Source organism: Ambystoma mexicanum, chromosome 5p (assembly GCF_040938575.1).
Source record: "Ambystoma mexicanum isolate Mex_15411 chromosome 5p, UKY_AmexF1_1, whole genome shotgun sequence".
Lineage (NCBI taxonomy): Eukaryota > Metazoa > Chordata > Amphibia > Caudata > Ambystomatidae > Ambystoma > Ambystoma mexicanum.
The window spans coordinates 792,784,295-792,856,383 of NC_090930.1; positions in this window are offsets into that span (position 1 = coordinate 792,784,295).

A 72,089-nucleotide genomic window follows, 5' to 3' on the forward strand; every position below is an offset into this window, starting at 1 on the left:
AGAGAAACGTTTTCTTTTCTTGAAGACGCTTGTGGTACTTTGTTTGGAAATCTGCGGAGATTGACACTTTTTGGTGAAATCTGAACTTTGTTTTGGTTTCCATTTGCTTGAAAATGTGTGTACACATTTTTGGCAAGATTACCATAGATTAGAACCTGCTTGTTTAGGAGGAGTCTTGGAACTTGTTTTTTTTGTAACTCACTGAAGTGTCGTGAGATTGGTTGAAGAGAAATCCCGAGGGTGAATAATTGAAACTGCAGAATGAGCGCATTTCTTAGTGACCTGAAGGCAATACGAAATCGGCTCAGAAATATGCTTGAGGCCTGGGATGTATCACAGGGACCAACTGTATTGAAAGTGAATAGTGACATAGCTATGACAGAGAGGAGACCATATATTGGTGATTTGGATGCAGTAATATGTCGTCTCAGACATGTGATTAGTAATTGGGAAAATGTCCCAGCAGAATCAGACCCATTGAAATCTATTTCATCAACAGTGATGGGCGGGAACATAGTTCCTAGAGAAATTAATATTGTTCATGGGGAGAAAGAGTTACCTCAGAATAATGCGAGAGATAGTGCAGATTTGACAGACATGTGCAGTGTGCCTAGAGAATTGGCTAGAGAAATGCATAGAGGGTGTGCCTATGAAGATTTGAGGCATTGTGAAACTGTATTATTGGAGACACCTTTGCATAAAAAAAGTTAAGTTCATGAAGGTAGTTATGTGAAGATCTTTGATTTGAATAGAATTGACATTTATAATGACAGTTTTTGCAGCAGTGATGACACCGATATTTTGCATACGTTTTCGAGTGAAAGAAAACTATTGTCTAATGACATAGATAAGTTGATGGCATTGAAGCAGAACGTGAATCGCGCTGTTCGTGCTAAAATTGGATGTTTTGAGAATTTGCATGCCTGGAATTTTTGTAGTTTAAATGAGTGCATGGAAAGAAAGTTTGTTGACATTAGAGATTGTGCGGGACTGGCAGACTTTTTATTTGAAGCAGGAGTTAGCAGTGCATTGCAGGAATATTGTTTGAATGTGAATCGCATTGTATATGAGAGAGGCTGTTTGAATGAAACCGATTTGATTTTTCAACATGGAGTTTTTCAGCTTTGTGAAAACTTAATTATGATAAAATGGGAGAGTGTTGTGGCTAGAACACATGGAAGTGACACATTTTTGAATGTGCAGCATTTGAATGTGAAATGTTTGGAGTATGTGAAACTGGCTGTTTTGTTTTGTTTTGAAAAGGACAGAGATGGAGGCAGGAGTCATGCATTAAGCATGCATGCATTGAGCAGCATGGAGAGAGAGGCATAGTTAGATGCACCAACACATTGATAGAACTGACTGAGACACTGAGGGGAGATAGCATTGATGTCTTTTGAGAGACATGGGAAAGTGTAGAACTAGATGTGCACTGCAACGCACAATGAGAAATGCTGTTTTATTTTTGGCTTTGATTAAACGTGAATCTGATTGAAGACTGATGCTTGCACTTTTGTTTTCTTTGCATGCCATCTGGAGAAACACCTTGACCAGACCGAGATCACATTGATGACTGACCAGATTGCATCGCTGCATGAATTGACCAGACCATGATTGGCAGCAGCATGTCCAGATGACCAGACCAGATTGACCAGACCTTGATGACCGTCTGTTCGAGATCCATGATGGCTGACACTTTGTGACTTTGCATCATGGCTGTTTGTTTGCAGCAATGATGAGACATTGGCATCTGCCTTTTGCTACACTTTGCAGCAGCACTTCTGGGGAATGCTGACCGACCGATTTGAGGCCTTTGGGGTGTGGCCTTGTCTAATGGCTGTGCTCTGAGAATGTACCCAGAAAATGTGCTTGCGAAACAGACTTCGTGGCATGACATCTATTGCCATGGAAAGTGAAGATCGTGACTGACTGTGCAGAGAGAATACACCTTGCAGCTTTCTGTGCTGAGAGAGAGAGAGAGAGAGAGAGAGAGAGAGAGAGAGAGAGAAAGAGCAGTGAAAGATTGTTCAGCAGCAGAGAAGAAGAGAAGAAATTCAAATTGCTTTGTGAGCAGCTTTTGTAATATGCAGCGAGAATAGAATCCATTTGGAATGCCTTACTTTGTGAACCAGCACCAGACAAGTTTGGGCCTGAGAAGAAAGAGAGAAATGTGGGAATGAGCAGGAAGACATGCTCTGAAAGCATTTGAATTCCTGATCCACATTTGAAAAGCAGTGAAGCTTTGTCTCTTGAGTGCTTTGAAATTTGCACTTGCATTCAACGCTGGCTGGTCCCTCATTTGAAGAGCATGGGACTGGCATGGCAGGAACTGGCATGGCATGAGCTGGAATACTGGCAACAGCATGACCTGGCGAGGAAGAAGAGAATTTGAAGCTGGAGTTTGGGCCTATGGAGAAGGGCCACTGTGCCAGAGGAGAGTGACCATCTGCATCCTCCATGTCTTGCAAACACTCTGAATGAGTGCACCTGTGCTTGTTCGCACCCGCCTTTGTTCCCCAAATTTGAATGAAATGGGTATGAAGGCCTAGGGAAAAGGAGCGTATGATCTGCATCAAATTGACAGTTTCTGACACGCGGTTTTCCCGGTGCTACCTTTGAAAAGTGAAGGGCATGTGTGATTACTTCTTGGGGACAAATGAGGCGCATATGGTACCGACACTTGATGCTGCTCCTGCCTTTTTGGAGCTCTGCACAAAATCTCATTTCGCTTGCTGCCATTTATTAAGCAGGCCAGCCTGAATTGGCTTGTACACTTTTCTGCTACCTGAACTTTGAAAACCTTTACTGAACACTTATATGCTCATAGTGAACGCATCATCCGATTTGTGAACACTTGCTTCGTTGACACTGCATCTTTGTTGACATTCCTTGGCTGAACCTTTTGCATTAGAACTAGATTTGCTGACCTGGAACTGTGCACATATGTGAGGACACACATACCTCATGAGTGAGAACCTGGAAATACCTTGGACTGGAATATAACTGAATTGGCCTATATGACCAATACATTGGATGTATACACTGATATGTATGCATTGATCTGTAATGAAATGCTTGACCTGTTTGGCTACTGAGCTTTGACACCTGATAAAGTGATTGTCAGATTTTGTCCTTGACACATTGAACTGGAAACACCTGTATCAATAGTACACATGCATTGATTCTATGCATTGCATTTTCGTTTTCTGCTTGTAAAGATGCTTTCACACTTTTGGCTTGACTTTTGACCTTTGACCTTTGGCTATGCTATTCTGAATTCTGACACATTTGCAGCTATGCATTTGCATATTTTAGCTTGCAACTGATAGAGTGAAATGCTTGCATTTTTAAAAAGGGTTTTTATGCATCATGAAATAAGCTTTTTCCCTTTTCTGCAATTTTGCTTGGTATTAGCATACCACATGGCTATGTTATGTTATGACATATAGTTAGGTATGATTATCTAACGATAAGAGGAGAGATTGTGGAATCTGACAAAATGAGATGATTGGATTTGCTATCATTAGAGAATCAGTACTCTTTGTTACAGAACCATTACTCATCAGTACCCATTGTTAGAGAACCATTATTTAGTATTATCCCTTAGGAATTATTGCTAGGAATTATTGCATCCTGTTTAGTTCTGATTAGTACATGAAAAAGTAGACACTATCCATTATTAGACTGCCACTTTGTATGCATTAGCCATTTGCAATAGAATGACACTTGCACTGTCGTATTTGAAGTGCCATGTAGTGCTTTAGAGACACAGTATATTTGCATCATGACATGTAGAGATGATGTTATGTATTATGCATCTATGTAGCGCTTAGGCTGAGAGAGAAACATATTGTTTGCACTAGAGAGAACGAATGAGGTCTGGAATGACACACTGTCATATTTTGAAATGCCACATAGAGCCATTTAGAGCTTTGTAGAGACTGACATGTTCATGTATGTGTGTATAGTGTGCACTTAGAATGAGTTTGCATTATGTAGCGCTTGGATTTGCGAGAGTAAGCACTAGATAGAATGAGACCTATGGATCCTAAAGCCATTTCTGATGGAGTCAGAGAAGTTGTTTGCGACGCGGTGTGCGAAGATTGTTTTGAGTTAACAGTGTACAAGTATTCGTAAACATTGGCAGGCAGACAGATAACACAAACCCTTGTCCGAGTGGGGAGGCGAAGGAAGCTAATCAGCATGGCTTGGTGTTCGCGGAGACAAAGGTGGGAGGGAGCGTGACATGGGGAGATGGGAGAGAAGCCTTTTTCAGGCAAAGAGATGCTTTGAACACGGGTACAGAGAGAGGCAGAGAGAGCCAACAGTAGAGTGAATGGAGAAATGGAGGAATTAGATGGTGTTTTGCACCACACACAAAAGGCCAAGGCAGAGATATGATGTCCTATGTCAGATTGACACAGCACACGTAGTGGCCAGAACACGAAAGAACATAACACAGACTTTCAGGCACGTTCTCATTTATAGAACGCTGACAGACAGAAAGAGACATTCTTAGCTTAGAGAATGTAAGTAACCATGGGGGATGAGTGCGTCATTGGAAAGTATAACCAGAAGAGGAGAGAGAGACTTGAGGTAGTTGCTGTGGGAGAATCCGGGTAGTCTAGTTGTTGTTGGAGATGGTGCTAGATGGAGTTCGAGATGCAATGAGGGAGAGGTGTCTTGGTGCAGCAGAATCTGATGAGGCCTTGATGAGATCGATCTGGCAGAGAGAGAGCGGGGCCTGCCACTGAGTGGCTGATTGCAGAGTTGTGCATAGAGGAGAGAGACTTGACAAAGACAGAGCTGGAGAGGAGAGACATGCGAATAGGAAGTATGGTTTAGGGCCTAGACTAAACTGATTGATTAGAACAGAAACTCACACAAAGAGCTTTGGGTTAAGTCACACAGGGATTGTCTTAAGAGAGTGATTGTGAAGTATGGTGTGGATTGGTGTGGATTGATCTCGCATGAAGGAGAGACACGTGCATTAGACTACATTAGAATTACAGGCTTGAATCACAGGCTTGCATTAGAAGCCTGTAAGGCTTATAGTTATTCACTACATGGTAGATTTGCACCAGAAGTATAAAAGGTGCAAATTCGATATTGGCTAGTGTTTTAGCATTGTCTGCATTATGCTTTGCTGTGCATAAATAAATGTATTCCATTGTTATAATTGAATCGATTCATGTGTTTTCTTTCTGTCTTGTGTTTTGTGTCCATAGAAGTAAGATAGGTGTATGTTATTAAGCGTAAGCTAGGAGTAACACAGTGCACAAAGGCCTCTTGATACAAATGCAGGGGGGTATAGTGATCCACCCCCCCCTAGGAGAATGTCTAAGATTGTCTAAGAAGGTGCATGGATGCCCGGGCGGGGCAAGACGATGGTAGGGATTTGGTTTTACAAACTAACAAATGGAGGGGACACCCAGATCTTCACTAATGCTGACTGATAACATGGATTGCAGCTGGCTTGTTGGTACACTTATCGGTTTTGCAGCAGTCCAAGTTCAAACATCTTATGTAACTGTGTTTTGTTTTTCTATTAGTTCGTCGTGGGAATAGATTTTTTATGTTTCATGTTTTGTCTGTCTTGGGGATGAGGGATTCTAGGTGGACGTTGTTGGTTGATCTGAGTGGTCTAAGCAATATGGCGAACAGTGCCATTTTGCTGGTTTCTTTTAGAGCCTAGAAATATCACAAGTGTTTTCTACATTTAGTTACAGCAATCTTTCTTAAATACATTCCTCAATTTCCGCTGTCCATGTGAAATGCTCTAACTGGTTCTGAGTCCTATATAGTGTGATGCATACTTGAGTACACTAAGTCAATCAGTGGCACCTTACAACAAGCATCCTTAATTTTGTTCAATAGAATAACCACACATGCATTAATTAAGATGGGAGAAGGAGTACCCCAATGCAACTTTCAGGGACCTGTGATCTATTATTGTTTTGAAGTATTGACTGATTAACTAATAAGCCATGGCATATTTCTCCAGCCACTGAACTAGAAGCATGAGGTTCATGATGTCATCGGTTGATGACATTTCTTATAACACTATTGGGACACGTCTTTATGGGAGCCTGGAATTGGCAGTTGCTGCTTGTCCTCACCTTTGAGTGGGGCCCCAGAAGGCTGACTCATCTAATGAAGTCAGTTTCCATTGTTGACCAAACATAAATGGTGCTTGTCAGTATTTTAAGGCAAGTTGCTGAAGTTAAACCTATTGTCTGTTGTTGATAATTAAATTGTTCTCGAAATAATTAATTATGCAATGTTTTCTGTGTTCACTGCGGTAAATAAATCCATCACTACGATCTGTGTTAAAATGCAAGATTACAAAAACTAGATTCCAGCAAGGCCTGTCTCAGCCTTTTCTATGACTGAAGTTGAAAACCTGCATGTATATGTACTCTGTTTTCTGGCACATCAGGGACTATTATCAGCAATGTACCTGCACCAGATAGCAGTTTCTATGAAAACAAAAAGCATCAGCATGGTGAATGTCAAGAAATTAGTTTCTTTAGACAGGTTGTTGGAAAGTCTAGGCAGCCACCCATAATGATGAACATAAAGTGTTAGTCTGGAAAGGTGGTTAGGTAAGCAAATTCCAGACTGTGGAACAAAGGTATTAATTCACGTGTCCTGTCTTTGCCGGCAGCTGACACAGTGATCCTGGACAAATCATCACATCAGTGACAGTACTGTGCTGCCTTCTATGAAACCCATTACCTGAACTTTTCTTTTTATACAGTCCATTTGAGTGGAAGGGTTCCTAGACAGAAGAAAGGGGACCAGATATTGCAGCCCTTTGGCAAGCATATTTTAAGGTCTGATCATTTGGCACAAATAACAATTAACAATTAATTAACAATTAATGAATTAACAATTAACAAATACAAATTTGACAGACCTGTGTTTTGAGTCTATTTAAAGTTTTAAAATACAAAACATAAACCCAGATTTAAACTTTTAACTTCACATCAATTTGTATGCTGCTAATTATATACTTACCTTGATGATGGAGACAACAAAACTAGAATCATTCCCATTTTGCATACTACGCTTCTATTACATTTTATTTTTTTAAATTCTCATGTTGGGTTATGTGACTTGTGTACATTCCAAGTCAGTTGTACAAAACTGGATTTTCTTAGTTCATCATAAAAGCATAACACAATTGGTAAAGTGCAGACATTGCAGATTGGGCACAAATGACAGCAAAACCTCTTAACCAATTTGTGATCCCTCATCTCATCTAATCTTATATTGCCTAATATGTCAACATTACCAGTCCCTAAACCGTTTAAAACTGTCACCCTTTAGAGTGATTCCATTCTCATATGATCTTCAAAAAAGCCTCACTCATGATTTCAGTGGCTATAGTGTTGCATCCTCTATAATCATAGTGAACATTGACATGTTAAACACCACAGCTATTTGTTTCTATGCTCGCTAATGACAATACTACTTGAAAATCACAGCCTTATTCTAATCTCTGTCTGTACACAGACACCATCCTGGCAGCTTCAAATCTGCATCCACTATCTATGGTATGGTGAGTGTAGCTTTTATCTTGCTTCCAATTGGTCTCCTGTATCCATGCTTGGACATTTTTGCATTCTGTGAGGCAGCTAATCTGCGTCTTCTGTCTACTCTGGATTATGTCCACCTTTTTCATACAATCTGTGTCCTACCTTTATACTATGGCCTGTATACCCCCCTCGTGGCTTCTATTGATGAAAAGTGCTGTGACCTATGTTAGACCTATGTTATAACACAAGTACCCTTATCGTGTACTGTTAATGTTGTCCTTGAAATGCTACTTGTTTATCATTCTGATTACAGCAAGAATGAGGAGGGTAATGGGACTGAAAGAGAGTACCTTTGCTTATGTTGATTGCTGCTGGGCAGCATATCAAGCTATGGGTTGTGATTGTAATGAGGGGGGTGTGACCAGATATTTGTATCCCTTAATTCCTTTGGTTCAGTGGAGGGGGGCCCAAATATGTTCATGCCCCAAGTTCTAAATGTGATCAAGATGGCCATGCACTAGACAACACTGAAAGCCCTTTCAGTGTGATTAGATGCACTGTCTTCTCTTAGCATGCTTTGTGAAGCAGGCAGCTGAGTAATGAATTTGTAGGAGCCTAAATGCACAGTTTGTAGACCCAATTAAGGGAAAGTACTGTTATCCTGGCAGGGTGAGAAGATATCAATAACTTCACTATGTGATGAGGAGCTGGTAAACAGCTGAACTATTCAGTAGAGCAGTCACAAATGACGAAATTAAGATGGAGGAACCACTCTCAGGGACCATAGAAATCTCAGCATTCACATATACAACCTGAATACTCACTGGTGATATGCAGGCCAAGCCCCTCTCCACCAACTATCTCTTAGATTCACTAGCCTCCCTCAAACATTCCACTTACACACATGATGTTCTCCCGGGCTCCCTTAAAAAAAAAAAAACAGTTCACAAGCCCAGTGCTGAAAGTTCTGCACAGTATCGTGAAAGTGTCCTTCAATGAGGGATCTTTTCCAGATTCACTAACTATAGGTCTCATGCGACCCTCTTTAAGAAGCTGAGAACTTAGTTAACTACAGACCATCATACGCCTCACATTCATGAGGTTACTGATAGGATAAGTTGATGCAACCCAGCGATTGGCTGAAATTGAAATACTCTGCCTCCTCCATCATTATCAGTCCAGCTTCCACCCCAAATGCAGTACTGAGACTGTCACAATTCAAGCAATGGACAATGCTTTGCAATTCATCAGCAAGAGTGACTCATCCTACATGGGAAACTACAAAAACATACTTGGGAAAGCGATAGGCTTACAAGGAACATCTAGGTATACGTTCCAAACTTGTCAGTGAAGGTGATTGGGTATCTAACATCAGTTGGGGCAACTAAGCCCTCCTCTAGTGCAGGTCACTACGAATGTCATCAAATACACAATGTTCCATTGTGTTATAAAAACTATAGGGCTCTCTATTACGTGGCCCTTTGTCATTTGTGGGATGTCTTGACCCACTTTTGCTCTGCCATACGGCATCACTGTGTTCTGATGGTGGCAAAAACATCCACATGGCGACAAAACACTTGTGCGTGCCAAAACCTCTGAAAATCGCACTCTGCAAAGTACGAAAAGAGGTATGCCAAATCTACCACGCTTGTTGTCAGTGGTGGAACAGAGATCTCACTCCTGAAGCCTGTCACGGGGCTCCACAACAAGTGAAAACGGAGTACAGAGGGAAAAGCAGTGCTCTGCTAAAGGAAACCCCAAAATCTTGCTTTAAATCTTTTTCTTTGTTGCTGAAACTGCATAATGCCAGCACAAAACACCCTTAGACATCCAGAATTCTTACTGGAGGCAACAATTCACTTAGTTCAAGAAATCATTGTGAACTTATAATGTCCTAAAAGCTGAAAGTATCAAAGAACTATCCAGAGCAAAAGTTGCCTGCCTGTGGAATCTGTCAAAATCTCAAAATCTGGGCGCAGTACCCTCGGCCGCCTGAATGACAGCTGTCAGAAGCCTGCATGATAAACTTTAAACCATACATAAACTAAAATCCCATTTAATGTTTGCAATCTAAGTGGCCTGTTTCTGAGAGTAACCTATGTTGTAACTGTTTGTATCCCATGGTTTAAAATCTTGAATAAGTATTTTAGCTGGAATTTTGAAATCAGAGGTTTGTTTTAAACTCAGAAAAAATGCAACAGAAATAACATTCAAATTTAAGCCTGGCTAAAACCACCCAAACTGGAATAACAGCTTTCCTCACAAAAGGAGGACACTTCCCCCTAGCTGAAACTCACGGGGAGGTGCGAATTGCTGGTGAGCCCAGGACAAAACAATGGACATCCTCCATCCAAAGGAAATGCTAACTGTGAAGGGTCTTAAATGGGCTCTGCCAAGGAAACAGGGAGGAGACTGCTCCTGAACTGAAGGGAGACAAAAAGACGCAGAGACAAACAATCATATGTGGCTGGACATTCACAAACAACATTTTGTTTAAATACATATAACTTGCCACTGAAAATTGTCAAGAATACAAAATTAACATAATTGTAAATCTGATTTTTGGCTGCACATTTCAAGAGGCGGCAAGATCGTGTGACATAATTTGTAAGGAAACGGCAGAAAATGTGATTTTACACCAAATGTATTTCTGCTAGAAGTATGAAACTTTATACACTTATACCCATGTTATATGCGCACAATTGTAGAAATTTGAGGATAAATGGGACATTGTGTTCCTGATGAAAAGGGCAACATTCTGGGAAAAGCAGACAAAAGATCTTACAGCTACGGGGTTTGGAAGAGTAGCTGCTGTACAAAATATGTAATCTGTATATGTGGTTGTTATAGAGGTTGCACATGTGGAAATATGTATTGTGGCAAAAGTAGATTGTGTGTTCAAGAGGCCAGGGTGGACTCTAAGCCTCATAAACCCACACCATAAAGATGACACACGGTTTTCTCCTCCTATCAAGGTACAGAGGAGATCCTGACCAATCCTTGTCAAAGGGGAGAGTTTAGGCTAAACCAGCACACACATACCCGTTATCATGAGCATACATAGAGACAGCTGAAGGCAGATAGAGGACACACAGATTCACCCACTATCCTGATTCTGGCAGAGCACCCTGCTGCAGAACTATCCATCTTCCTTGCTCCATACTCCAGAAACTTGGCAAAGCAGAAAGGCCCATTATATAGCTGAACCATTTTCAGCTAGGCCTTAAATTTCCAGAACCAGAACCAACCCCAGAAACCTAAGGGGAGCATCAAGATACAGCCAGGCTGTGCTGTACTGCTTGCCTGCTGAACTAATTATCATCAAAACCAAAAGATCCAATCCAGTCCTCTGCCATGCTGTGACCAGAGCCATTGCAGATTTGATCCAGTCCGGTGCCGTGCTGTGAACCGACCCAGTCCAATCCGAGGTGGCCAGCAGTCTGTCCTGACCAGAACACTTGACCAGAATCCCTGACCAGAATCCCTGACCAGAATCCTGACGGTTCAATTTGAAACATATCTAGTGAGTATCTATAGATAGAACTGTGTCACTAGCATATGTACCTGGCTTAGTTAATCCCTATCTTAAATCCATCCTATCTTGTCTTCAAAACCTGCATTGTTAGGAGTACTTTTGAATTGCCTGAACTCTCTATCCTATCCCTCCTATCTTCCTCCTGTGCTAGTATTGTTAAAACTAGCTTTGCGCTGAAATTTTTCATCTGAAGAAGGCGGGACCACTGCAAGCAGTCACCCTGATCAAGTAGCTGTGTTCTTGTGTGGTATCCGTTTATTCATAGTCATCCTCTAGTGTAAGAAATCCTTTTTGTCATTTTAAAAGCGCTTCCTGTTTTCCCATTCTTGCGCCTATCTGAAAAAAAATGACCTCCACTAAAACATCCATAACTCCCTCAATTCCTGTGCTAGAAACGTCTGCTTGTAGCTAATATCCACAGCTTTAATTCACATCTAAAATCATATCCCAAACCCATATGGTTCTCCTGTAATCGCGATTACCACGCACTGAAAAATTTGCCACGAATTTCATTTTAGGGAAATTCTGACACGTGTAAAACAGCTTTTGATTGCTTCCAAACTTAATTTTAAGAATTCATATAGTTTCTTAGTATCAAATCATTGCTAGTGTTTGTGTGCAACTATCCAAAGTGGCTCCCATAAGAATTTAAACAATTTCAGCAATTTAAACCATATTTAGTGTTTTCACCCAATCCGTTCTTAAGATAACTTTAAAACCATTCTGACAGCTTGCCAATCAATTCTGTTTTTCTCTTGTGTTGCTGGGGGAAATTGGGATTGATATTTTGTTTGAATTCTGCCATTCCTGAATACCTGCTCTCTCCTCCTATCTCTTTACATTGCCTGTTGGGGGGTTGAGGGGTGTGCAGGGGGAACTAGTAACCACACTGCTATTTGATCTGAACCCACACACAAAAGTATTATTTCTGTGCTGAATTCTTTGCTCACTATTACACCTTGTGTATTAAAAAGATTATTTAGTGTTACATCACCCCATTGGTGATCATTGTGTACCCATTAACCTAGTATGATTAAAGTGTGAATACATAAATAAATATTTTAACTTTGCAAACCAGCCCGATTCCTGGTTCAGTGTGACCGGGGGGGTTCCAGGAGAGGGGCGTGATATGAGTGGTACATCGTTCAGAATAAAAGAACTTTTAGACAAAACTAAATAAGGATATCAAGTTGTGCATTACACGCTAGGCATTGACTTGGGTGTGTGCCGGATTGAAATCACTTACACATTGGTTGGCACCCTCAGTAATATTCCACATGTGCAAGCAGAACACAGGCTTGCACCCAGCTGCTGGTGGGCTAGTCATAACCATAGCTTCCCACCAAATAGCCTGTCATCAATCATTACACTTGCAGTCTACTAGTCAATTAAGGCTTTGAACTCAGCCTTGGAACTGTTTCTGGAGAATATGAGGGAGCATAGGCATACTCTGTCTTCTTAGTTTCGATACAACTCATCTTAGTGTCTATTTTCATCTGACCACATGACAGTAGATCATGTTTTTGAGTCTTGCTGCATTTAAAATATTATTAAAGGATGAACCTCTGACATCTCCAATTTTATCTCCCCTCACCTAAAACAGGAGTTTGTTCTTTTCACATGTTCTGTAACTGTTGTAAGCACATTCAGGCCCACGCTGGCCTTGAATTCCTGGTCTTGGGCCAACCAAGCCTTTCTTTGATTCACCTCCATGGTTTAAGTTTTCGATTTCTAACTGCGACATACTTGAAAAAGCCTTTCTGTCTTCTGGGTCCAGCTCTTCTAAAATGCATTCTGTGGAATCATCCATAGTCCTTACATTTCCGATGTATATACATTGGCGCATCGCCGCAATATATTCACTACATAGCTAGCCTTTAAGAATACTTTGTCTACTTGCGTTACTGCTTCTGTACAATTTTAAAATGACTTGATAACTTATTCAGTATTTCTTTAGCAGGAGCATCTTCATCTCGAGCCCGAAATGTTGCTCATCTTTGACACCTCCTCTTTTAGATCTATAGAATCCCTATGTTATCTCGTCTCTGCATCTCTTCTGGGTGCATTAGCTTTGCTCCTCATCACGTCACCGATTTTCTCTTTTTCTCAGTTTTCACACTTCCTCCGGGATTTCATTCAAATGGCCATCACACTGTCGTGTGTGCATATATGGCTTTCTCAACTGGAATCTTACTTCCTGGATTCTACGTGGTATAGGTATTTTCGCTGGTACTGCACGTGTCTCACACTCTGGTTCCCAACATATAGGTAGCATGGGAGAGGAGCTTTGGGTGGGGGTACTTGGCTCCACCTCTACAAGAGGATGGGATTATCTGCTGCTGTCCTAAAATGGCTCACTTCCTACCTATGCATCAGACATCAAGGCATACATATGGGTCCATTCAGATCCAAATAACTCCTAATCAAATGTCGGGTACTTCAAGGTCCATCCTTGGCTCAATAATATTTACCCTCTATATAGAACTCTGGAAATGTGCCTAAAAGACCCAGATATAGCCATTTCTCAATATGCTGATGGCACCCAGCTGTACCTCAACATCAACTGCCTGTGTGAGTGCCTGGCAACCATCCAACCCTAGATGTTGAACACCTGCCTTAAGCTTAACCCCACCAAGACCAAATGTGTCCTCATTGAACCCCCTACCAATCAACAGCATGTCCAAAGGTGGCTTGATGATTTGCAAATGAGACAGTGGCATTGTGCGGGCCCTTGCAGCCCCTGTGGTGTGGGAGGCCACGCTGCCACATGTCCTGAGAGGGGGCCCACCTCAAACTTAAGAAATACATATTTTCTTTTTGAAGTCACTCTGCCTTCATAAAGAAATAATCTCTGAACAGAAATAATTTCTATATGAACGCAGAGTGACTTCAAAAAGAAAGTCTTTCTTTTTGAAGTCCTCGGCCCCACCACCCCATGACTTGGAGGGCGCAAAATCCTATGCAAATGACAGGCACAAGCTTTCATTGCTGCTGTAGGGAGCTGGAGGCCTCTTTCCCTGGACCAAAGGATTCAAAAAGGCAAGCAAATATATGTTGTTTAACTTTGTGTGCATGTAAGTGGGTGTATATGTGTGAGTGCATGGTGAAAGGATGCACATGTAAATGTATGGGTGGCTGGGTGTGTGTGAGTGTATGGTGAATGGTGTGTGTGCTTGTGTTTAATGCCTGGATTACTTATTGGCAATCTTCATTACTCCTAGCATTCCTCTTCCTCATCCCAGTATTTGTATATGAGGCATTTTGCCTTATACACAAGTACTGGGACGAGGAAGAGGGATATGGAGGTAATGCCTGGCTTAGTTGCCTGTAACCTTTGTTACTCCTAGTCCCAATCTTCCTCATCCCAATACTTACCTACGAGGCAAGGTGCCTCATAAGCAAGCACTGGGACAAGGAAGAGGGATATGAAGGTGATTCTGGGCGTGATAGTCTACGTCGAGCCAGAGTGTGGCACGACCTGTGATATGTTGCTGTATTGGGGGACCCTCAGCATGGCTCACAGGGGGGTCCCCAAATGTTGTGCTATGCAACTGAAATGAAATGATTCACTCTGCAGCTGTCATCATACTCAGCCAAAACTTCTAGGCTTTAAGTTTGACAGCGACCTCTCCTTACAAAATCACAGCCTAGAAAGCTCAATATTCTGGCTACAGTTTGCCACACTTGACAAAATCAAACCCTTCACCCCATACAATTCCTCATTGTGGTTTTTACTTGAATGCAAATGCCCTCTTAACTGGGCTCCCACCCACACATTTCAGCTCCCCTCAGATGTCGATGCCACAGCTAAAACAAAAGAGGTGATGGCTACAAGGTTCAGAATTAATCTTAGCCTCTGGCATCACCCTTTAAAACCCTCTGGTCTTTGCCTGCCAAGCCATTTCGGAAAGGGGAAAGACCATATAAAAATCAGGCTATGTCCACCCCAAATGGGGCAGTCCATCCCAAACTGCTAGGTAACATCTCTTCTGCACTAGACCACAAGCATCCCCAGACATGTTTTGGCCTCATTGAGCATCATCAGTGAAGTGTACCCTGGGTCTCTAAGCCCATCAGGTATGGGGCCCATGTCTGAGCATACCCATCCCACTCAGGGTGATTAAAGCAGAACAAAAGAGGCAATGGTTGTAAGGTTTCAAATTAATCTTAACCTCTGGCATCACTCTGGGAAAGCCTCCTGACCACCTTTCTTTGCCTGCCAAGCCATTACAGAAAGGCAAAAGAACATATGCATATCAGGCTTGGTCCAAATGGGCAGTCCATCCCAAACTGCTAGGTCACATCCCTTCTGCACGAAACCACAAGCACCCCGAGACATGTTTCGGCCTCCTTGGCGTCATCAGTGAGTAGTAGCTTCAGTCTCTCTGCCCAGCAGGCGCAGGATCCATGTCTGGGCATATCCATCCCACTCAGTGTGATTAAAGCTAAACAAAAGAGGTGATAGCTGGAAGGTTTAGAATGAAATGTAACCTCTAGCATCGCTCTGGGCAACCCTCCAAACCACCGTTCTTTGCCTGTCAAGCTATTGAAAAAAGGGCAAAAGACCATATGCATAATCAGGCCTGGTCCCAGCCTAAAAGGGGCAGCCCAGCCCGAACTTGTAGGTTACATCCCTTCTGCATGGCTAGACCACAAGCATTCCCAGACATGTTTCAGCCTCATTGGGCATCATCGGTGCTGAATTAGGGGGTGGGGGCAGGCAGGCACGGGACCCACGTCTATGCATACTCACCCCACTCAGGGTGATTGAAGCAAAATAAAAGAGGTGATAGCTGGAAGGTTTAGAATTCATCTTAACTTCTGGCATTGCTCTGGGCAACCGATCAGACCATCGTTCTTTGATTGTCAACCTATTACAGAAAGGGGAAATATCATATGCAAATCAGTCTTGGTCCCACTCCAATAGGGGCAGTCCAGCCTGAACTGCTAGGTCACATCCCTTCTGCACGAGACCACAAGCATATCCAGACATGTTTCAGCCTCATTGGGTGTCATTAGTGAGCAGTAATTTCAAGCAGCATCATTAGGGGTTCCTGCAAAGTCAACCACAGCTCTCCCTCCCTGTGAAAGGCTCACTGGCTCCCCCTCTCTGCCACAATCCTATTCAAAACTACATGCATCATCTTCAAAGCAATTCTGAACAGCATACCACCATACCTGGCAGATATACTCCTCACCTCTGGAAGCTCTTGAACCTATTCTAGCAAATCCATAAATGTTGGCTAGCCCACAAAAGACCCATAAACTGTCCTTCTCCTGTCAAGCTTGACCCTTTGGAACTCTATCCATCTGGAGGCTAAAACCTCCCACACCATCCTCCAGTTCCACAAAAAACTCAAAAAGTGGCTCTTCCATAAATACCTCCTTCACGACTAAATGCATGCATCTGCCCCCCTGCCAACAGTAATGCACTACTGTCTGAACAACACTGGGCATTGTAATGATCCCTTGCCAGCCTACCCTTGCCAAACCTCAGCAACCTTGACTGTCATTATTCTGTTTGGTTGCTGATTGCTAAATCCATTTTGGCACAGGGAGTTTTCCAATTATTTATAATATTGCAGAGCTGCAGCTTTCGGTGTAACAGCCACATTTTAACCCTTCCTCTTTCTGCAATATTTGACCCATCATGACCCTGCCATACGCAAAATAATTTTTGAAAGACACAGCACTTTTCACTGACATTTTAAAATAAGCCGAAATATAATGCATTATTTGCTGTGATATGAGAGCCTTTGTTTCCCGCATGTGGATTCTGGGAAAATAAACATTTTTCCCATGGCTGATAGGCATGAAGAGAAACTAATCACACTCCACTCTCCCTTGCGTGGTTTGTTACAGCTGATGGATCAAAACAGAACAACAAGGTCAACATCTCGTTATTGAATACACAATATCACAGAGGACTGAGCTTCACCGAGATCAAGGGGTGTGTTCTTAAAGTAATTATGAATGGATCAGCTTTCGCTTAGGACAGTAGACTTCAGTCCTTCTCTTTCTCTCGAAACCAGTCTGTCTTCCTGATAGGAAATAGTGCTTGGGGTTTATAAAGCCCATGTCATTTCTTTGTGGCTGTTGTTAGAGTCTTTCTTGCTCATGTTTCACTCATCAGTTGTCGCATATTGCATAAATATACCCATGATGAAACTTCTGACAAACCTAGGATATGCCTGGAACCTATGTGCAGTAGAGCCTATTGACTTTGCTGAATTTTAGCAAACACATAGAGATGTGCATGTTGCCATATGTGCAATCAGACCTATTGGTGTTGATATGTATTACCTGCAAACACAAGTAACATGCACACAACCATGTTTAAACCCTTTTCAATTGCATTTGGGGCGGATTGAAGTAAAAGGTGTAATCTGGGAGTGACATGGAAAGTGATGATAAAGCCAGAAAGTTCTGTTAAGTTTAAAATAAAGGTTTTCAATGAAAACTGCACAGAACATGAAGAACTATGAAATGCCTTTTTCTATCTTGAATAACTTACATATCATTCTGTGAAAACATTTCTTCATGCTCATTGCCAAACTGAGTGTGCACAGAACAAATGTTTTCAACTAGCCACGTTTTATTAGGAAACAGAGGATGAGAGGATTTAAAACATAGCAAGACTATTATGCAGACGCATATTACTTTTAAAGGATACATTGAACAAAGTAGGAAATGCAAGCTGGTATTCTCACACAGAACTTTAGAAATTGTAAAATGTGCAGTTAGGTAAAACAATTCTCATTTTATTATGGTATATGTAAACGTTATTCTGGGAAGTCTGCCATCTTAGAAATGTGAGAGTATGAAAAAAGGCTTATTCATGAATGTCCATCATAGACTATAACAAAGGAGTGTACACAATCAAATATGAAGTTCTAAATGGCAACAAACTGCACATTCAGTGTTATTCCAATGGTTCACAAACCTTGCATTTAGGTCCAGCAGATAAAGGACAGCTGATAGCAGCCAGAAATGGGAAAGCAATGTTCTTGGGAGGCATTTCCATGATGGAAGACAGTTTGAAAGATACCATTTGTACACAGCTAATTTTAACCAATAGTAAACTGGCCTCACATTTGGGTCCAGCAGATTCGAATCACTAATTAAAGGAAGGACACCCGCTAGGGAGGATTGGCTCACAAAGAAACAACGGTGGTCCAGATGAGAATTATCGGTTTGGCTTATACTTTTATAAAAATCTGCAAAAAACAACAGGAGACACAGACCACAGAATCAGCTGAAGGCCAAGTCACTGAAGAAGCCAGATGGGAGCAGAGTTTGTAGGACCCAGTTGATTCTATACATCTTGACTGACTGGGTAAGAGAAAGCAAGTAGCTAATTCAAAGCATGAGCTATGACAGTTGATCTGCCTTTCCACCTAGACTTGACATTTTGACAATGTTTTCACATTCTGATTTTTAGTTGATTTAATAATTCTGGAGGCGAAACTAAATTTCAGAGCTGAACTTACAAAATGTAGAAGTCCCTCTACTGAGGGCGAACACAGAACCATAACCTTCAATTGAAGGTTTACATGTTTAGAACGGTGAGCAAGGATTCCATGTGTAGAGTACTCTTCATAACTTAGTGTGCAACCCTAAGGCTTTGTGTGAAACCCCAAGTTTTTCAGCAAATATATAGATGAACTGCTTTGGTAAGAAAAAGGAAATGGCTGTCAGATGCCTTTGCTTTTTAACCGTAAATTGCTTATGGGCCCAAAAAGGAGCACTTTGTCAATTTCATTTTAAAATATTCTAATTTGTTTACTGTTTCAATACTGCCTGACTGAAATAAGCCATTTTTTCAGTTTTGCAACATTTCTGTCTTTTCTATCATTCAAGATTACAATACACTATAATATATTTTTGTCAGGTTGTCATTCAACTATCTCTCTGTTAGTAAAACAGTGAGTTTATTGTTATAGCAACTTTTGGCAAAGCACATAACATTAGCTTGTGCTACCCCTCCTATTTCTTTGGCTGGAGAAGTGGAATCGTCAAAGCACATATGATGGGAGAGAGGAGTCATTTGCCTGGGAATTCAATTGCTTTATATGTATTTTTTCATGCATGGTTTTAGATTGCTTCAAGGGTGTGCTTAGTTAACTGTTCTGAGAAGCCATGGACTTTTAACAAGCAGTTATTAAGGGGTGGTTATGCATAACCTCACCTGTCCCCTGCAACATTAATCCTGTCAGAATCGCAATTGTGGTTATGATTGTACATTTTACTGTACCACAATGGCTACAAACAAATTGCTGATTGGTAAGGTAGCTTTAACATGTTAGCAGTAAATAGAAGAGTGAAATTCAACTAATGGATTGTTCTTGTTGGTAAGTATATATTGTTTGACTATACTATTTGTAATGCTCATATAGTATCTCAATAAGAGACTATGGGCCTCATTATGAGTTTGGAGGCAGCCATGGTGCTATTAGCTCCATGGCTGTCTCCAAACCGGGCTCCATTACCGGGTTCCTGCAATGGGGACTTACCGGGTCATTCCGACATAGGAGGATCCGGTAAATCCTCCTTGCAGGAGCCATTCCCCATTCCCATTTGAGCCCCCATAGGGCTCGATGGGAATGGGGAGGGAGGTAACAACGGGCACATTACAAGTGTCCCGTTGTTACCTCCCTCTTCCCCTCGCGGGACCCGGAAAAGACGTCTGGTTTTACCAGACGTCAGATCCGGGTCCCGCAAAGGGGACCTCGTAATCAGCCCTGACGGAATGAAGGGGGACGGTCCCGTACCGGCCCCCTTCATTCCGTCAGCACAAGCCTCGTAATGAGGCCCTATGTATAAATAAATATGAAGCACATGAGGTAATATGCATTGGTCCTTGATGCTCGAGAGGTAGACCCACAACCATATTGCTCTTCAATATTAAGCCAGTGAGGCGCTCAGTGGTTTTGACTTCTCTTGCATTAGGTGCATAGAGTCAGCCCTCTCCAGAGCCTTGCTTTGGGTACAGCACTATTCTCTGCCGCAAAACCTGACACAGCCCAAGTGGTCCTTTAGACCACCTTTGGGATGGTGGTTAGGTTCTTGCACATAGGGACGATGAAATCATGACACATATGTTCACAACGGGTAACCTAGACTTCTTGGAAACCTGGCCCTGGGGGTGTCTGAAGTTTTGAGACTTCATCTTCGCATTCATGATGTTTGCTGCAAATCTTTGCAAACTTTACGAGGTTGCAAGATTTTTTTTGCAAATGCCATTAAATACCTGCAAATTGGGCTTTGTGAGTATTTAAGTGTGTATATGCGATGATAGGGCAGTAAATGTCGTTCAGAAGGTGCTGCATGTTTTCTGCTTTGTAAACAGCTGAAACAAAAAAAACTCATTCTGCTAATGTATTCTAGTCAAACCAAGGAAGTGGGAAATATTCCTGCTAATTACTATTTGCTGAAATTAGTTCTCACACATCATTCCCTTCCTGGTCATAAAATAAGGTAGAGGCAAACAAGCAATCCACTGAAAGCAGCAGGCTAATCAGTAGACCTGTTTCACTGGATTTTTGGTCTGTGCTATTAGGTGGTGCTGAATGCACTACCTTTGAGACAAAATTATTATCATTACCATAAGAGTTTCAAATATGGGCTTTGAATGAGGGTCTGTAATGCTTTTCCAATAGAGATGGCATTTGAGGAGGAATATAGTGTTGTTAGGCCTCACATTCCATGTCCCCAGCCATGCTAATCCCTGTGGCTAATCCCACAAATTCCTGAGCTCTTCCATGGAGGCAGCCATCTTGATGACTGTCTCTAAGGAAGCTCTCTGGAAACAAGCCGGCCATCTTTGAATGGTAAATATGCCATGCGTCCTCCAAATAAAATTATACATTGTTTCAAATAGCTAAAGTAATTTTCATTTTGGGAGCTTGTTTTGATTTGCAATGAAATGAGGGCTAGTTTTGGTGAGCTGTCACTATGGTGACTTGTTTTGTTCCGTGATCGATACAGGGGGCAACATTGAGGCATGTGATCCAAACATGCTGTTACAGTTTTTGGATAAGACTCTCTGTAAACGCAAGTTATTTCTACCCTTTGAGAAGCTGTTTTTTAACTACTTCCCCCTGCCATGTCTTGTCTTCTTGCCATCCCCAGCCTGTCCAATCGAAGAGCCGGAGTCTCAGGGAAGGAGTAGCAAGCTTCCCTTGTTCTGCTAGAGGCAGAGTTTCAATACAGCGCATGCGCACCATGTATCCTTCAGCGAAGTACTCACCCAGAGACACAGTGCTGGATTAGGACTAAGAACTGCCTGGGCTTCTGGTGAGTAGCGGTTTATACTGGTATGACCCAGCTGCAGTCTGATGCTGGTGGGTTCAACGCTTAGTGAGGTGGACTGGGCCTTGTCAGTCATTGCCTGGCTTGGCAATTTGTTTCTTTTGGAAAGGAAAGAGCTGATCGATTCTTCTGTGCCCTCAAATGTTGTACATCGTTGTGTGATAGTATGTAAAAATTATAGTTCTGAGGTCATTCAATTTTTCCTCTGGTGGTGTTATGCAATGCTATCCATTTTAAAGAGATGTAGACTTAATTAAGGAGCATATGGATCCAATTTGGGAGATTGCTTCCATCCAGGTAGGCCTGTGCGGATTGTCTAGAATGTATTCTTTGTGGTACATGTACACTTGGGTAGGAGGAATGGGAGCTGCAGGTTGAGGGTTCCGAGACCCGGTCATTACACTGCTTTCATATTTTCTAGCTAAAGTTAGATCGATGTTGAAACAATTCTAAAGTTAAATTGAAAACTACTTTCAGAACACTGCTTGCAGGCTGTCTGAGCAGGAACAGTCTGTGCAGCAATTGAAACCAGCTGCTTCCAGCGTGATGAGTAAACAAAGTCAAGCAAAGTGAGGAAGGCAGAGTATTTAACACTTAAGACATTTGTTGGGGATTGAAAGTCCAGTGGGGGATTTACGCTGAGCATTTGCATGAAAAGACCACACGCATGCCCCAGATCCTCTATTGTTGGACACCTGCGGAGGGTGAATAAGATCACAGAAATGGGCTATACTGCAGTCGGAAGTTAAAGCAAATCTGTTGCCAATCACCTACACTCAAAGGAGATTCCTCTCCTTTGCTGTAAGCAAGTTCTACTCTGTCAGGGGATGGGCGGGTCAGGCTGGAGCCCAGAGTGATTTAGAGCCCCAAGGATTTCTGTGCAAAATGTCGGATATTTTGACCCATCCAAATGTGCCCCACTGCCTCAATTTACAAAGGGGGAAAGAAACAGCCAAAAATGGATGTGCTTACCCCTGTGCACGCAAAAATCTGCCAAACTGCACATGGGTCACACTCACCAAAGGCTGCACACCCCTGCCACACAGTAAAAGTGGTGGTGACAACAGAATTCTCACTGCAGGAGAACGCCAGTGGGTGCTGTTACAATTAACATGAAGCAAGGCCACAGAATTGGGCTGAAAACCGAAAATGCCTTTTAAAATGCAGCTTTTGCAACTTTCACAGTTGTTTTGGCGCTAGATCCATTCATTTTTCAGTGAATCATTGAAAGTAAAAGAAGTACAGATCATCCAGTGCAGCCAGAAAAGCCCGGCCTCATTGACTGACAGCAGCTAACAAATGTATTTTATGAAAAACCAGCTCAGTAACATTTGGTTCCAATTCCACGGGAAAAATGCAGCTAAAAAATGGGAACATGTAACAAATTCAGCTGTGCAGAGAGAACTCCAAGCAAAGGCTGTATATGTACATCCAGATTGCAGACAAATCCCAGCACTCAAGGACAGCAATAATGGTGAATAAAATGTGTGGGTGCTGCAGAGGAAAAGCTGATGTAAAAGACTCAGTTTAAATGTGCTTTTTCCCTGAAGAAAGTGCAAAATTGCCTGCTTTAAAAGTAGGTTTTTGTGGCAAGACCTAATTCTTTAAATTTCAAAATCAACCTATTAACTGGGTTAAAGTTATATGTTGTAATGAAAGCTGTAGGTAATTCTTAAAGTCAAAACCCAGTTTGGAATTAAATAATTAATTCTGACTTGACAGTGCCCAGCCTGGGAAAGATGACACTTCATGTTGACACCTTGCTGTTAGCAGGAAGGCCTAATTGATGCTGGAGTTTCTTGCATATTTAGAACAATGACTTCATCAGACTTTCATCTCTGGCCCAGCCAAGGACAATGGCAGCATGCCTACTGATACCTACAGGGGAGGGGCCGGGAGCTTCCCTCTCAAGGAAGAGGACACCCCACCCTGATCAAAGAAATTTGACAGCTGTTGCCGGTTGAATGAAAGTAGAAAAAAAAACTAGCAAGAACCTTTGGTGTTTAAATGCCTATTTGTAATTAAGTTTTGAAACTCTTTAACTTTGCAACATGAAGGAGGACAAATCTAAAAATTGGTAGTTGTAAATCTAATGGTATGCCTTTTCTTTGAAGACGTGAGTGAACCCTGTACTGCATAAGGAACCAAAGATACGCCAAACACTGATTGCGCCAAAATTATTAATGCTACAAGTCTTATATTGTATACCGTGTTCTAGTGGGGATTGCACAGATATGTACTGCATTAGGAATTGTTAGGCCAAATCGTTATGATTAAAATTGGCCAAATTCCACAGAATGACAAAAACAGCTCTCACTGAGATGGGAGTTAGATGTCAGAATAACCCACCAAATATGTAATGTATGTGTCTGATTTTATTAGAGGGCATACTTATAGAAATGTGCATTTGTAGTTCAAATCAATGTGGGAGTTCCCAAATCACATCATAAAATATGACAGCTCTTTCTGACTTCCAACCAGAAAGAGGCACGTGCCTCTAACCTATCACAACCATGGGGGTGTGGTTTGAAATTCTACCCCTACCATAAAATTTGTGATGTCACTTGGCATGATAGAAATAGGAACTTCACCACACACAGACAGATTGACTCCTGACTACATCCTAATTTCCGCGCAGCATGTTGTTCCTGACTTCTGCATCCTGTCCAGAACTTTTCATCTTGTCCTGATTCCAGACTACTTTGCAAAACCAAGGCCCAGAAATTGCTGAACTCTTCTTCAGCTAGGCCCAAATCTTGAACCATCCCAAACTTTTGGAAAGAATAATTCTGATTCAGTCTGGCTTGCTACCATTCATGCTTGCCTACTGAACTCGCCATCCCACTAATCTACCATGTCCAGTGATCAGAAGGGCCAATCCAATCCAAATCCAGTCTGAGGTGCCAGTCCAATTGACCAGCTGACCATCCTGCCAGAGGTACCCTGCTGCCGGTAGACCCGATCCAGATGACCAGAACCCTGACGGTCCAATCATAATTTACAGTGGACTGTAAGTATCAACAGGAATCATAGTAACCCATACTATATTTGATTTATCCTACCCCAATCTCAACCCATCCTCTCTTTTAAGAACTTATAATAGTGTCACACCAGTCTGAAACCTTGCTTTGATTTCTTGTGCTAGTGATAATTTCTTGAAAATCCTTTTGTCTTGTGAAAATCCCAAACCCTTAAATCATCCCACAGGTAATCCGACTGAGTACTCCAAGGTGGACACGGAGGTGCTGGGGTTGGTTTCCGTGGACCACTCTGGGGCTACCTGGGTTTCAAACTGATAACCAGCCTGAATACCCTAGTTTAGAGCATAATTATCATTGTACGAACTGATCTCTGTTTTCATTTTCGCGTCTTTGTTTTCAAAAACGCCTCTTATTCAAGCTTGCATAACTTCTTCAATTTTATAGATAGAAACGTATTTTCAACTCTCACAGAAATCTAAGACGTTTAGCTACATCCACAGCATTGCAAAACAGTATCGCACAGTGGAAATTAGGCATGAATTTGCATTTTGCAAACGTTTTACATGTGTAAATTCCCATTCAAAGTGTTTCTTTAACTTCCATTTTGATTTAAAGTGGGTCCTGCTGCTCATCTTGTAGCTCATGAAATTTAGGACCTGTTTAGTGTTGCTCTCATAAGAATTTCCATCAATTTAAGGAATTTTGCACACTTTTCATTGTTTCACAAAGCCATTTTCAACTGTCAGTTTCCAAAAGCGCTTTTCTTTCTTGTTTGGGGAGAGAAGACTATATTCAAACACTGTACTCTGTTCTTTTATCCTTGAATACCTGCTGCTTACTTACATCTTTGTAGAATTGCTCATTTGTGAATTGAGAACTTTGCAGGGGGAATCTTAACTTAACGCTATCTTTTCACCAACCAAAACTGTTCTTTTTCATGTTTTTTATGTATTCTGTATTGCTCAAAGGTGAATTCAATGGCCTTACTTTCTGAATTGTTTTGTCAACACATTGGTGATTGCTGCCCCATATATATAGATATATATATATATATTGAAGAAAGAGGAAGAGTATTTACACTTTTCCTCACAGGGACAGCACTCAAAGCGGTCAGGACGCCAGCAAATCTCCAGAAATTAAATCAATCCATCATTCACCAAAGTTCTTGTGCCATATCCAGCTTTATTGAAGGCATTGCGACCTAAGATGCGTTTTGCAATGCTCCCGTTGCTTGTTCATATATAAAACAACAGAAAACTCCACAATGCTTTTATATATACAGAAGTGCTCAATCTCTATGGTTCTGCTCACCATATTTTGTCCCTTTTCTCTTTCGACTCTTGCAATGTCCCATAGCCGTTCTATGTTGAATGCATGCAGCCATTTTGGAATGTGTTAACTCACACTCTTAATGCGTTTAAGCTAATCCTTTACATATTTGGAGATGTCACATTAATCGTTTGAGGCCGCTTAGTGCACAGTGACAGGTTTTTATTTTTATTTTTATTTCCACGATAATTTAAGTTTTATTGTCACTCTAATGTTTGTTTGATTAGAGTCAAAGCCTGCTCACTGTGCACTTCCAATTTCTTTCCCCAATCAAGGCCTGTATTTACAATTCAATACTGGCATCATACAATGATAAAAATGATTTCACACTGTTACCAATACATTTCCTATTTGCCAAATGTATGTGTGTGAGGAAACATAGCATTCCGATCCTTTGATCGTTTTCAGGTTCAAGATTATAAAGTGCATAGTGCTGTAAACATGACTCTCAATCAATTCACCTTTAAAAACCTAAAGTGCATAGTGCAAAAGTGCTTTGTTGATATCTTGAACTTTGTTCCTCGCAATTTTATCAATTGGATTTTGTAAATGTTTACTTGGAAATTACGATTATCTTCTGTAATAGCGTAGTAGAAAAGATACTAAAGTGCTAAGTGCTGTAAACATCTAATAGTACTTGCGGCCAGTATAAAATATACAATTTAAAACCAGGGTTTGGGTAGTATAAACAAGAGCGCATAGAGAAAAAGGGGGAAAAAGGTGGTTTGATTCAGAGCTAAAAGCTGTGCAGTTCTCAAAATTGGATTTTGTAAATGTTTACTTGGAAATTACGATTATCTTCTGTAATAGCGTAGTAGAAAAGATACTAAAGTGCTAAGTGCTGTAAACATCTAATAGTACTTGCGGCCAGTATAAAATATACAATTTAAAACCAGGGTTTGGGTAGTATAAACAAGAGCGCATAGAGAAAAAGGGGGAAAAAGGTGGTTTGATTCAGAGCTAAAAGCTGTGCAGTTCTCACTGTTGCATAACAAGTCAACACACATAAAAAATAGAAAAAGTTAAAACGAGCTCAACTATCAAATTTCAGCAAAGGGTATTTTCTTATATTGCTAACTTCAAGAAACTGTCGAGACTAAGGCAAAGGACGAGATTTATGTTCCAAGGAATGTATACAGTTCTTCATCCAAGTTATGTCCTCCTGGTTTCTTGGTTTGGAAATCTAAAATGAATCGTGTCTCCATCTGACGTAATTCCAGCTTGCAGTTCCCTCCAAGTGGATTAAGCTTAATATGGTGTACTCCAAAAAATCTAAAGCTGTCCAATTTGCTCTGATGTTGATCTCTAAAGTGCACTGCCATGGGGTAGGAAGCATCTATGTTTTTTATGGCCCGCATATGCTGCAGTATTCTCAATTTCAGTTTTCCAATGGTACTTCCCACATATCACAGATTGCATGAACAAAGCAGTACATATACAACAAATTCTGTATTGCATTTTATTTTGGTTTTCACCTCAATATTATGGCCTAATGTTGGATGTACAAAGTTCATTTTATTCAGAGCAAATTGGCATGCTTTGCAGTTGGTGCATTTGGAGAAGCCAATGTTCTTTTTATTCAGCCACGTGGATGTGGCGTAGGTTTCTGTCTTTGGGGACATAAAGCTGTTGACTAGTGTGTCTTTAATGGAGATAGATTTTCTATAAGTTATGTTGACTCGTTCCCCCATGAATGGAAATAGAACTTCATCAGTCTTTAAGACATGCCAATGTTTGTGTAATATTCTCCTTATTGTTTTAGCGTGTGAGCCATATGTGAGTATTAATTTTACATCGTCAGGTTCCAGAATCTTTTCAGATGTTCGATTGGTAGAGACCAATGCTGTTCGATCTAGGTTACGTGCTTTGGTGTAAGCTCTCTCGATGATTGCCTTAGGGTATCTTTGTTTGGCAAAATTGCGAGCTGTGATTTTGCATTCTCTGTCAAAACAATCTAGTTTGCTGCAATTGCGGCGAATCCTGACAAACTCTCTGTATGGTATACTCCATTTTAATGGAGTAGGGTGATTACTGCTCGCAAATAATGGCTTATCGGAGCTCGTTGGTTTTCGATGAAGTTCTGTACTGGTTTCTTTGCAGTCAGTTTTCACCAGTACATCAAGAAAAATTAAGGATTTATGGCTATGAGTCTATGTAAATTTAAGATTCAAGTTGTTGATGTTTAACGTAGTTACAAAGTCAAGCCAACCCTTTTCTTTTCCATTACATAGGATGAATAAGTCATCAATAAACCGTAGCCAGAGGACTACTTGGTTTGTATACTCGGTATTAGCATCGGTCCAGGCAACACATTTTTCCCACCATCCCATTGTCAAATTTGCGTAGATCGGTGCAAAGCTTGTTCCCATCGCTGTTCCATGCAATTGGTTATAGTAGATATTGTCGGAGAGAAAGACGTTATTAGTTAGACATAGGTCTATCATCTCCATGATCATTTATCCATGACTTAAATAGTTTAACGATCTACTGTCAAGGAAGTATTTGCATGCATTTTTTCTGTCGTTATGTTGGATGGAGGTGCAGAGCGATAGTACGTCCAATGTTGCAAACATGAAATCTTTTTCCCAGCTAATTCCTTCAATTTTACTGAGAAAGTCTTTGGTATCACGTAGATATGAAGGTAGCGTGAATACCAAGGGCAATAGTGTTTGATCAACATATTGTGTTGATTTGAATTTTAAATAAATAAATACATATTTACCTTTACCAACCAGCCTGATTCCTGGCCCACTGTGACCTGGGGGGTATTTTGAGAAGGGTGTGATATGAGTGGTGTATCACTCAGAATATTGAACCTATAGATATAATAAATACGTATTTCATCTGTGCATTACATGCTAAGCGAAACCCGGGTGTGTGCCTGATTGAAATCCTTAACAAAAAGCAGACGGGGAGGCTAGCAATTGACTGCATGGAACCAAGTGATAGCACCTGGCATTTACAAAACCCTCAACCCTGCCACCCAAAAATAAGGTATGTGGAGTGAATTTTGCACGATGCTGGCAGTGCGCATGCCTCGTGTTATCGAGAGATGCTCATCGAATCCTGTGTTTTTCTTTCTTTGACCTCTGGGATGCATAGACCGAACTACAAAGTAAATGCATGACTGGACTACGGCTAGCCCAGCATCTTCCATAATACCTGGGGCATGCTTACATCCATATGGTTGGGTAGCGCTGTTTTGAAATGAGTAGAGAACATGCTGGAAACAGCTGGTCAGTGGAATTTGCCAAATGTTTTATACACATTGATATGAGGTGGAATAACCCCTTGCAATGAAAGCCTGAGTACTATAAACTTTATGTTAAACATGTTTGCATTAGAAGGATGTGCAAAACATGATACCATTCATTTCAATTTGCTGCATGCCCGGTGTGAATAAAATTCCCAGGCCAGCCCTACTTCTTTAGCAAAAATATTTTTGGGAGACTGCGGAATGGAGGAATTAAAACTCAAGCTGCAGAGTTTGGAGAACTCTAAAATGTGTCCTTCCATCCAGTGGTGAACATTTTAAAAATGTAAAGGAGGATCTCACAAGGACTAGAGTTGGATGACGGGGTTGAGTTCCGAGGGGACTGAGCTTGCAGTTGAACTCTGCTAAAAGGAAATGTTGAAAATAATAGTTTAAGTGCTGCTTCTTTCCAAACTCCACACTGTACATCAATTACACTTTAAATCACTTCCTTGGCAGTGGTGCAGCCAGAATACTGTTAGTAATACAGTGATTTTGAGTACATTAAGGGATCCATATACATGCAGGACTATGTGTAAAAACTAGAGGTTGCAGGCATGCCAATGGTGATGGCTACTGTAATTGTGGTCTTGGAAGCATGGGAGTTATCCCACACTTCCAGAGCTCTCAGGTTTCACCATTCCATGTGTGAGAGTTATCCGGCCCTGTTTTTTATTTTTTGCTATAACTATTTGGCTGAAACTATTGCATTAGAGTACAGATAGGGAGAAATGTAATACAAGGATGGACATAAAGCTTGTAGGTGTTGTTTAGTTATTTGTCAACCCATTGACTGTCCATGGTCATGCTAATCCATATGGCCATTCACAAAGTCCTGTTAAGAAACAGCATTACCATGTTTGGCTTGTGTTTAGTAGTAGGCTTGTGCCAGGCACTGCTATTAGATGTCCAGGTATTCACATCAATATGCACCTGCTGCTATCAATGGCCAGTTAATACCCAACAGCCTTTCTAATTCCTACAGAAAAAGCCCAGACAATTGGCATTGCCAATGCTTGTTTCTCTTGTGATTGCGCTGGAGGTGACAATTAACTACATACATACAATGGCAAGGATCTTGATGTATCAGTTTGTAATGAAGGGGTACACAGAGACCTTAGTTATGGTACAAATACATCATTTAATAAGTAAACATGTTACAGAGCCCCGCCAGTCTTTCTCCTTCTCTCTGTCGCCTCGAACCGTCTGTGCTCACTCCTCCATTCACTCTTGGAAACCTGCTCCATCGGCTGAGGGATGCCTGCACAGAGTGCCCGTGTGGTAGTGCTGGGGAACCACTAAACTACACATTCCCTTGTCTTCTCAAAGTTTCTCAGTCCATACAGCGACTGGAGCACAGTGGAGTCATTCGGGGTCTTCCTTCTACACATACTTCTCCAGATGCCTGGGTCTCTGACAGTATCTGTAACGCTCACCTGATTCCCGCAGAGGCGCCGGTCTTGACTGGGTGAATGCCGTATCTTCAAAGGTGATGTGTAACACACGGTTGGCTCTTTGGGCTGGACCTCTGTGCACTGTATGTCTGACTCGAAGAGTAAGATGTCTGCAGATAGAAAATATGGGATTAATGAACTGGGGTTATTGGGTGCCTCTCTCCTCTTCCCTTTCTCTTCTCCTGTAGAACCCCAAAGGTTAACGCCCTCACCTTAGTTAAGTGAACGCCGAGCTCTCCATCTGCCTCGGGGCAGGGTGCCGTAACCAGTTTCTTCACTGGATAAGGGTGCAGGCCTCTTGACCTCAGAGGACTGCTGTCCGTCGTTAACTGCACGAACGGTAAGTTCTGGGCACTTCAAATGTCTTAAAAGTCTTTTGTAATAATATCTCTTGTTTTGCAGGGTTCCGGCGATGGCGGATGGCGGGCTGATGAGAGTTGAGGATCGAACCCGCGTGAGGAATAGAAGCGCCTGGAAGCACGTAAGTAAGCTCTTGTAGCCTGCTTCACGATGCGCACTAACTGTCCCTTTTATCTTGCAGGTACAAGTTCGGAGCTTTAGAGAAGCTGAAGGGTGCTGGAATACCCACTGGATTCGGCGTGGGAAGGAGTAATGGCACGTGAGTAATAAAGTTGCCCAATGTCTTTAAACGCACCTTCTTTTGTCTTTCAGATGCGGGATGCAGCGCCGAAGGCCTCCGGAGCGTGCGAAGAGCTGGTAAGCTTTTGTCTTTCAGATGCCGGAATGCAGTGCGAAGACCTCCGGAGCATGCGAAGAGTAGGTAAGCCTTTGTCTTTCAGATGCCGGAATGCAGCGCGAGGCGTTGGTGACAGCCGATGGACCAGGTAAGAGATGCGCTGCCACTGAAGACCGTAGTGCTAACCTGTTCTTTCTTTGTCTTTACAGGTGCTGCTGAAGACTGGATTCCAGGATGGTAAGCCTTTGTTCCCTTAGGCCCAGGATCAGAAGCAGAAGACACGATGAGCGTTCTGCTGCAGAGAATGCAGAATAACGCAAAGCAAGATTCATCCATCGGGTGTGGTTTAAATAGCCTCCTGTAGTGCTTAGGTGTCTCCTTCCACAGCCTCGCCTAGGTAAGAAAAGAGTTCCTGCTTTCCAGAAGAGTTCCAGTGTTCAGAACCTAGGGAGTGGCTCCTGCCCCACCCAACAGGAAAAGTAGTCCCAAACAGAAGAGGATCAGGGGCTCAACTGGCAGGTAAGTAAGCAGCATGGTCTGCTGCAGGTAAGTCCACCCAAGCATTATGAGCCCGGCGCTTCCAGCGCTGGGACAGGGCATCTTTATGAGCCTGGTGCCACTGGCGCCAGGACAGGGTCCAAAAGGTCCCAATTGGGACTGGCTGGCACTCGGAACCGGGGTTATGGGTCTGCTTCCAAGGGAGTTGGGCAAGTCCTGATCTTTTGGAAGCAGAGATCATGACAGTATCTCCCTGACCTCGAACAGAACGAGTCACATCTGTATGGCTAGGCAAGGAAAATTTGCGATACCATCCTTCCCATCTTCGCATTGTCACTAACTTTAATAACTCTGTCATTTTTGCTAGCGATATTCTCCTCCTCTCTCTCCCTCCCATTTTCTTCACAAGGTACACGCTCTCCATGTTCCATAATCTCCCATCATCCAATCTAACTGCATGTTTAAAAACTTCTCTCACTTTGTCAGGCTTGGACCACCTGCAATACCCATCTCTGAGAGCGGGAGGTAATTTGATTTTCAACATGTGTCCTACCCCATAGAGAACATTACTCTTTCTCGCACCAACACCATCACTGACTCCTTTGTTTCTCATTTGTCAGGTTCTGATGTTAGTAACTACGCCCTCCAATTTGATCCCTAAATCTGTGGCTTTGCCCATCCAAGCTGGCACTAATTATGTGTTGGCCTTCCTCACCCTGCTAAGTTCAAAAAGAGAAACACCTGTTGTACAATGTAGGGTAAATCTGTGAGCAACAATGACATTTCCCACTGCCTCCTTCCAATCCTTGTCATTGGCCCAAGCCCATCTGATGGCTTCTTTGATAACTTTATTAAAGCGTTCTACCACCCTGTTGGTTTGGGGATGATAAATAGCGCTCTTCCTGTGTTCAATAGAGTTCTTACGACTGTACTCTCCCACTTCTTTGGACCTAAATTGAGATCCGTTGTCAGTAACTATAACCTTGGCATAACCCTAACGCTCACAAATGTCCTCAAAAAAGTGCAATAACAGTCTTTGCTGTCACATTTGGTTTGATCACAACTTCCACCCACCTGATGAGCAGATCAATAACAACCAAGCAGAAGGATTATTGAAGGGAGCTGAGAAGTCATATGCTACTATTGAAAGAGAAGCGCTCGCTATCAAGTGGGCTGGAGGGAAATTTAGGAACTTCATTTGGGGCATATGTTTTGAGTATCACACTGATCACAAACCTCTGGTAGGAAAATACGTCGAAAGGTTTAGACGCTGTTGCTTCTCGCATCAGGAGAATTAATAATTTGTGTTGTCAAATATTTACCAGGAGGGAAGAACTTTGCAGCAGATTGCATGTCGATGTTGACATCCACAGTGGAAGTGAGTGATGAAGAAACAGACCAAGAAGCAGTTTTGGAGATAACTTCTCTACCTGTATCGGGAGAAGAGTAGGAGGAGGCAATGAAAGTGGACACAAGTTTAAGTATTCTCAAGCGAGAATTGGAAGAAGACAATCCTCACCAGAAAAAATTATTTGAGAGGCTATGGCTGTCGGCCTTCTGGAATGTGATAGATGAATTGTACTTCCAAGAAGGGATGGTGATGTGTGGTGACAAAACCATTCCACCAGAGAAGGTACGGGAGTGACTGAAGTGTCTGGCTCATGAAGGTCCCATGGAATCGTTAAAAGTAAGCAAAGAATAAGATGTAACTACTGGTGGCCAGCATGTGATCTGAGGATATAGAGTTTAGTCTGGGAGTGAGAGAGAGTGTGTGGCTTCTAAACATACTATGGTTGTTACTTATATTCCTGAAAGAGCATGGGAAAAGTTGGGAATATATGTGTTACTTCCTGTGTGGAGTAATGGTGTACAATCTCGTTGCAAAGGATATGACAAACTCTTTCCCACTTTCCTCTTGTATTACCACAGTGCCTAGGCCAATATTGCTGGCGTCTGTCGTTATGATGGTCTTCCTGCAGCATTCTAAAGCTTTGCAGTACCGGAGTTCTCACCAATGCTTTCTTAATGAATTTAAATTCCTCTTCACATTCTCTACTCTACATAAATGCGCTCTTTATTTTGACTTGTTCACGAATGGACAAAGTGTGTTTTGCAAAATCACAAATTAATTTTGAGTAATACTCCTCCATACCTAGAAAACTTCGGACTTCTTTACGACATGTGGGTCTTGGCATATTTTCAATGGCTTCTGCCAACTGTACCTTAGGACGATCCCTCAGCAATAATAACATGTCCTAGATACTTAATTTCCTGTCTATTAATCTTGCATTTCTCATACCTTTATGTCATCCCTGCAGTATGTAGCTTCTTGAACACCTTATTCAATCACCATCCTCATTAAACAGTTTGTGCATTACTTTCTGGAAGACCAAGGCCGACAACACCAGGCCAAACAGCATTTGTTTGTATTGGAATAGCCCCTAGGGAGTGATAAAGGCTGTCAAACACTTGGATTATTCATGTAATCTTGCTTGATGATAGGCTGAGGTGAGATTTAAGGTTGAAACATGTTTTGCAGGGCCTATAGTCAACATATTCTCTTGACTGTTGGGTAAAGGGTGTATCTCTGGGACTACGCATTCATTGAGTTCTCTCATGTCTACACAAATCCTGAGTATTCCTGAGCTTTTCCGTAAGACAACCAATGGTGATACCAATTCCACTGCATCTATACTCTCTACGATGTCTTGGTCTTCTAATTTCTTTAGTTCTCGTTTGACATCTTCTCTCATTGTTAAAGGAACATTGTGTAGCTTATGTGCCACTGGTATACATTTGTCTTTCATCTTTATCTTGTGGACAAAACCACGTAAGCAGCCGATATTATCCTTGAACACTTCATCTAGTATTTTCAATGGCAAGAACTGCCTCCTCTGAATCTGGGTCTAATTTCACTTGAAGCTTTCTTTGGTGTGTCCAACTCAACAAGGCTGTTTTTCCCTTTCTTTCCCTTCCCTTTGTTACAAATACTTTTCCTTTAGCTTATCTACTTTTGAATTTTAAGGTGGCCAAGAACCACCAAATTAACTCAAATGTGGCTCCTCCGCATACTCTGGGATGGATATCATTTAATTAAGATAGTCGCAATCCATGCCCTTCCGTTCATTCTGTGGTAAGAGTATATATTTAGAACCTGAATCAATCATCATGGATGTTGAAAATCCGTCAATATGTAGAGTGGCTTTGGGACTTTCTATTTCTTCTACGTAATCTGCTATCACTGATATGCACTCATCACCCCCTTCCTCACTGTGATCACTACCAATCCAATTGGTGGAAGGTTTTTTGTTCTTGAAACACTTTGAAAGGTGACCTTTGCCTTTACATATCCGGCATATGATCTTCAAAGCAGGACATTCCGGGTTATCTACCGAATCATCTGCACCATCACACCTGAAACATCTCCTTGGGCTGCTCTGCTTTGGACTGCTTTTTCCCCTTGCGTGAAAAGGCCATTCTCCCTCTCCTCTCTTCTCTCCATGTGGGTTTCTGCACTCTTTGCATGCTTTCCCCTGTTTTCATTGATGGTCGATATGGCATTATTTACTTTGGGTGTTGCTGCAGGCTGCAGTACAACCTCTGTCTTTAAGTTAGTGTCCTTTATTCTCTTCTCCAGGACTTTGACACACTTTTCTGTCTGTTCCATTTCTTTGGCGACTCTCAGGACGGTGTCTAACGGGGGGGGGGGTCATCTTCTGACCATAGTTTCTCTCTGACTTTTGCACTGCTACACTCTATCATAAATTGGTCCCTGAGATGTTCATCGAGCTGATTATTTAAGTTGCATGTTCTGGCAAACTTCTTTAGGCTTGTAATATATTGCTCCTCACTTTCATCATCCTCTTGTATTCTTTTTCCAAATTTGTAGTGTTCTACTACCGTGCTTAATTTCTGTTCATAATGTTTACTCATCTTTATGACTGCTTTTACATATTCATTAAGATTTTCACCCCCATGTTCCAGTAGATCTGGTAGATCCTCAAATGTGTCTTGCCCTGCGGCACCCAGACAATGTAGCTGTAGGGATTTCCTTCTTTCAACACTGTAATTAGTTCCACATATTACACTGACATAGTGTTCAAATGATTTTATCCATCTCTTCCAGGGGATTGATGGTTCCATTATCTCTGGTAGAAAGAATGTCGGTGGGGAACATTGTAGTGGTGAGATTAATAAAGTAATCGTGATGGGTTACCTGTGCTGGGTGGTTGAGAAGATTGCTTGTTGGGTTTGCAGTATAATTAATTGTTCTAGCATGTGGTGCTATGGGTTGCTATCAGCACTTTTTTTCGTTGCTCTTATGTACTGTACAGTACAGTAATGCTGGCTGGCATCTGAGGGCGTAATAGTGATGTAGAGGTCATTTTTGTTGTTGTACCCACGTATTAAGGTCGATGTGGCAAAGTTCTGGTTGCAATGCTGTGCGTGCACCAGCAGGTGCTGTTTAGAGAGTGGAGCAAAGTCACTGCGGTATAATAAGGCAAATACAGTAATATTCTTTGAACCTTATCAAGGTGTGCGCCTTCAGGCAGATGTGGTACAAGGAGAAGTGATTGGACGCTGTACTATCACAAGGTGGATGAGGGGAGATCAAAAGGAGTAGTGCGATTTACCGTCTGCATGGGCTGACTGTTTGATGCAGGACTTTTCCATCAGCATCTCATGCAGTCAGGCGTCTGAGGGGCTCAGTGCATTCCGGGCATACTCGTCGCCATGTTTGTAATGAAGGTGGACACGGAGGCCTTAGTTATGGTACTAATATAAATAATTTAATAAGTAAACATGGTACAGAGCCACGCCAGGCTTTCTCCTTCTCCCCGTGGTCGGCAACCGTCTCCGCTCGGCCCCTCGGTTCTCTCCTGGAATCCTCCTCCATTAGCTGAGGGATGCCCGCACAGAGTGCCCATGCAGTAGTGCCGGGGAAGCACTACACTACACCTTTGTACTTTTGTATGAGCCTTAATGCTTAAATAAGGCAATTACTAATTACACTTATTAGAGCTCATTATTTTGTTTTTGGTTAACTTTTTTAAACATTTTTGAAAGCTAAATGGAAACGTGCAACTGGGATTCAAATTAGGTTATGCATGCTTCTATTTTCACCTAAATGTACGTTAGCAGTAATCAACTACATCATACGTGGTTATGCGTGTTTCTGTTTGCCATAAAATGTACATTAGCAGTATTAAACTTTCGCAAATTGGGTTATCCATAGTTTCATTCTCCGTGCAGCTGTATACATGTGTGCGATGATTTTTACCTGTAATGAACCTTGGTGGGAAATTTGATCCACTAAATGAATGGTGCGGGCAAACAACAGAGAAAACCAGGGACATTTTGAAACTTTGAGCAATTGCGAAGTTAAGATGTTTTCAGTTATACGCTGGCAGAAAAAAAAAAATCTTTGCACCCCCCCTCCTACTCGAACCCCCATCCCTGGTTTCGTGGGTTATCTGCATTGGGGTCCTGCATATGACTTTTTAACATGTGTTGGACCTCAGGGTTATCAACCTTCATACCCTCGTTGTCCGGGGTAGATTTTTCAGTGGTGGACCTTGTGGGCTGTCAAGGTTCAGGTGAGTCCTTTTAACCAATCATTTAATTTACTCAGATCAAGGGTTTGCAGACACATGCTGACTCCTTCTGCTCTTCCCCTGCTTCTCTTCTCCTCCTCTCCTCTTTATTGTCCAACTTTCATCCTCTCCTACTTACGTCTCATTTCTGTCTTCCTCACCTCTGTGTTCTTCCTCTTATGTTCTGCCTCCTTCTTTCTCTGCCTCTCTCTCTCTCCCTACGACCTACTCCATTCCCAATGTTATTAGTTTCCCCTCATCACCTTCTTCCATTCCTCCCTCCCTTCTGCCTATGCCATTTCACCCTTTCCTCTTAATCGCCTCCCTTCTCCCTCCTCGGCTGCTGCTTTACTCGCGTTACACTTCTCTGTAATGCTATTTTCTAACCTGCACCTTGCTCTCCATGAGCTTGGCTTCCACACGTACTTCTGGCTCTGCTCAACTTTTATCCCGGCACGGGGTAGGCAAGGGAGGAACCATTTTTTGACTGTCTTCTCATATTTGTGTATGTTCCATAAGAGATTGTTTTTGATTTGTTGCTGTACATGTTTACTACAGACTTCCCAGATGGTCACTGTGGTACGGCTTCAGTAGCAAATATCATAACACACCAAGCCAGAATCTTGGATTAATCCCTCAAGTGGATTACGCTAGAGCTGTTTGTGAGGACCAATGTCTTGTTTACTCTACAACTGCATAAGAGTTCAAGCGTCTGATATTTCTGAGGCTAGGTGAATGTAAGTCACGTTGCACAGAGCCCTGCAGCAATCAGCGCTCACAAACAGGGCCGGCCTTAGAAGCTGCAGCACCCCAGGCAGCAAATCAAACATTTGGGCCCCTCCGCTCCCCCCGTTTGCCCCTAGTGATGCAGTGGGGGGGGGGTTTGCCACATTTTTCAACAGGCACGGCAGGCGCCCTATTGTTAATAAATGCACTCCGCTCACGAGAGCGGAGCACATTTAATTTCAATAGGGCACCTGCTGCGTCTTGTCCCACCATGCCAGCTCTGGGGAGACCTTGAAAGACTCCCCTGAGCTGGTGCAGTGGGGTCTAATGGCAGGTAACCCGGGCGGCCGCATGGCCCGCCCTGGTTTCAAGCCAGCTCTGCTCACAAACCTTTGTCTTCCAATGAACCAGGGCATCCTATTTGCATGGCGGGGTTCACTGACGCCTACTTGATTGACTCTATAAACTGTGTGGTCCAAAGTCCCGCTTGGCTTCCCAAAGTGTGACCACTTTATATGCTGCCAATAACTTTTAACGCCCCCAGGGTTGGTGATAGATACGAGATGGATGGACTTGGCCACCTTGGGGATCTGCCATAGACCTCCTCCAGGGCCTACATAATATAGTGGAATGTAGTCGTCGGCCCCCAGGGTCACCCCAGTACCATCCTCTAGGCGTGCATATGGGATATCGCAGGAGCTAGACACAGTGGTCGAAGTGTAAGAAAAGAAGTAGTGGAGCTATGTTCCCTACAGGCCTGCCCCGCCCCTCACAAACCCAATCGCCCTGCCCCCTCCCATACACAATACAAACCCCCAACCACATTTGCCTGCAGTTTAAGAGAATGTTCAGTGCTGTGAACTGAAAGTGCAAGTTACAACCTCTTCCTACACTTTTATTTTAAAACGAAACCGTTCCGGAACGGTTTCTTTTTAAAAGAAAAGTATAGGAGCTGTAAAACTTAAGCACCGCTCCCGTCCGCTCCCGCTCACTTCGACCACTGGCTAGACATAAACCACACTGTGTGCATGGTTTTAGACTGGTGATGTAACGTGGTGTTCAACCTTATGCATGCTTGTTTAGGCCTCATGAGGATAGCATTGGAAGTGCAGTGGTACTTTTTTTTAAAAACAATTTTGATTACGTGTGTTTGGTTAAACAAATAACCTGACAGCCAACACCTTGCAATTATGATACATTATCATGTTATAATTAATTAATAAGATATATGGAAGTTATACATTGAAAATGATTAAATACAAATATCACGTTTGAACCAAGGTTCCATATTAATTAAAAAAATCACCATAATACTTTGATGTCTTATCTTAATTTCAATTTGTTTCCAAACATTAAAAACAGCATTTAATAACACTCTTGAGTCTGCGAGACCTGAGCCCAGAATTGATCTCCCGCAATATTCTTATCAGTGGAAAGATATTGAAGATAGTTGAAGGAATGTAGCGTTCCCAGTTTACGGCATTGTGTTAGTAGATGGTGTGTAGTTTCAGTCACTCTGCCACACATTCTGCATAAGCATTGTTGATTTGATCATGTGAATCTTCGGCCAACCACAGATTATACAGGTAAAAGATTAAACTGTGGCCTCATAATGAACATTCTCGAAGGAGAGTCAATAGTCTATGTGGCATAATTGAAGGGTACCAAACAGGGAAAACCTTGACCCAAGTATTCCCCGTACACTATTTTAATTGATAGGAATCCCAAACTGTTAATACCATCCCAAGCCTGCACATTCTTGATGATGAACTTCTTAAATTCAAGCAATGGAATCAAGAAATCAATGGTCAAACTAATTAATTCATGGAAAGCATGACATGTCCGAACACATTCACACATAGTGGTACTGTTTGCATGCTCGCCTGCTGTAAGGAAGTGACCATGAAAGCTGCCTTTGGATCTCACCACCTTCAATGACTTTTTTATTTTGGCTCTTAGGTTGAGCCAAATTTATAAGGTAAACCGTTGCCATAGAAGTACAGGTAGGAGGGTCATGGGATGTGTGGGGAATACGCAGCTTGCAAGTGTTGTTTGGCTTTTTACAACCTACTAACCTATTGCACAGTAATATCAACCCTACAGGCTTTCATGGCGTTGCCATTGTTTCTTCTATGCAACCTTCTGAAACGTGATGGCTTAATTGCAGCTGTAAATCGGCTCCTGGTGAAATACAAGTGTCCTAACCAAGTAAACATTGAGCTACTTGATTTATTAGGAATATGGATGTTCGCACATCTGTTCCTTTCACTGAAGCCCCATTGAAAACAAGCTTTGGCAAAGCCATTACTTTTGGCTCTTTTATGGGCATGAAATGGCCATTTTCAAGGCACTCCCATAATATCACAGGTATTCACTCCCTGGGCCATCACTTGCCATATTATGACCAGGTAGTACCATTATGGCACAGTCTGGTAAACGCCTATCCCATGCCTACACAAACCCCAAAACTGTTATCTTTGCCAATGTTTGGTTTTAATTGCACCAGTTTACTATTTTTTTTTATTTTGTTGATTTTGTTCTCCCCTACACAAACAATTAAAAAAAAATAGCTAGACAATATGGGGGTGCAAGATTATGTTTGCTTGGGGCAGCTTCTGGACACCAAGTGGCCTTCCACTCGTGTTCAGTGTCATTGGATACTTAGAGGTAGTCCTTTCATGGATCAGAGTGCCAATGCTCGGGACCTGCTGACAATGAATATACCTTTTTACATACAAAATAGTAATGCTAAAAGTGATATATGTTTCAACATTTTTTGGGGGGGAATTACAATCACGTGGCTTTCTTTTAATTATTTTATTTTAATCATTAGGGCTAGTCATCCAATAATGCATGTAGTAAAGACAGCCAGGGCAGGGTGAAGCCTTGGATCACCAGCAGTATACCATCTATCAGGCCTGTGCTCAACACTCTCAGCCTGCCCCATTCCAGGGGTTGTGTCTTGCAGAATGGGTTAGAGTGTGTGCTGTCTCAAGGTATTATGCATTTTTCACAAATAGCTGCCCAGCTGGTATGGCGTCATGTGGTAACTACAGGCAACGTGCTGGGTACATGAGGTCTGCTGCCCTCTGACCTCTTGTCTCTTTTAAAGGTGTGAACTAGCACCTTTTATAATGGGAAATTATTATCTACCTGGTATGAAAAGTGTGTTCAGCAAAATTATTATGCTGCCCAGGTAATGGCTGTTTATGTATACTTAGCAACTTGTGAAGAAACATACTTGTTGTCCTTAGGTTCCATAGACTCCTCTCTGATGAACAATTTCTGACATATCACCAATTCATAGCAAAACCTTTGGAGAAATTGTTTCCACACAACTACTTCAAAACTATGTTGAACATAATTAAAGTTTAGATTTACAACAATCAGGCTTTCGCCCCAAGCATGGCACAGAATCAGCATTGGTAGCAGTCTGGGATGGCATCAACTCCAATACAGACAGTAGTCATTTCTCACTGCTGATCATGCTTGATCGATCAGCAGTGTTTCATATGGTGAGCTACTCTATTTTACTGTCCCGCCTGAAAACCCTCGCTGGGATGAATGACCAAATCCTTACATAGTTTGGGAGGTTCAAGAGTGTCCTAGCTGACCGAGTCCAAATTGTGAATAGCGGCCCATTTACCTAAGATCCCGACATCTTAAGTTGTGGAGTTGCTCACGGCTCACCCCTTTCACCTCTCCGGTTCAATATTTGCATTCAATCAATGATGAATATTTTTCTCAAGTTTCAGTTACAGTGTCACTATAACAGAGTCTCTGGCTCTTCCGATACGTTCCTCCCTTTAGCGGTGAGGTTATCTAATCTGCACGAATGGTTAGCTAGCAATGGCCTGCAGGTCACCCCTGCAATGGGAGAGACCCACCTGCTAGGCCTGAGACCTGTGCTCAAGGACCATCAGCAGATCCCAATCTCCCCACGTCTCTTTGGTCTCCCCACATTGTACAGAGCAACGGTTAGAAACCTGGGGATTAGTTGGGAATCCAACTTCTCTTTCTCAGCCCAGACCAACAAAGTTTCCAGAGGAGCTGCCTCTCCAGTCCTGGGAGGATAGCTCAGCGGCAGCGTGCGCGTATTGGAAGCAGGACGACACAAAGCAGCAACAGGTTCGATCCCCGGGTCCGCGCTTAGAAACCTCCGGGTGTTTAAGCGCGTTATAAATACGTAACTAAGACAAAAAAACACAATTACGCAACTAAGAAAAACAAACAATTCCTGTAACAGCGCCTCGATGCCTGTGGGCTGTGTGAGCGCTTTATAAATGTAAATAAATAAATAAATAAATAAAGCATTCTATTGTGGCGGGCTACTTAAGCATACTTCACGGTTCATTCTTAAGGATGAGGATGCCACATTGGTTGGCACCCTCATTATGGCAACACACTTTATGTCAGTATGCCTAAACACCTCATGCAGAAACAACAAAAGATCCAGAACACTGCTGTGCAGCCTTTATTCCGTCACCCCAAAATATCTGCTGTCTCTTCCTATTAGCAAGAACTCCATTGGCTGCCTTTATTCCAAAAGATTTCCTTCAAAATACCATGCTTGTGCTTGGTTTTCAAAAACAAACATGACTTGGCACCTCCTTAGCTTTGCTCTCGTCTTACATAGTACCAGCCACCCAGAAGTCTTGGGTCGGAAAATGGAAGCTTCCTGGGTATTCCACGCTCAATTTGCCTTTACGGAGGCCACAGATGTCCTCTGTAGCAGGGCCTAGTTGTTGAATAAATTGCCCACCGATATGCTCACTGCAGGATCACTGGAGATCTTTTGGAAAAAATCTGAAATCCTCTGTTTTGTTGACTTTGTCTCATTTCTAGGTAACTCTGACCTGGCATCTTGTGGATTTGACAGGCTCACCTGTTTGGTTCCTTCGGGATCTGTGCAGTATAAGTGGCTCAAAACTCAAGGATCCTGTATTACATCCCTAGGTCACATTACAGTGGCTTCATTGTGCCCCAGGTCAGGCCTGGTTGATAACAGAACTACCTAATGCTCTTTCATGTTCACTGATTATTATTATCATTATTATTATTATTATTATGGCATTGAGCATGGACCTAGCTTCAAGAAACAGCGGTGTGCTTACAGAGGTATACAGCCATACAGATGCATAACAGAGTGCTTTTCAGAGGCCTCTCTTCTGTGGTAATGCACATGCTGGAATGCATGCTAATAAAACCCTATAAATGGGATGATGTTCTGCACAGTAAGATGTACAGTAACTTGCACACCACAGTAAGGGACAATTATTTTTCTATTTTCAGTATAGTATAAGATATTTTTAGTTACAATGCATTATTGTATAGTATGAAGCACAGTATGAAGCACAGATGTACTGTGCACAACATTAGCACATGCTTTTCCCTTTTGCACTTGTTTGGTCACTCTGTGTAAACTGCTGAGTTATAATCTCCCGCCACTGACGTTCATTACACTATTTTACTATTTCAGTTGTGCAGGTGGCTTTGGGACACACGTTCCTCCTTCTGACTTTAGAATGCCAACACCTGTTTGCCCACAAACCAAACTCATTGCACTAAGTTGTATGCTTATTCAGCAACTGTGACCAATCCGTGCAAAGCTCTCTGCTCTTCCTTCTCTCCCTCCTTCCCCACAGTTTATTGACTGGCCGCCTGGTGTACCTCAGAGTCTCACAGGTCTCCGGCACTCCTTCCAGTCCCTCTGCACTTACCGCAAGGCCCTGCACCACACTGCACTTGTAATAAAAATACCTGAGAGCTTCTCTCCCCGCATGTCTCCAATCTCTACTGATGCACTTGGTCCTCCGGCACTTGCACAATCTGTATACAGCCCTGCCTGAAGATCGTCTGTCTGTTCTCCCTTGTCTTCACCCCTTAATGTGCACTTGGAAAAACCGCAGATTTGCCGGCATGCCTATTTGCTGTATCTAAACTGTTAAATGTTTCATATTCATTTAATCTGCCTGTGCAGACTGCTATTGTCTGAGAAATTCAAGGGCTCTGAGCGACTGTTGTTTTTTCCCTGTGTTCCCTCCCTCCTTGAGCGCTTTGAAACACTTGCCTGTGTGTAGGTGCTATATAAATAAACATTACCATACCATACCATATTGGAGAAAGTGTTGTGTTTGTGTGACTTTGCACTTTACTGTTGAGTGATTTGAGTCGGTATGGGTGGCATGGCGTGGGTGAACTCTGCCTGCACCATACTCTGATTTTAGTTGTGGGGGCAATTTGTACTGTCCAACCTATGGCTCGTCAAATGTTTTTGAGTAGACCAGAATAGCCACCATAGAGACATCACTGGGCCACAGCAGTGTGCGCCCTACTAAAGTTGCCTGCATGCACCATAGACTGCCGTCAACCAATGGAGTACACTTATCTAACAGCCTGGGATTTCTTGAATTGGTAGCTGGGCACCTTTGCTTGACAATCATTAGCAGATTATAGGCCAGCATTCTGGAGGAGGCGCAGATACATACCCAGCCCACCAAAAAAGGTGGCAAGCCAACTATGAAAAAACTATGAAAAAACTGACAAAGAGCGTAAAAGCTCTGTGGCTTGAGTAAAAGGCATCTGCAGGTAATATCCAATAGCAGGAAATACCAATAACAGATCAATGCCCTGAACCATCTTTGCATTGTTTTTTCTGTCCCAAAGTTTTGGACAAAGAAAAGGTTACAGTACAAGGTGATATGTAGTGATCAGACCACTTTTTATTAGTTGGCTGAACACACATTGAAGAAAGAAAGGTTAGAAGTACCATGTTGAGCAACATACCTTTATTGTGCTTAGTATCTGACTAATGTTGCCATATACCCTAACTGGAGACTTTAAAGCTTGAATATAGGCATCACCCAAATTGCATCACTTTGAATAATATCCCCTAGGTAGACATAATTGAGTAGTAAACCCCAAAGGATGGGATCTTTACCGGGTCAGGTAATATCCTGGTGCCGAGTTACTTAAAGTGATCCTTGGGGCATTACCAGATGCTGTAAAGCCACCACCCGGGGGTGCGTGCGTTATTGCTATTTGTATTCCAGTTTGCTTACTATGTTTCTAACATTTTTATTTTAAGTTGAGAACTGGAACGGTTGGTGTTTCTCAACTTTAAAAAAAACTACAAACCAATATGGCCGCCATGGTTGAGGGAGAAGGAAACTGCACATATCTCCTTTTACCTTTCCATGGCGGCCATTGCCAAGGCTGGGAAGTGGCGTAACACTGAATGTTCCGGTGCCAGCGAGGTACCAGGCAGCTTAAGATAACTGGTGCAGGGGTTAGGGTTAGCATGAGTGGGAAGAGAAGGTGGAAATTGTTGCGGCGGTACAGAGGAATACTCAGCTGGTGCTCGGCAGAAAAGATTGCAGACTCCTGCTTCTGTGGAGGCTTGCAACATGGGCTTCCTTAGGAGTTAAAGCTCCCCTTCTGACCTGCCTGATTGGCTGCGAGGCTTCCTGACTCCTCCCCCGCTGATGTGCTAATATATAGCAAACTGATCAGTGATCTGGTCGATGTGGAAATAGTGTGATTACCAGGGGGTACACACCAAATGCAAAGGATTTTCTCTTTCCCAAATGTAGGCAACAGTGATAGATGCAAATGTTCAAATTAGGGACCACCAGGAGAATTAGTTCCAGAATTTTAGAATACCCTGAAAGAAAAGTGAAGAATCTGAAGAGAAGATTGCATATGAATCAGAATGATGCTGCCAGAGTAGATTTGTCCATATCACTTCCCTCCCTCAAACATTTACACTGGCTGCTAACTGCATCCAGAGCAAGATTTATGATGGCATCCGGAGGCACAGAAACTTGAGACACAGAGACCTGAAGAGTAGAGGTGGCAGGAAAGTCCATATGACGGTTAAGACCTGTACCACACATCAAAGTGAGATCACTGAGGCACAACAGGTTATTTATGGAATGATGGAATGAAGAACATTTCTGTGATATTGCTAGTCCAGGCTATCTAATGATGACAATAGGCAAGTTGTATGGAGAGTGTCCTTTATTGGGAGGACCTGTAAGCCACAAGAAAGGAAGCAGAGAGGAGTAGGCTTTCCTTCTTTGTTCTTCATAGTACACACTGACAAACAGTCCAGTCCTAATCCTACTCGTTCTTCTGCCCACACAATTCAGGATTGTGTCACTGGATGCTGATAGGCATCACACAACCAGTCCACACAGTGCGCCAGATAATATTTTGAAGTGGGAGTATTTTACTCCCTATTTTTTAAAATTGGAAGTTAAATAATTGTTTAGGGAGTAAAAAATGTATTACCAGTGGGAGTATTTAATAAGCGAGTACAAATGTTTTAAATGTAAAATGGAATTATTTTGTAAGGAATAGTTATTTGCTTTAAATTAATCATACACATAAAGTGGTACATGTTTTACCTCTTCAGATTAGGCAGTGATAACAGTGAAGCTTCTTCCTGTGGTACCACGTTTACTACTGGCCCAAACATATCCACAGGGCTGCGTGCATGAAAGCAGGGGGACATGCTCTGATGTGTCTTTCCCATTTTTTGGGGATTATATTTACTCCCTATTTTTATTTTTGGGGAGTATTTGCCTATTTTTAGGGAGTAAAAGTGGCCGATACACCCCTTATCTGTAGGCCTGAGTACACCCATAGGCAGCAACACCCTGCAATAGATGTAAGGTCACCTACAGCAGAGCAGCGTATAGGATCCACACGGTGCCTGTGTCAAGGCACACTAGCACACGTTTCACAACATGTTCTCCGATCTTCCTTGCATCCTCACTGTAGGAAAAAATAACACAAGCTCCTCCCGCTATCTTGCCAAGCACCCCAACCAACAATTCTCTTAAAGGGACTGAAGTGCATAGAGGACATGCAAATGTCAGAGGTTGTGCTATATAAGACCCCCATAACATAACATCTCTGTGTCCCAGACTCGGAACGTGTCATGAGATAAAAACCGTGATGACCTGAAGTTTGGATACCTCTTGGAGGCTTGCTTTGACCGACCAATGTGCCACATAGCCATTGCTAAGAGCTCCTAACTACTTAGGAGAGCAGTATCAGTGATAGAAGTGTAGTGGAACTGTGACTCCAGCGGGGCACAGAGTAGGAGAAACGTGCAACACATTTTTCAAGGTTTGCAGTCATACTGGTTGGCAGCCAATTGAGTTGAAACAGATTTCAGTTTAGCTGTAACTGATATCCGGTGGTAAAGTGGAGAAGTGCGCTTTAACTTCACAAAGAACAGTTCCCGAATGGTGAAATGGTTGCAAAAAGTAGTGGAGCCGTTAACAGTAAAAAATAAAAGTAGTGGAACACCGCTCTCGACCGTTGCAAGTATAAATATTAGATAACATAACATCACGCAACATATCCATTATTGTTTCTGCTATTTGTCAGCACCCCTCTACTTCGCAAGGCCTCATATAACCATACAATAAATTATAATGGTCTATTGTTAGGTTGCTGTGAAACAGAGTCCCATGATCCTTCTTGCATTTTGTAGATGTTGTATAAACATATATAACTGTAGGCTTCGCCCAGCTATTGTTGAATGCTGACAGCAGAATGTTGTTATTCGTATATGAAGTCTTCAATTAATGTTGTCTACCAGCTATATTTTTTCTTCTTGCATTTGTCATTGGCCTATCAAGCGAGGGCTGGCAAACTGAAATCAGAAATGGTCACACACAGAAAACCCTTTTCATATTGACATAAACCCAGGATGTTACGCAAAGGTCCTGTAAAGTCATTGCTGGGCGTTCACGCGCGTGCGCGTGAATCCAATTTCTCTCATTGGTAGGGAGCAGACAGGCGGATGGACGGGGCTTTCTTTCTCTGGTTCAAGGAGGGAACTAGAAAGGTCGACATGTTGCAAACACATTGTAGAAGAAACACGGAAATTCGATCAAAGTTGGAGATGGATACACCTGCTGAGAGCTAGGGGGGGCATCACCCATGCCGGGTGCTTCGAGGAGACCAGTGTCGGACGCTGGAGGAAGAAACACTGGGCATTTGGTGAGATTCCTCAAACCGAGCCAGGGCAAATCTAGAGAAGGCCATTTAATAGTTCCATGTAATAATGTCTCTGCAAATATGTCTCCTGACAAAAAAGTTGCTGTTTTTTGCTGAGACATTATTACACTGAACATGGGGGGTGGGGGGACCCCGCAAACCCCATTTATTTTTTTGACAAGGGGTGCAATACATGCAACCCATCCCCATACATAATGTCAACATATATAATGTTGCCAATGGCTTTGCCTGGTGTCATTATGTAAGGGGACATTATGCATGGGGACATTATTACCTGATACCCATTTAACCACACGTCAAAGTGGGCGGGAACTAAAGGGAGCAAAGTCCCTTTCTTTTTGGGGCGATCGCTGACCTTGCCCTTTCTTTATGCAACCCGAATTACCGTTCCTGTGCGGCAACTTGTTTTCTTTCCTTTTTTAAACTTCTCCCTTTACCGGGGATTGAAAGCTGAGGGCTGCTGATAACAAGCCAGTGTAACAAGTCACTGCACAATCTTGTATGCTTGCCTTAGTGTTATTTATTTCATTAAACTGCTTGGGACATAAAACACATTCCCAAGCAGCCAAAAAAGCCCAGCTGGACAGTGATCTGCATATGAATTGCTGTAGGTGTAGCAGTGTTTGCAGGTAATGGGAGGGATGTGTGTGGCTATAAACATGGGCATGCCCCTTAAGAGGTGTGAATGGTGGGTGACTGGAAGGGGGGCTGCATAAAGCTACATGCTGTGGGAGACAATTACACACCAATGGGGGTCATTTAAATGCATTTTCTTGCACTATGTTTTCTTCAGTCTTACTAGAACTGTTATTAAACACAGTTTTTCAGGGTGGACTGGAGGAAAAGAAGGACAGAGGATGGGCTGTGATTTGGGGGTGGGGGTTTGTGGCACTGAGTATGAGGAGTGGGCAGAACAGGGGACGGGGCAACGGGAACACAGTTCGACTACGTTTTGTTTTACACTTCGACCACTGCAGTTAACCCTTCATTTTACAGCACCTATGTTATGGTGTTAGGTCCGAATTTAAAGTGGGGATCTCTCACTACCAACAGTATGCATTTCACTCCTAGACATGCACTAACAGTTTAAAGAGAGTACCTGAGCGCTCTAATGTAGGCCACGCGCAGGCACACGACAGACTGGTGTTTTAATCTTAGGGAGCAATCACGTGACACTCTAAAGCGCTCAGTTTGAGTTTGATGGGAATTGACAGAGGAGTAAATGCAACATAAAACACACATTTTACAATGTAGTTGTAATGACTGTATTACAAGTCTGGTATGTATGGTATGGCGGTGCTAACACACCACAGCATAACGTGGGGGCGCTGATTCTAATGTAGGACGTGTGCAAAGCAGAACGACCAATCGTAAAGGAAATGGGCGAGAGGGAGAAAGACAGAGAGAAGGTGAGAGAGAGGCAGCGTGTGAGAGAGAAACAGAGACAGCACAATAAGAAAAGAACAGAGGACACTAGAGAGGGAGTGATGCACGTGGCTGGGGAAGGGAGATTGAAGGATGCTATTAATAACACAGGGAGTGGGAGGAAAAGATACGTGTGAGCACTTGATAGAGAATAATGTGTGAGCGTGGGCTGGAGAGAGGGAAGTGATAATTTAGCAGTAAGCAGGCATCTGCTCAGAGCGTGCGTGTCCCTCCTCACGTCCTGTGCGTCAGCGGTCACATGGTGCAGGTCTGACACGTCTTCGCGCTTGGAATGCAACGCAGGTATGGAACTGGGACCGTTCCGGCGTGGGCTACAGTCATTGCTTGATTTGCATGCTGATGATAGCAGTCCCTGCCGTACAATACCACGGAGAGGATCATCATCGGAGGGGTAATGTAGAGTACAAGGACTGACGAGATTAAGGCAGTAGTCGAAGTGTACGAAAAGAAGCAGTGGAACTATGTTCCCTACTGGCCTGCACCGCTGCCCACAAAACCCATCGCCAAACACTCTCCCACGCACAATACAAACCACAACACACATGCTCCTGCTGTTTAGGCGAACGCTCAGTACAGTGCACTGAAAGAGAAAGTTTCAGCTTCTTCCTACGCTTTTATTTTAAAACGGAACCATTCCGGAACGGGTTCTTTTTAAAATAAAAGTATAGGAACAGTAAAACTGAATTAAAAGAAGTAGAGGAGCACTGCTCCTGACCGCTCCCGCCCACTTCGACCACTGGATTAGGGAGATCAAAAGATGGGCCGCGCACTTGAAGTCATTCCATCATGACTGAAGTGTGTATCTATACATGCTCGGGTGTGAATTTTTAGAGGACACGAAATACTGCTGCACATGTTTAATTCATGTAATGCAATCTCAAGTTGTCGTGTGTTCCACACCTCTGTCATTGTGGCAGCTTCATCATTGCACGGCCCCGCAAAGATGGGGTTGGGGAATTAAATAATTAGAGGAGGTGGTGGCAGGAGTTTTAGCCAGAATTCCTGAGTGTCAATATGGTCCTATATGGTCCTATATCGTTTGTGGAGGTGGCACTTGGTTATTTGTTTTATTGGGAAGGAAGAATCCAAGATCTATCAGATGGCAGTTCTTGGACACTGGGGATGCCACTGGCATGGGGTGCTGTGTGTGTAATATAACTGAATATGTCAGCATTGGCATTGCTCTGTTCAAAAGCTGCCTCTGTTTTGTGAAAATGTACCAGGAGGTGGAGCAGTCAGTCGGTCAGTTAAGGAAGGTCAAGGCTTCTGTGATTGTAGTTTAATGCTGGTTATTTCAGGTGCCGTCTGATGTTGAGCCGTAAGTGGGGGGTTGGTTGTCATGTTGTCCTTAGGGATGTAGAGTTCTTGCTGGTAAGAGTTTCATTTTTTGGAGTGGGCTGATGCTGGAGTTTCATGGCTGGTGGTTAAGAGCAGTGGAGACTGAGCTCATTGGCCCTCATTACGACCCTGGCGGAAAGGGTTCTACGCCAGCGTAATGCATGGCGTATCTTTCCGCCAGACTACGAGTTCCCGTAGCGCCATGGCGATTTATACGCCTGGTTTTTCCGGGCGGAAAAATCCATGGCGCTACGGGACCTGTTGTTAATTACGCCACCGTAATTTACGGTGGCGTAATTAACGCCTTCCCCACTCCCATTATACCCTATGGGGCAAAAATGGGCATGGGGAAGGGTAAATGGGGATTGGGGACTTACCGCCCCGCCAAGGTCGGAATGGGGTGGTAAGTCCGCCAACCCCCATGGCGGAGTTGGCAGCTCTGCGCCATGGACCATGGTGCAAATTGCACCATGGTCCTCCGCCAGGGTCGTAATGAGGGCCATTGAGTCCGATCTCACAGGTTTCATGACATATTGTGGTAACAGTATTTTGTGATTTGGTTATCGTGAACATGTGTGCTTTTGAATGTTCAGGATTATCGGCCTGGCAGTGAGCAAACGCCTCCAGAAAATGAGTGTTTTACATATGTGTGAAATCACTTTCCTACTGATTACTGATCAGAAAGACGACACGTAGAGGAACACCAGGGCAAGATGGCATGGGGTTAAAAGAGGAAGTAAAAAGAGGAGTTGTGGGGTGGGCACCACGTCGGTACTCAAATGTAATGATAATCAAATACAATTATGCATGAAAACTTAAAGGCGTCCTTCGGAATCCTGATGTACACTTCATCAGTTCAAAAACAGAATACAAAGCAAATGTCTGGTGAAATGGTCACCAGACCTGGAGACGCCAGTGGGTGTAGTAAATACTACTGCATATTATAATACATACACTGGCCTCATTACGAGGTGGGCGGTAAGGGATTACCGGCACCGGTAAGGGCACCAGTGCTGCTAATCCCATACCCCCCTACTACGAGTTCCCTTTGCGGCTCCTTCCTTAATGCCTGGTTTTTGCAGACATTAAGGAAGGACCCGCAAAGGGACTCTAGAGCTAATAACGGTACCGCAATTTGCGGTACCATTATTAGCGCCTTCCCCATTCCCATTGAGCCCTATGGGGGCTCAATGGGAATGGGAAATGGCCCCGGTGAATGGGGAATTACCGGTCCCTCCGACCTCGGAATGGACCGGTAATTGCTCCATTCACCAGGGCGGAGTCGGAAGGGTTTTGGAGGCAACCATGAAGCTAATAGCTCCATGGCTACCTCCAACCTCGTAATGAGGCCCACTGTCTTTTTGAAACAATCGTACGAATACAGTAAATATAATGGACCCATAGTACTCTGTGTGGAATCTTCTCTTTTATTTTTCATGTATTCATTATTGGTGTGCAGAGGCCCTTGCCGATGTATTTCGGACAGTGTGTCCTCTTTCAGGGTGGACTCTGGGGATAAGGATAGAGAAGGTTGCTAAGATCCCTAGATACCTGGATGAAAACTGTAAACTGGTTGGGCTGGGTATGGCTGAAGATTTGAGGAATGGTGCCTACAAAACTCCTCTTACCACAGGTCTGTGGTGAATACCGACACTTTGAAAGCGTGCTGCACGGTAATGTTTGATATATCGGGTTAGTTGCTCTGGGTAGAAACAGTGCTTGGTTCTAAGGCGAGGGTTACAACGCTGCCTGTAGACACTATGCTGCATAGAAACTGTGCTCCAGACTGTAAGATTCAGTGTTAGAGGCAGGCGAAAGACTGAGGGCCCTATTCTCAATGTGGCGCAGTGAAGGAGCTAAACAGCACGATTCACTGCGCCAAAACAGGACGCCCAGGCTCCCCTACTATTCTCAAGTGGGCCTGGGTGTCGTCGTAGAGCACGACAGTGATCTGTGAGGATTGCGCCTCTTTTTAGTTCTAACAGGCGCAATCCAATGTCGGCATAATTTTTGTAAAATAACAATATATATATATATTTTTTTGGTGGTTTAGTTTGGTTGTAAACTTTTTCACCTGTGCGTTTAGAGTGTGAGAAAGTGGTGAAAGAAGTGTATCTCATGAAGTTCTTTTACTGAGTTCCAGTATAGTGCTGAGAAAGCGAGTGATTGTGTATGTGTATTTGTTGTTTTGCCTGCTGAGTAGGGCACCCCATCTTTCTTCTGTGTCCATTTCTTGTGATGAAAGTTCAAAAAAGGCCCCAAATCGTTTGCGTTGACATGAAAGTGATTGGCATTCCGTCACCAGGTGGAATAGGGTTTTCGGAATTGAATTAATTCAACGTTGCAGAAGCGACAGTGATTATTTGTGGTAGAGATCTGCCTCGTTGTTGCCAGATATGAGTTTGTGGGTAGGATGTTTAAACTTATTCTTAGAAATGTTGTTCTGATGGTTTGGTCTGGGAACAGTTGAAGATATGGTGGTGGTTCGTGTATTTTTCTGTTGTCTTTGGTGCAGTGGAGATTCTGGTTTTGGGCATTTTTCGTTTGGATCGTTTTTAACCAATCGTTCTGGAGCAGTTTGATTTTGGCATGTTGTGGACGAAGGGTTAGTAGTTCTTCTGATATCTCTTCATTTTCCATTTTCTTCATTATAGTCAATTTCCATTTTTGTAATACCGTGTTGTTGAAGATATTTGCATGAGATCTCAGGATAACGATATTATTTTACAAAAATGCTGCAGAGAACACAGATGAACACGTTCCTATACACCAAAGTGAGGAGCTTCAACATTGCAGGATGTTGAAGCTGCTTACTTTGGTGTATAGGAAAGTGTTCATATACACCCGTATGGTGTATATGAACACTTTCATTTAAAGCGAGCAGCTTCAATGTTGTAGGATGCAACGTTGAAGCTTCTCGCTTTGGTGTAAATGAAAGTGTTCATATACACCCATGCGGTGTATATGAACACTTCTTGTACACCAAAGTAAGCAGCTTCAATGTTGCATCCTACAACGTTGAAGCTGTTTGCTTTGGTGTCCATGAAAGTGTCCATATACAACACAGGTGTATATGAACACTTTAATTTACACCAAACAAGGCTTCTTGTGGCACTCCTCCAGTTTAACGGCACCAAAAGGGTACAGTATATGTGTGCTAGTTTAGCGTACATATTAAACTGGCGGAGTGCCACAAGAATAGGCTTCCAAAAAGCCAGTTTACGAATGTGGCGGTTGCTAGGTTGGTTCTCAACCCATCCAAGCAACCACCACATGTATTCCGAAAGTGGCACATTCCTCCCGACTTTGGAGGATTGCGCCACCTTCAGAATAGGTCTTAAGTACCGAAAAGGTTGTTAACCCTTTTAACGTCCTTTTTGGTTCTTAACACCTGGATGAGAATGGGGCCCTAAATTGTCTGTGAGGCCAGCGCGTCCGCGCTGCCTTGGAACAGAACCTTTACGATAGCAGCCGGTATATAAATGTTATATCATGTTGCCACAAGAGGGTGTAATCACATCAAGGCAGTGCACTAGATTTATTAAAATGTCACATCTCTCCAATCTCCCCCATCTCTTATTGCACCTTATTGTGGTCTGTTTTATATTCTGTTGTGGTAATAACAATTGACGTTCCTCCCCTTTCCGAAGATGCATCATATTACAGCAAATTGATTGACGTTGCTCCCAATAATTAGATTTGCATTCCTGTTTAAATTAATTGTTATTGTTATTGCTATTGATATTTTATTTATATCGCACTCGTACACAAGTGTTTCAGAGCGCGACAAGGTCAGGGAGGTGAACAGGGGAGAACAGCAATGATCTTACGAGGCCCAGTGACACTGAGAATGCGCAAGTGCATGGGAAAGGAAAAGGGGAAAAGTGCATGGAAGGGGGGAGAAGTGGAAAGTGCGGAGAAGAGGAGAAACAGATACATAATAATAAATAAATGAAATAAATAAATAATAAGGGCAATAAACAGTGGTAGTGCAGCCAGCAAGTGGCAAGTTCTGGGTTTAAGGCAGCAGACAGGATATGTCTGATAAGTGCAGAGAAAAAAGAAGGGGCGTGGGGGACTTTATTGGTACAGATACAGACCCCCAGTGCAAGGGGTGGCCCGGAGGCAGTGCAGTAGGGTGGCAGGGTGAGCAGGTACCTGGGCCCGGAGCACAGAGGGTGGCCAGGTGCCCAGTGCAGAGAGAGAAACAGATCAGCAGTGGAGAAGGGGGCGGGGAGGCAGAAGCAAAGAGGAAGGTCTTGAGTTGCTTCCGGAACCAGAGATGGTTCTACTCAAGTTTCAGAGAAGCAGGAAGGATGTTCCAAAGGGAGTTCCCAGCTGAAGACAGAGATCTACCCGCAGTTTGTTTCTTTGAAAAATGACTGACCCTGAGGGAATTAGATGTAGAGGAGTGAAGAGCTCGAGAGGGGAGGTATTTACGGAGGGATAGTTGAAGGTATTTTGGACCCAGGCACCAGAAAGCCTTGACTATCTTGAAAGATGCCCCCTAAGAGGAAGTCACACTATACAAGACCCAGTTACAGTACCTTAGATCCAAATTCATCTAAAGCATAATTTTAAAATGTATTTATTTCATTGGCTAGTTTGTATCTTGCATTCAAGAGCATATAAGTGGCTGGTGCAAATTACTGTTTGTTCCATACGTTGTGAAAGGCCTTCCTAAGCAAGCATGGCAAAATTATTTCATCTGACTGTTAGGATGTTTCTTCTCTTCCATGTAGTCATGGTGAGAATCACTGACCCAAAACTAGGCCACAGAGATTCCTGCAAGATTTCACAGGCTCATGTGGTGAGAGTGGCATCTGGGCAGACAAGGTTAACTTTTAGAAGGAGAGCAGAGTGGGCTCATAATATACAGTCTACCATTTATGGCACTAAATATGAGAAGACCCTCATGGGGTTGTTAAGAAAATAGTACCTTACTAGCTGTTCCCGGCGTAACATATGCCGTTCTAGCATATTTTAAAGATCAATATCGGTCAGTAATCATATCAGAAATTACCAACACTAGCTTCCAGGAAGTGGACGTAGGTCTCTGTGACTTATTAATGGTAATTCAAAAGGCTAAAGGTATATTCTTTTGAATGTGAAAGGCATATTTGTATCAGATGGAATGAGAGGTATGTGCGGTATGGGAACAGTATCTAAGTTTAATCCACTGATTACACAGGCCTCTATGATGTGTCTTTGTAGACACGCAATTGTTAACCTTTTTCCATTTCAGAGTCCTTGTGATGGCATAGAATTGCGTAGTAGCATAATTACAGCACCTACTTTCAGTTTTAGCTTGTGAGGAGGCATATGTCCTACAGCTTTTTACTCTGTAGAAATTGAGTTAATGAGCCAGTAATTAGCTGTTCAATGACACTGGAACTGCCTTCCCCCGTGTGAAGAGATGTGGGGGGTGGAAAGAAGTAACTTGAAATTACTCTGAATGTTTGCGATAGTCGAAGGTGAAGGTGACCGCTTAGAACCATGCTCATTCTATTTGTTAAGATGATAACTGTTGTTGAAGTGGAAGTCCAAAATACAAATTGAGACTGGAGGGTTTTATAGACCTATTTATTTATTTATTTATTGTGCATTTGTTAGGCCCTTATACAGGAAGTCAATTCCGTTTCAAAGCGCCCACAGGGCAACAGTGAGGGAACATGGGATTGAAAACAATAGTACATTGGAGCATAAAAAGTGAACCTACTATGCCTTGTTAGTATTCAGAATTGCAAGAGCAGCAAAAAGAAGGGCACTGGGAGTTGGGATATGTGTTGGAATGTTCATGCTATTGGGTCAGCAGCAGATGAATCGCCTAATATGGTCAGTGCTAGGCAGCCCTGTGCCGCATTGGGTGGATAGTGCAGGCTACAGGACGAAGGCTGGTGGGTGCCACAGCAAGTGCTGCAAGGTAGGCAGAGGCTGGGGAAATTGGGTGTGGGAGGACAGGACCCTGAGGATGCATAAGGGCCCAGGTCAGCAATCACAGCGACTGTGAGATTAGCAGAGGAGGGAAGAAGGGAAGGAGGGGGTGAAAAAGAGAGTCTTGTAATTGTAATCAGTGATTTATAATGCGCTTAATACCCAGAGGTTTCTAAGCGTGGACCTGGGGATTGAACCTGTGTTGCTCCCCACTGTCTTGCTTCCAAGGCGAGTGCGTTGCCCCTGAGTTTTCCCCCCAAGACCTTGAGGAACTGTTGGAATTTGAGGAAATCCTGCATAAGACAAAGAGGAAGGGAGACGCTGTTCCATAAGAGTGCGCCATCTAAAGAAAGTGATTGGCTTGCAGCCCTCTGTTTACCGAAATGCTTTACACACAGAGGGTTTGTGCCAGAGGAACTTAGAGGTCTAGAGGGAGAGTATTTAGTAAGAGAAAGTTGTAGATATCCCAGGCCCTAGACAGCCTTGTGGATGATGCAGACTGATTTGAATTTAATCTGTACAGCAACCAGGAGCCAGTGAAGAGTTTTTAGGGCAGGAGAAATGCGGTCGCCGGGCTTAAGGCCAAGGATAAGCCTTGTTGCCCTATTCTGGATTAGCTGGAGGGGTCGTGGAGTGGAAGAAGGTAGATTCAGGAGAAGGCTATTGCATGAGTCAAGCCTAGAGAGAACCAGGGCTCGGGTAACATTGAGCTTCTGGGGGAAAGTGAGAGCAATCTCTCTGGACTTTAACAAACTGAAACTTTATTGTGCTCTCTGGTCTGGGTCATCAGAGTAACACAACGTCGCCTTATACCACCTTCAATTGAATTCATTTCTTTTTGTTCATAGGTGATACATTTAAACAATGAATTAAGCACTCAAGCTTTTATTATTAGTATTTCTTACTTTCATTCTCATTCTTTGAGAAACAAACAAATCTGGGGTTAATAACTCTCCCCTTTCTCTACATGACGTGTTCAGTATTGCATACAGTATAGTTTGAGAAAAAGTGCTTTCGACAGCGTAACATACATTTTCTATGCCAATGAAGGAGGTCAGTTCTATTGATCTCGTATAAATATATACGATAAACATTTACCTAAAGCTCAATATTAAATATCCTATTTCCATTCTCTCATGGCTCAAACTATCATTCATCCATATTCATACTATTCCCTACACCGAGGTGCACTTTGTTCTTTGGACAGCAGAGGACAACCTAACACTGATAAATTGCATCTGCTGAGTACAGAAACATACCTAATTGTTTTATATATATATATTAAAGGATGTGCGTGTTACAGGTAAGTAGACATTGCTTAGAATCTTTTCAAAGTTTAAGGTTGTGATGCATCTGTTTTGCCACAGTCAATGTTTGAACTCGCTTGGATCTTCCCAGTGCAATATTTCTGAGGACCAGTATCTGCTCAATCAGGAATTAGTCCTTCAGGGGAATCATGGGAAAGACAACTGATTCTATCTGACTGCCCAATCGACTTGTCCTGGTGTTGCTGTACCCACAATGTAAACTATAGGCCCATTGTTAAAGATAGGGCAGCAGGTCATAATTATTCAGGTGCTTCTCTGTAGAATTCCAAAAGCAGAGGAAGTTGTCAGTTGGGAATTGTTGGGTTGTTCCAACTGCTAGCCATTACCTTTCCTAGGTTGGAGGTCAATGGTGGCGATTACAAGTCTCTGCTGGTGCAGCGATAGTCGTAGTGACAAAGAAAAAGAATTGCAGACCTGGGGGAAAGGTACTGCATCAGAAAGATCATGCGCCTCTGATGCTGGGAAATAGATCAGCTTGCCTGCAAACAATAGTAGCATTTCTTTTAAACAGTCAGAGTCCGGAGGTTGCTATTTAATTATGACTTGGGTTTTGCAAAGCCTAAACAGTTCTTTCACAGTTCTTCTGTACCAACAGGCCACGGAATGCTAACTGACCATCTGCCCAGTGGCCGTTGTGACCTCCCGGGTATTTACTGTAGATTACTGCTGCAGAATTTTCTGTCCTGCCAGGAAATCATGTTGGCCACAACCACTGAAAATATCTGAAATGCCCTGCCAATAGCTGGCAGCTCCCACCAATTCAAGGAATGGAACTTCCCTTTCGGTCCCCAATGTTTCTGATGTACCAGCTCTCCACACTATCAGCTGCGTCAGGTGTAATTATGATCTTTTCTAAAGGAACCAGATGAATTCCCCTTCCCAGATGGGAATTGACCAAATATTACTGGAACTGTCTTCTGAGACCTTCTGATAACGTAATCAACTTGTAAAAGGATTGGGATGGCTGGCCTCCGGGACCTGAGAAGATGTCACACAAGAGGTCATATATGTCGCCTCATCCATGGCACCAGAAAAACACAAAAGGACGTATGCACTTTAACCTAAATAAGCAGATCCCTGGTTGATGTTGAGTGCCTCTGATTACTTTCCTTAGACATCCCTGCAGATTCCTTGCCCTGCCCTCCAGAAAAAAAACACTCTGCCTTCTCTCGTACCAAAATGAGCCCCTATAAAGGTCAGGCACTAAGTTCTCTACGGGTTTATAAGTAACCCCCAATCTGACCTGCCTGAACGTGTATAACTATGCTGGCTCCTGGCTTAAAAAGACGTTGTATAGTAAGGGAAACAACTGTATCCACTCTAATTGGCGCAGGGATATTACAGGTGCCAAGAGTTTGGTGAAGATCATTGGGGGCTGCTCTGATTCCCAAGGAGGGAACCCTGAATTGAAAGCACATCACCTTCACTGCAAACAGAGGAATTTCAGCGAAGTCTCCCAGATCAGCACATAGTTATAGGCATCCTTCAATTCTATGGATGAAAGCCAGTCCCCTTTCGTTGTGAATGGCAGGATCTTTTGGATCCTCTCCATCTTGACCTTAAGACCGAAGATCAGACAGAATTTGTTCTCATCCTTCAGCACCAAAAATATGATAGAGTAATAACTCTGCCCTTCCACCCATGCAGGTACTCTCCTTATGGTCCTCTTCTTCAGCAGCTCTTGGATGGCCTGGTACAAGGCCCTTCTCTTGCTGCTGGAACGGGATGATGGTGTATACAACATCCTGGATAGAATGGGAGCAGGAGAGAATGTCAGCATGTAACCCCATTTAACCGTCCTGATGGCCCAGCGTTCGCAGGCTGGTTAGGAGAATGATACAGCAGGGTAACAATTAAACTAGATCAAGTAGTTCAACTTGAGGCATATTTCCTACAATGGCAAGGATCAAAGTACAGTGGGGAAACAATTCAACTGGGGCAAACAATTCATACAGTGGGGGAAACCGTTTGTACAAGGGAGTAACAGGTCATCTAGACTGCTCATGTGAGAGTGCGTGTGTGCAAACATGTGCATAAACATCTGTGAGGGTGCACATATGCAGACATGAAAATGTGCATGTGTGCAGTTACGCAAGTTTACACATCTATGAGTTTTCATTTTGTAAGTGTGCAGATCTGTGAGTTAACATGTCTAAGTGTTTAGACGTGCAAGTGTGCTCATGTGTGAGTGTGCACATATGCAAGTGTTCAAATATGAGTGTGTTCAAAAATGTTGGTGCAAATCAGCATGTGCACATATGTGCAAGTGGGTCACAAGTTAATATAGCATGCTCAGATGGAAGGTCAAATGTGAGCGTACAAATGTATGTGTCAGCAAACTTGTGCATGTCTGCACATGTGCAAGTGTGCAGCACTGCATGTATCAAATATGCAAGTGTGCAAATCTGTGAGTGAAAATGTGCGAGTGTGAATGTTATGTTATGTTCCTGGGATTCAGGGCATGCACTGCTGCCATTCGTATGGTCTCAGTGTGCTCTGACAGATATGAAAGAGAGTAGCATGGGCTACATTCATCGAGCGAGAAGGACAGTTCAATGCAGCTTTGTTGCTTTCTTGTTGCATGCAGATTGGACGTGCCATGAGATTTGCTTGTGGGTCTGTTTGTAGGTGGCCTGTGTCAAAGGGGCATAGAGGCATTTGTGCCCAGATGGAAGCCTTGTTGCTTGATGCGTTGGGCAGGGTAGTGGCATATATGTTGTTGTAGAGGTGTAAAGTTGTGTTATTGATGTTTGTAGGGAGGGATTTTGAAATGTGTCTGTGTGAGGGGCACAGTTAATCTGCATATAGTGTGTTTAAGCGCGAAAGATCTTAGAGTATTAAACATGATGCCAAAACATTCTAGAGGAACATGTACAACAATTACACAGTACATATATCTCAAAACGCTCTTCAAACAATGACAATAACAAAGGTCCACAGTTCATAATACACTTCCAACACAAGCCTACCTCATTTATACACAACCATTCATACAACCAGCCCCAAACAACACACCCAATAAATACAATATGTGCAAAAGCCAGTTTACTGTGCAAAGAAGCAATTAGTGCAAAAACAATTAGTGCAAATATACACAGCATAAGCTGTACTAAATAATGCCTGGCACCATTTTAAAAGTAGTGCCAGGTACTACTCGTCTTATTACCAGAGCCCTGTATAAATACTATTCAGAGGATCCTAAAGGTGACATATCATTTTGAATTATAATTTATAGGGTATACCCCAGAGATGTTGTCCTGCTGCCAAGATACTTCAACAGGATTCGGATTGGGCACCAAAAGGGATTACCAACCCTACGAGAGTATAAACACCTGCAGAGCCCTACAGCACCCACAATTTTGTCCACAATACAAAATATTGGGAGGTAAGATTGCCACAATATAGAGGATAACTAATCTTCTTGCCAGAGCCCTTTTAGAAATGCTATTCAGAGGAATTTAAAAGTGATGTATCACTTTGAATTATAATTTCAAGGGCACACCCCAGAGATTTTGTCCAGCTGCCAAGACTCTTGAACAGGATTTGGATTGGGAACCAAAAGCCAACCATAGACGACTATAAAGATATTTTATGAGAACAAGCCCGGAAGAGTGCACTGGGTAAGATTGGTCACATTATGCATTCTATTTTTAAGAAACCACCAGAGTTAAGCTGATATTTACACTGAAGCCACAATTATTATTGAAACATTACAGGTGAATTTGGAGAACTAAGGGATCCCTACAAGCAGCAGAAAACCAAAGGTTATTGACCTTATTTTAGAACTTGGGTCACCTACCACACAGTACAGGTAAATAAGATTTGGACTCTTTTTCCAGTTCTGTATAAACACAAAAGCTGTTACACCAACACACGGCTGGCACTAGTTGTGCTTTCTATTAAAGGCAGCTAAACATTGTCAGTTACATATATTTTTGACTTGTTTATTCATTTATTTTTTTAAATTTGGTTTTATTGATTTTGAAACAAAAAATAAAAAGAGAAACAAAAGATTAACAAAAGATTTGAGCATTTCACTTGTTACAACTCTGTTAGCATATGGTTACATCAAAAGAACAAAACTAGAGTCTCATTATACAATTGATCGTCCTTGTGTTCGTTTCCGATCTCTAGTAATAACAGTCAGTATAACATACCCCATACCCACCCACCTCCCTCCCCATGGTTGGGCAGACATCATTGCGGCATCTTTTCTCTGTTGACATGTTCATAGCGGGTAATGTTCGGTTCACTATTGTGAGGTTTCCTTGACTCTAGGGTTATAACTGTCCTGTATTGAGAGTTTTTGAGATTCTTGGTTCAATTAAGATCCTGTAGTGTCTTCGGGTTGGGAGTCCGTCGTCTCTGAGAGGTGTTTCCCCCGAAATTCTGACCACAAGATCTCGCATTGCGATGCTTTGTTGTGTAGGGATGCCGTGATCAATTCGATTGTATAAATGTTGGTTGACAAATTGATCCATTCCTTCTTACTTGGAACCTTTTTGGATTTCCATTTTGTTACTAGCAGTGCACGGGCTGCTAGTAATAGGTGTGGGGCAAGACCCCTGAGTCTAGTCCATTCATCCTCGTCTTTTTCCATTCCGAAGAGAACCAAACGTGGATCAACATCTCTTTGTATGCCGTCTATGTCTTTGATCCATGCCAGGACTTCCTCCCAGAATAACTTAATGCGTGGGCAGCTCCACCACATGTGCCAATAGTCGGCTGTTTCTCCACATTCTCGCCAACATCTCGGAATCAGAGTCTGAAACATCTTGGACAATTTGAGTGGGTCGTATTGCCATCTATGTAGGAGTTTAATGGCGTGTGATTTATATTGACTGGATAAGGATGTTTTGGATGCGTTTTTGCACATCATTTCGCATTGTTCTGGATCTATCTCCTCTCCTAAGTCTCTCCCCCATCTGCTTCTGAGATGTTCCGTGGACCCGGTGCCTGCTTCAATAAGTTCTTTGTACATAGCAGATATCAAACCCTTCATTTCAGACTTAGAATCCAAGAGTTGTTCGAATGGGGTGAGTTCTCTCTGCAGCTTTTCCTTCCATGCAGATTTTGTGAGGACTCCTTTTATCTGGATGTATTGGAAGGTGGATAATGGGCCTATCCCTAGGGCTTCAGTTAGGTCTGGAAGAGTTATGAATTTGTCCCTCTTCTGGAGTTGCCCCACCCTTTCGAGTCCCGCCTCGTACCAGGATTGGAATCTTCCTACCTCGGGTATGTGATTGTTTATGCCAGGGGACCATAAGTGGCTAAGTGGGGACGGCCAGGTGGTGATCTTGTTCATTGCTTTGCTTGGTTGCCAGATGTTCCAGATGGTACTCAGTATCAGGTGGCCCTTAATTTTCCGTTGTGTTCTTTTTCGAGGGGTCCATAGCCATTCTGACACAGTGGCCGGTGAGAAGTAATGATTGTCCATGTGGACCTATTGCAGGTGGTTGTGATCACGTAGGTGTGGGATAAGGATACGTAGTTGTGAGGCTTTGTAGTATGCTCGCCGGTCGGGGAGACCTACTCCTCCTTTGTCTTTGGAAAGCGTCAGAGTGTCGTATGCAATCCTCGCCTTCTTTCCCTGCCAGAGGAACTTAAGCATACGTTTTTTGGCCTCTTCAAAAATCGCATTTGGTATCTCGATAGGTAACATCTGGAACGGGTACAGGAATCGGGGGAGGCATACCATTTTAATGGCGTTAATCCGACCTAACCACGAGATCGTGAGTTTGTCCCACCTATTCAGATCGGCCGAGAAGCTCTGGAGGAGGGGAGGGAAATTAGCTTTGTATAGTTCCGTTATGTTTTTAGTGATCTGGATGCCTAAGTATTTAAACGAAGAGTGTTCGAGTTTGAGGCTTAAGGGCAAGAACTTGGTTTCGTTTTCCTCTTTCGTTCCTTGCAAAGGGAACAATATTGATTTAGTCTTGTTCACCTTAAACCCAGAGTGTTTGCCATATTCTTTTAATAGTTGGAGAGCATGAGGGACAGATACAGAGGGGTTGGTAATGTGTAAAAATATGTCATCAGCATAGAGTGCTATTTTATATTCCTTCATTCCCAATCGCATGCCTTCTATTCTGGAGTCGGATCATATCTTTTGGGCAAGGGGTTCCAGGGAGAGCGCAAAAAGTATTGCAGAGAGGGGGCACCCCTGTCTAGTACCACGTCTCATATCAAACCATCTGGAATATTCCCCATTAACAGAGATAGATGCCTTTGGGGATGTGTATACTGCTTGTATTCCTTTCCTAAATCTCGGCCCTATCCCCACCTTGCGAAGGACTGCCCTCAGGAATTCCCACTCCACTCTATCAAAGGCTTTTTCTGTGTCTATTGACAGTAGGGCAGGGTCACCTGGTAGTTCTGGTGATGAGTGGATGAGATGGAGAGTTTTTCGCATGGTGTCGTCCCCTTGCCTACCCAATATAAATCCGACTTGGTCATTGTGCATGAGGTGAGGGATCAGTACTTCCAATCGGGCGGCTAGTACCCTAGTGTAAATTTTGCCATCTAAGTTGAGCAATGAAATTGGGCGGTATGAACCACAATGTTTGGGGTTTCTTCCCTCCTTTGGGATCACTGTTATGAGCGCCTTCGTAAAGGAGTCGGGGGCTGTCCCTGTTTCTAATATCTCGTTAAAGAGCTCCGTCAGGAATGGTGTTAGCTGGTTGCTGAAGGTTTTATAAAACCCAGCGGTATAGCTCTCCTCTCCCGGGGATTTGCCTACAGTTAGTCTTTTAATTGCCTCTTGGACCTCAGGTTCGGATATCGAGGATTCTAAGAGCTCAGTTTCGGGGTACGAGATTTTGGGCATGTCTATCTGGGAGAGATAGTGATCTGTATCTGATTGTCCTGGAGTCACTTCCGAGGTGTACAACGCCTCGTAGAAGTTGGCAAAATTCTCTGGGATAGTGTGGAGGGTTGGGGCCGTCATAGGGTTTTCTTCAATTATCTCTTTCACTTTCCGCTCCGCCCTTTGTTCTCTGAGTCTGGCTGCCAATAGTGCGTCGGCCTTGTCCCCCTTCTCATAGAATTTCTGTTTGAGGAATCGAAGTTTACGCACAATTTGTTCGTGCTCCAATAGTCTTAGTTCTTCCCTTTTACGTTGTGCTATGTTGATGTTGTCGCGGTCCGGCCCAGGTGTTCCCTGTTCTCGCTTTCCAGTTGGCATATTTCAGGCCTAAGTCTGTGCTCAATGATCTTTCTCTCTCTTTTTTTGGTAGATCCTTCTCGTATCAGGATGCCTCTCCAGGTGGCTTTACCCGCCTCCCATATTGTCTGCTTGGAGACTTCCACATTGTTGTTTAGTTTGAAGTATTCCCCAATTTCAGTTGCCATTTCAATTTTAAATACTGTATCTTTCAACAGGCTTTCATTACAGTGCCACTTCCCTCCTGAAACAGGTAAGTCTGCCCATCTTATATCTGACAGGACCATGTCATGGTCTGACCATGTTATCGGAATTATTTCTGATAGCGTGGTGTCAAGGAGGTCCTTGGTGAGGTACAAGTAATCAATCCTGGTGAATGTTTTGTGCGGATTGGAGTAAAATGTGTAGCCTCTTTCATTAGGATGTTTAATTCTCCACACATCTTGCAGGTCATATATCTCCATTATGTCGGAAAGCCCAGTGTGATCACTTCTCATTTGGCTTCTTATCTCGGGGTTGCCTGGTTCCCAGTCTTTGGTCGGGTCTGCCCATTGATTAAAGTCTCCTCCGAGAACAACTCGGCCGGATGCTCCTAACATTATTTTGGGTATTGTCTTTTCTAGGAACTTGGCTTGTCCTGCGTTGGGAGAGTATATTACTGCGACTGTTACTTTAACCTTTGTGATTGTCCCTGATATCAGGAGGGCACACCCTCTTACATCGGATCAGGTCTTATCTACTTCGAAATGGATTCCTTTCTTGATCAGGATTCCAACTCCTCCCTTCCTGAGTGGGCCCGAGTCCCAGAATTCCTTTCCCCCTCTTTTTCCTAGTATGCTTCTCTCCTCCCCCTTGGCAAACTTTGTCTCTTGTAGAAGGAGAATGTCTATTTGAGATCTACAGAATTCCCTTGCCACTAGTGATCTCTTGGTCGGCGAGTTGAGGCCTTTCATGTTAAGTGTTCCTATCCTTAGGGACTCCCTACCCTTCTGCTCTTCAATTGGTGCCATTATCAGAGTATTTCGGTTGTGGATTCGTGACCCGTGTCAAGTAGATATATTGTTCATAAGGACTCATGTCGTCTTGAGTGATCCTTTGTATTGCCGATAATGCTTCATCCTCTGTACATTTCTTGTCTGCCCACCCTTCCCACATTGACGGCGTCCGTGTGGACCCAGATAAAGACACTGGTCCTGCATCGAACCACCTTTAGGGACCGTCACTTCGGGTCCCCAAGATTATTATAACATCATAATGTTGATTGAGCCCCCTTTCACCTCCCTCATTCGTTTACATGGCCCAAGTCTCTTTTGAGCCTATTCATCATTACACAGTTCAGGCCATGGACATATGTATTAGAATATATGTCATCTTACCAGTGTTGCAGTTCATCGGTTATCTCCCCCTGGGGGGGGGTATTACCTCTCCGAAATTTCCTCGATCCCTTGACACGTTTCCTTCTTGGGCCCTGTATACGCCATCCTCTTTCTTCTCGATGTGGGTCTCCCCGATCGTGCTCCTCTGCGCTTGGTCCAAGGAGGTCAGAGATGTACGCCTTGATCTCCCCCTCTGAGCTTAGCTTGATTTTTTTTCCGTTGTATTCGAAGGACAGAGAGAAGGGGTATCCCCACCTGTATCTTATGTTCTTTTCCTTCAGATGTTTGGTGATAGGCCCGCACATGCGTCGGAGTGCCAGGGTCATGGATGATAGGTCCTGGTATATCGAGATTTGGGATCCTTGGAGGGTAATTGAATCACTGCTTCTTGCTTTCTCGAGGATCCGTGTTTTGTCCTGAAAGCGGTTAAATCGAGCAAGGACAGATCTTGGTCCGCCTGGAGGCCCTCCGGCTCTGTGTATCCTCTCCGTCTTAGGTTCATCAACCGCGTCCTCGGCAACTAAGAGTTTGATGATGTCATGCAGGGTGTTCTTCAGATCGCTCTCCGTCTCCCCTTCTCGTTCCGGGATTCCGAAAATCCTCAGGTTGTTCCGTCTCTCCCGGTTTTCCAAGTCATCAATCTTGAGTTTGAAGCTCTCCTCTCGTTGCTCCAGTTCGTTCATCCGCTGGTCGAGTTGTGCTTCAAGGGTGTCTATGGACGCTTCATTGTTCTTGACCCCTTTGAGCCTCTCCTCCATGGTATCTAGGCGTTAGGTGATCTTGTCAATTTTGGAGCCAATGCTGGCACCCATATTCTATATTTCACCCAGCAAGGCGGCAATGTCCCCTTTGGTAGCTGCTGATTCACTCCCGAGGTATTTTGGTTTGCCATGGTTTGGTCACAATTTTCGGCAGGAGTCGAGACGTAGGAGAATGTAGCTAGTTTCTCCCTTATGTCCATTGGTTCTCCTGAAGTTCCGTGGTGTCACCAGTGCTGTTCGACCGGGAGGATGGGGTCAGGGGCAGAGGAGGCACACGCCCCTGGGTCAGGGGCCCTACCCTCTGCACTCCGACGTCGGTGGTCTCGGAAAGTTCGTTAGGTGTTGGGAGTGGTGTCCATGGTGCGTTTGTTGATGTGCCCAGGGTACGGGTGGCAAAGTAATGCATATGGGTCACCCGCGGTGCCCTTTAAGCGGTGTCCAGGTCAGCCGACGCTTTGGGGGTGTTTTCCTCTTGTGCGAGATGCGGGGATAAACATTCAGGGCGAGAGCGGTCCGAACCGCTGCTGCGCGGTGATGGCGCACCACCCGTTGTTCACGGGGTAGATGGGATGGGCCTACCGTCTCCCCGCTCAGCGCTGTCTCAAGGCCTAGTCCGATCACGCTCTTCGGAAGCTCCGCCGACTCGACCGAGACTGTCACGTCCCCTTTGTGGCGAGGAACGTCGTCGGGAGTATGAATTCCGTGGCCGGGGTTCAGGTTCTTTCAGGCTTTCTTCGTTCGTCAGGCCCAGGGTCCGCCTCCGACCGTTGCGCAGTTCCCTGCGAGCGGGCCGCAGAGCTGTTATGTGTGACGTCTTTTGGAAGGACGTATATCTCAGGTTTGCAGGGGTCGTTTTCGATCGGGTTTTTCGACCGACCGGAGGGGGGGGTCCTCAGCTGGCGGCACACCGGTGTAGAATATTGGGGGGGTCGTCAAAGTGGGGGCTCAATCCCTCCTAGGAACCCAAAGTAGCGGAGCTCACGCGAAGTCAGACCACATCCACGCGACCCCTGGTGTCCAGTCTACTTCTTGATTTTTAGGAGATTTTATGCCCAAATTTCCATGATCGGATAACAGAACTTCTTGAATTGGTTTTCCACGAGAGAAATTCACACAGGTGAATATAAGATGAAGAATCATGACAGATAATAATGAATAGAATGATTGTATGATAAATGAAGTTGGTCCTACCAAGAGTTACTAAATTATGATTATCTATATATTGTAGATTTGCAAAGAAAAAGGAATTGGATGGACAACTCCTGAAGAAGGGGGAAACATACACACTGAAACGCGTAGAGAAGCATACAAAGATTGAACATATCACAGTATATTGATTTATTTGAACAAGTCGTATGGGAAACTGTACCATGTTCATTGCATGAAATTGTCTATCTAGGTTGTGAAATTATTTATGTGAAATAATTGAAAAAAACAATCGATTCAATGTCATTGCAAATCATATATCATGTAATATGAGATATTGGGCCAGATACCAGATGATGAAGTAAAAATACTTGAGTTGTTTTAACAAAATTCTGAGTACTTAAATAATTATTTGATAAATAATTGATTGATTTAATTGATTACTTTGATTAATCCACAAAAATTGATTATCTATACAATAACAATTGGGTGTGCAGGGGGCGGGAGAGTTCCACAAGTTTGTGGACATCTGTTGTCTTATAACCATTTTAAAAGTAGTGTGCCAACTCATTTAGATACTTCTACAGCCGAAGGCTACGTGACTCCAACCAATCCATTCTCCATATATATAGTTCCCGGTGTCTGAGTTTTATCTTACCAACTCGACTTTCTACTGTAGAGTTTGAAAGAAAGAAAGCAACCCAGCCTTCCTCAGGGCAGAAGAATATCCTCAAATGTGATTGTGGCGAAAACATCTGTAGGTCATCTCAACTTGGTGTGTGATCATTTGTTGCTTCATGACTGGCGTATGTTATGTCATCACCGGCCCATCTAGCGCACATGAGGATGTATGCGGGAGTCCATAAAGAATAAACCGTTTCCTAGCAGTTCCGTGCACGCAGATGTTGACTGGTGTAACTTGAATACACTTCAAATATTGTATTTATTGAGTGCGTTGTTTGTGGCTTGTCGTATGAATGGTTGTGTATAAATGAGGTATGCTTTTGTTGGAAGTGTGTTATGAATTCTGGGCTGTTGCTACTGTTATTGTTTGAAGAGACTGTTGAGATATATTCACTGTGTAGTTGCTGTAGATGTTTTCTTGGCATGTTTTTGCATCATGTTTGTTTGAGGAATTACATGTTTATTAATTGAACATTTCAACGTAAACAAAAGCACTTGTATTTAATGATAAACATGTTTTAAAGCTCTCTGTGGGAGACTTAACATATAAAACATATTTTGAACAGTTTGTAATTTTCCGATAAAGAAGCATGCTCTTGGTTGTGTGACCCTTTCAACTGCAGCTTGCTTTTCAAGCTCGCAGAAAGGCAGTGAGGGTACCCCCTGCTCAATTTTACTTCTTATGTATTCACTTGTGGCTGTTTTCAGTGCGGATATGGCCCTTCCCAACTTCTCACCCAGCTTAAACAATCCTACACGGACCATCTGCTCGTCAACTAGGTAAGAAACATCACCCTTTGAAACCACACAACTACTTGAATAGTCCTTGAACCAGGGGGCCTATTGTGATGTTTGATGTTAGATGAGGCCAGGTGTGCTACTTGCGTCTGATGGGGTCATCTCTGGAATGAACTCCTAGGGGGGTTAGGTGTGCTATTTGCTCTTTGATGTTTGCACTGTGTTATTTGATCAAAGATGGAGTGACCTGTGTTGTTTAATCCAAGGGAGTGTAAAATACGATACATGTAGTGTAGCTTAAGACTTGACCCCAGGTGAGTTAATCTCCATTATTTCTTCCTACGTGATCTCATGTATGATAATTTACTCCTAGGCGGAATCACATGAGATATTTCCACTGTAATAGTTCTACTGTGATAGTTGCTCCTAGTTGGGTTTGGGTGCGATATTTAGCACCTAGGTGGAGTCAAATGTGATATTTGCACTGTGGTATTCGTTCCTAGCTGGGGTCACGTGGTCTTTATGCAATAGCATTTGCACTGTTATATTTGCTCCTGTCTGGGGTCATCTGTGGTACAGTATTTGATCCTCTGTGTGGTCAATTGTGATAGTCAAACTGTAATGTTTACATATTTTTATTTTTTATTGGAGATTTTCTATGGCGCTTATACAGCAGAACCTGTTTCCAGGCACCACATGACTAAGGGGAAGGAGGGAACAGAGGGGGATTAACAACAATAAACGGTGCTACTTGGCCTTGTGACATTCAGATTGTGCAGCAACAGGAAGTGCAGGGTGTGAGGGGCGGGTCAGAGCGAAGGGAAGGTAGGGGTAGGAGATGCAAGAGGGGGAGGGCCCTAGGGGCTGGGTAAGTGCTGTGGGGAGGGGGCCCCATTGGCGGTGTAAGTGCTATGGGGAGCCCTGAGGACAAGTGTGCTGGGCGACAGGATAAAAGTCAAGTAGTGCGAAGAGGGGGGTGGACCGGACTCAGTAGTCTAGTCAGGGAAGGGTGCACAAAGACAAGTGCTCGCGCTGAGGCAGACTGGTCGAGAGGAGGGGGTGCTGGCCTTGTGTGACTCAGAAGGGACCAGGCAGCCAGTTGTAGCAGCAAGGGGGAATTAGCAAGGAAGGGGGAGAGGGAAGGAGTAGGAGAAAAGGAAGGTCTTGAGAAGCTTCCAGAATTTAAGGAGATCCGGCTGAAATCTGAGAGGGGAGGTGAGGCCATTCCAGAGGGAGGCTCCTGCCGAGGAAAGAGATCTACCCCCCCACTCTATGCTTGGAAAAATGTCTGACCTGCAGAGAGTTAGAGCTAGAGGACCGAAGGACTCGAGCAGGGAGGTATTTAGGGAGAGAAAGCTGGGTGTAGCGCAGTCCCAGGCCCCAGAAAGCCTTGTGGATGATGCAAAGGGTCTTGAATTTGATCCTTGCAGCCACTCAGAGCCAGTGGAGACATTTTATGGCTGGAGAGATGCAGTCTCTGGGCTTGTGGCCAATGATAACTCTTGCAGTCCTATTATGGATTAGTTGAAGTAGACAGAGGAAGGAAAAGGGCAGATTGAGGAAGAAGCTGTTACAGTGGTTCAGTCTGGAAAGAACCAGAGCTCTTAAATTTGATCCTTGCTTCCCAGGTGGGATAATCTGTGATCTTTGCTCCTGAATGGGGTCACATGTTATATGTTGCTGTTATGTGCAGTCAGATGTAATATTTGGACTGTGCTATTTGTTTAAAGCTGAGGGTCAAATGTGATAATTGCTCCTAGGTGGAGTCAACAGTGATATTTGCTTCTGTGCAGGGTCAGGAGTGATATTTGCTCCTGGTGGGGTCAAATGTGACATTAGCACTGTGATATTTGCTCCAAGGTGGGGTCATCTGTTATATTTTCTCCTAGGCTGGCTACAGTGTGATAGTTGTACTGTGATGTTTTCATTCTGATAGTATTTACCCCTCTGTGGTTTCATCTGTGGTTTCGGCTTCTGTTTGAGGGACCTCTCGATGCACTCTCTGGGGAGGGTTTAAACGTGATTGTTCCACTGTTATATATATATATGTATGTTTATTCAGGTGTTCATTGTGATGCTTGCGCTGTGATATTTACAGTGACACATCAAGTAGCCATTGGTGTCTCTACTTTCTGTAACCCTCATTCACATACTCAACATTCTGCATTCCGCCATATTCGCCAAGCTACTCACAATGGCAAGAGTACATTAGCATGCCCAGT